General features: G+C 47.2%; 2 protein-coding genes across 2 annotated transcripts in view; both read left to right on the top strand.

The window, feature by feature from the left end:
* The first annotated feature begins 18,622 nt into the window (after nucleotides 1-18,622).
* LOC135914379 (homeobox protein unc-42-like) lies at nucleotides 18,623-60,796 on the top strand. The gene is made up of 4 exons (XM_065447193.2): nucleotides 18,623-18,760; nucleotides 38,450-39,015; nucleotides 52,202-52,458; nucleotides 56,389-60,796. The coding sequence occupies exons 2-4, from the start codon at nucleotides 38,805-38,807 to the stop codon at nucleotides 56,731-56,733; spliced, it is 813 nt and encodes a 270-aa protein (XP_065303265.2). The 5' UTR covers nucleotides 18,623-18,760; nucleotides 38,450-38,804; the 3' UTR covers nucleotides 56,734-60,796.
* A 7,227-nt stretch (nucleotides 60,797-68,023) lies between these two features.
* LOC135914378 (mitochondrial import inner membrane translocase subunit TIM50-like) overlaps nucleotides 68,024-72,089 on the top strand; it is a 9,162-nt gene continuing 5,096 nt past the window's right edge. Inside the window, exons 1-6 of the mRNA XM_065447192.2 lie at nucleotides 68,024-68,393; nucleotides 68,446-68,477; nucleotides 68,695-68,716; nucleotides 68,779-68,837; nucleotides 69,625-69,852; nucleotides 70,859-70,957. Coding sequence (XP_065303264.2) covers nucleotides 68,051-68,393; nucleotides 68,446-68,477; nucleotides 68,695-68,716; nucleotides 68,779-68,837; nucleotides 69,625-69,852; nucleotides 70,859-70,957 — 783 coding nt within the window. The 5' untranslated portion in view covers nucleotides 68,024-68,050. The remainder of the gene's footprint in view (nucleotides 68,394-68,445; nucleotides 68,478-68,694; nucleotides 68,717-68,778; nucleotides 68,838-69,624; nucleotides 69,853-70,858; nucleotides 70,958-72,089) is intronic.

The following is a 72,089-nucleotide window of genomic DNA, read 5'->3' as shown; positions in this document are numbered from 1 at the left end:
CACATGACCGCAAGGTGGCTTGTACAGCAGCTGTGTTAGAGGGCAGTGGTAAACAGAGCCTACATCCTGAGTTCCCACCATCATAAATCCCCGACACCGCGGGAAACTCCCAACAAGTCTTTAAAGCTGCTGCTCGTTCCCAGAGTTGCCATCGCCGATCTACACGATAAACCCTGCACCGAGACAACATGGCAAGGCAGACACGAACTCATGTAAGGCTGAACCAGTTGGCGCAGTTCATCTGTCTAGTTGTTTTAGTTTACCGCTGGGCTCTGGCTAGAGAAGACTATGTGGTGCGTCATTATAGTACATGCACGTACAACCGTTCGCAGAAGTATCACAGACTCGCAGAGCAAAGTGAATTTATTCATAATTCAGAAGCACAAATATAAATTGACGAGTGCACTATCGAAAGTCTTCATTGTCAAGTGTGGACTGCATGGAGTCTTCTATGTCCAGTTGCATCCATAGGCGGAGAAGGAAAACGATTTTATCGCGAAATCCCTGGTCCACGCATACTTTTGCTCAGGAGAGTGCGTGCAAAAGAGGCAAAGAGTTCCGCATGGCTACATTATTTTTTTTTTGTCATCATAGTTCCCGCAGTGGCATCCCATTGATTTTGTCGGCAAGGGAGACGAGCAGGCCATAGATGCCGGTATAAGTGCTACACTGATGAATTATTGCAACTATTCTCCTCGACTCTTACAAACCACCTGTGGATCAAAGCCCACTGCAAGCATATTACTGTCGCTGAAACAATAATCCAAGAAAATCAGGAAAGCTCTACACCTGTGTCTTCTGCTAGTGTCAGTTGCCATAATGTAGCCCCCAAGCTCTTTCAAGCAAAAATTATTGTAGAATGTCGCTTAAAAAATGAAGTGTGGCAAAATTTAAATTTTGCAAATTCCTTAAATACATACTTCCAGTCTGTGTTCACTGCTGACGATGGTCGCATTCCGGAGGTGAATCCCCACAACCAGAGACCACTAGACATGCCAACGATAACTGAGTCAGGAGTGCTCAACTTAATACTATCAATAGAGACAAAAAAAAAGAAAACGGCCCGGACAATATTCCCAACACTTTTCTCCAAAGATATGCCGACGTCAACGCGAAATATCTACATCTAATATTTAACAAATCCTTATCAGCATGTAGCCTTGCAAAAGAATGGAAAATAGCGAAAGTAATCCCCTTTCATAAAGCAGGAAGCAAAAGTGATGTCGGTAATTACAGGCCAATATCGCTAACGTCCACAGTGGGAAAATTATTAGAGCATATCATACTAAAGCATATCACGAGCTATCTCGAGTAAACACAAATATTATCGCCTATCCAACATGGTTTCCGGCTGGGACTTTCAACCATAACCCAATTACTTGAATTAACGCATGACTTATCTCAAAGCATTGATAATCAAAAATAAGTTGACTTAATATCATTAGATTTTTCGAAGGCGTTTGATAGAGTAACCCATCAAAAACTAATCAGCAAACTGAAAACAACTTTTTTTTGCAACGGTTCTATCGTCAATTGGATTGAAGGTTACTTAACCAACCGGTTTCAGTATGTTGTTAACAATGAAATTTCTTCCATTGCAACAGTTACATCGGGGCTGCCTCAAGGGTGCGTCCTTGCTCCTGCTTTATTACTTATTTTTAATAATGATTTGCTCTCTAACATCCGAGTTAAAATGAAACTTTTTGCCGAAGACTGCATCCTTTATATTAAAATTAACTCTATGAATGATCACGTTGATTTAAACAGCGCCCTTCATGATGTAGTGATATGGTGTAAGAAGTGGCAGATGGAACTGAACATTAAAAAAACTGCCTTTTTATCTATTACCGGCAAAAAACATAGGTTGGACTTAGAATACACTATCAATAACATACCACTCACACGAGTTCATGAGCATAAATATCCTGGCTTGATCATTTCACATGACCTAAGATGTGAATTGCATATTAACAGTATCATACCATCTGCTTTAAAACGACTGTCATCCTCAGAAGAAGACTTCGAGCTGCGCCACCGGAAATTAAGCTGCTATCATACAACGCATTTATTCGCCCAGTTCTCGAATATGGTAACGCAGTTTGGTTTCCTTATACACAACAGCTTATTAACAAACTAGAAGGAGTGCGGCGAAAGGCAATTAGATTAATCTTTAACAAATACAAGAATAGCGATTCACCTACCTAACTGCTAAAACAAGCTTGTATTCCTACTCTGCGAAACCACGCCAAACTAGCAAGACTAAAATTATTGTTCTAAATAACACACAGTGCATTACGAATAAATAATTCGTTGTATATATGCCTAGCTGACACCAGATCTTCCCGCCATAAGCATGCACTAACACTTAAAGAATATGCATTTCGCACTGACTGCTTTAGATATTCGTTCTTTCCTCGTGCAATAAGAGAATGGAATAGCCTGGACCCCTGCATAACGACTAACACATCATTGCCGAAATTTGTAACCCTTGTAGAAGAACTGTGGCGCAATAATTAGATTATGCTAGCCGGAAATAACACGCCACTCACGTTGTTGTATAATATAAAATCTGTATAAGCACTGTATTTGCCTATGCAACTTCACCCCTTTTTGCCAAATTCAATGTACCATTCATGTTTTATTTTCTGCCATATGTGCATATCTGCTTCGTGTCGATTGCAAATATCATTGTTGAAATTATGTAAACCTGTTTTTATCGCTATTTGTGCGTATACAATATATGCTCAACCTGTAAAAATCCCACTGGGATTGACAGTATCTGGAAAAAAAAAAGCGGCCGTAAATCTCCCAATTGAAAAATCTATTTTAGTTACACGACGTCGAAGGTAAAAACAATGGCGGTCAATGACGACCACTGTACGACGACAATTCCGAAGGTGTCACAACGCGTCAAACGTCGCAAAACTGGCTGGAGTCGATTCCTCTAAGCTCATTAGTGTAGGCTTTTCCCGGCTGCTTCCCCCATGAAAAACTTATGGTTATGAGCGTGAAAATGATAGACCTCGAAAATCGGGTGCTGTATCACCAGCGGCTGTCACCGTAACACTATGCGAAGAACGGCACCTGCAAAAAAGCCTTTGCGACGCTCAACGTGTTCACAGCGAGGCGATCGACGAAAGTTCGTATTTTTATGTGACGCGATGAAATGTGGATCCTTTCGTTAGTGGCAATGTTAATGGGGAGTAAGAGCTTACCACGCTTACGTCACCCACTACACTAGTCCAGTGGCTATCGCGGCGTGGCGCTAAGCGCAAGGTCGCTGGTGCGAATCCTGCTCGCCGAGGTCACATCGCAACGGGGGCTCAATGCGAGGGCGGTCATGATTTGAGGTAAAAATGAAATCGGAGACAGCGCCTCCAGACTCCTCACCCCGGGCTAAAAGCGTGTCTCCAAGCCGGCGTGTGGACTGGAGCATTTTGGTGGCTTATTTATTCATTTTGTGCGGCAATTTATTAAACTGAATAAAAAGAATGCGACAATAGGTTTATTAAAAAGTGAGACCTGGTTAGTTGCCCCGTGACCTCGATCGGCGAGCGAAATACTCCGTCCTTTCACAAGCTCCAAATTTGTTTAATACAATCACCTCGCAAGCAAACCCGCTTTCCTTCACCTGTTCAAGTTTTTTACTTTTTTTTTTTGCTCAACGACGCTCAGAGTGAGTTGTGCCTCCGGAAAAAAAGAATGTAGTCGCTAATATCATTGTCGAGTCCGTTACGGTTAAAAAAGAAGAACGAAAGAAAAAAGATCGAAACAGACCCGCGAGCGAAAGTGGCTTAAACCTGTTTGTCAAATGACTGCGAATCCAGTCCTGAATTAAAAAAAAAACAAATCTCTTATACGTAACAACGTTTCTTCATAGGCGGGAATTCGGGACCCGCCATTGCAGATAGCGATAGGCGTGATAATATGAATGAATAGAATTTATTGATAGGAAAGGCGTGATAATAAATTCGTCCCCATGTATAGGGACGGTTGTGGACGACGCGACACTTACTACGCAAAGGGAAGCTTTATCAATATAGACCCCGACCTTTAGAATATCAAGTTAAGAGTTGAGCGTCAATATCCTTCCATACGGCATTTCATTTTGTTCTTAACATTACTTTCTTTTTTGACGCAGGGTGGTTCTCATACCACGGTGTCAATGATAAGATCTGAAATTTCGGCGTGAAACTTGTTTAAACGTTAAATTGATTCACCCGAATTTTACATTCGGGATTATTCGGGGATTTCAAACACAAAGACAACCTTTGTCTAACGCATTGAGGAAATTAGATGATCGTCCTCTGAGTGAACAGACGCTACTAGAGCACCGTCCCGACCGACCATCGGCTCAGAAGGCAGTGAAGGCACTTTTATGCTGTCTCAGAACTTCTGGTTTGCGCGAGCGTCTTTAACTCAAGTGCTGTCCGTACGCGTATCTACACCTTCTCTCTCCCTTCTCTCGTTTCCCCTTCTCCCTTCCCCCAGCGTAGGGTAGCCAACCAGACTATTGACTGGTTAACATCCCTGTATTACTCTCTCTCTCTCTCTCTCTCTCTCAACTAAGTGCAGGCACTTACGTGGAAAAGGATACGCGCGTCTCGTACGCCGTGGGAGCGGGCTCTCATACTAAGCGCGTGCAAGCGAGACATCGAAGGCTACGTCATCATCGTGACGCACACGGGAACACGAAGAACCGTATAGTACACGCTCGTCTTTGGCAGTGCGCGTAAGGATCTATGACAAACTTTCGAAGAGCTTGTCCTGCCGGCTCCTCTAATAGGCTTTATTGTTTTCTATCTTTTTTTATTTCTTCGGGGACATTGTGTATCGACTCGGGCGCGACATTTTCGTCCCCTCTCGATCCGCTGGGTCAAAGCGACGCTTCGAAGGAAAGGGCCTCGCCGGGTCATCGCATATAGCTATTCTGATTTGCTGTGTGCGTCTTGCAGCGTAGCGAGCACTGCGGGTGTAGGAGCGATGTGGAAATAGTGGAAGTAGGCTTTTCCACATGGTTGCCCAGCACGAAGATGGCCGACCTCCGGCTCACGGCACCACCGAGGCGAGTGTGAGGCTTGCAAACAGCGTAATAAGGATATAGGATATAGTAATAAGGATGCGATAAAGTTGTGTATATGTGTGGGTCCTTTGTTCGAAATAAAGATTTTTGTAAATTAGCGGCCCGTGTGTGTCACGTCTTCCTTTCGTCCTCGTCTTTTCACGCCTCACGATGTCATACCAACAAGCCCAAATCACTGCATTACAGATGAGAGGGAGGCTGGAAGCAGCTCGTACTTTCCCGCTTTGGTTCCACGGCCCCGCGCGCGGGTCAAATAAAGGCGTGTGGGGAAGCGCACTTGCAGAATCTCACGTACTTTCTTAGTGTTAAAGGAAGACCAATGGACAGCGCACAAGCACGTGCGCTCCCTCATACTGCGTCAGAGAGCTCTTTGAAGAGGCACAACATGCATCCACATTTCGATTGGTTGCACACGTCACACGACAGTGCCACTGGGAGAGGATAAAGCGCAGGTCTCGTGACGACATAGCTTGAAGAAAAGAAAAAAAAGAATACGCGCGGCGACGTCATGGAAGAATTATCACTCTACTTCACTACTTATCGGTTGGAACCTTTGCTAGCGCGTGTCTGTTACTTGCAATATTTGCCTAGACGCGTGAATAAGCGTGTGATTATAAGCACACACGAAAGCGTCATTTCGTGCTCGACTTTAATCAGGGAGAGCGAGGACCACCGGAAACCAGCCCATAGCAGAAATACATCGAGGGATCCTGGATCGACGGAACGCTTCCTGGCCTTAACAACGCACCTACGCACGCACGTGCATAAATTAGTTAAAACGAATGATTTCGATTGCCTGAAAGGCTACTTTTCCCCACCACTTTCACATCCGAGAGCAATTCCCAAGCACTGCAGCGCAATCTCAGTAAGGGTTTCGTTAGTGTTGATTCGAATTGCATGAGTAAAAATGCATTACGCATCAACCCAACAAAGACAACATTTATAACATTTGATTAACCACGAACATCGTCGGTAAGCTCTTTAGAAGTATTACTTAACGATCACACCTCGTAATATTTCAGTGTGTTCAAAAAAGATCACTCCCGGGGACGTATTTTCGAACGGTCACTTTCGGCGATATGACTTTCAGTGCGCGCTTATTGGTTGGATGAGCGAAACCGGATGGGCAGAACGGGTGGTTGAGCACGACACGCGAAAGGGATAGTATCACCAAAAGTGATTATCCTCGAATACGTCCTCTGATCTAGAAATGGACTTTGCGAAGTCATTTGAAAATTTAGTTTTGGCTGTCGCTAATTTGAACACAATCGGCCCCGAGAATATGCGGTGGTGTCATCGCGCAGTTTGGTTACATTAACAGAAACCTAAAAAAATTAACAGGTCTCAATCTTAAAGTGCTAGCGTCGGTAAAGTACAGTTCGCTAACGAGTGGTAAATAGACAGAGATACAGCGATAAACAGTTGGATCTTTCTAGGAAATAAATATCGCAATTTCCTGCAAAATTACATGACTTGATTTTTATACCATTGCTGTGCACGGGAAATTGGTGGCTTCCTATAAAACAGGTATTTATTGTACGAACATCTGCCACAATGTAGTGATTGTAGCAGTGTACCCATTGAACCATTAGTAATAAGTGGCTAAGGAATTCTTAACCTTCTTCTGAGTCTAGATCCCAAGAAATCGTGTGGCCACGATGATATCGCAAACGATTTTGTTCCGATATGCATAGTGGTGCAGTAAATACCATGGCACGATTTATCACAAATCTATTGAAAGAGCTAAACTACCATTGGAATGGAAAATAGCGAAAGTAATACCGATCCACAAGTACGGCATACCGCAGCCCACTGTAACTTCCGGCCTATATCATCCACCAGTACGTCGTGAAAGTTACTCGAGCACATAATTTTAAGGCATTTAGCTCTTTTTGTAGACAATAACAACCTTCTGTCTCCCCATCAACACGGCTTCAGGAAAGGATTATCTACCATGACTCAGCTTACCGAAGCAGTCCACGATCTTGCGCTTAGCATCAACAATTGTAGCCAAACTGACATAATTATTCTTGATGTATTGAAAGCGTTTGATTGGGTGAACCACAACAAACTAATTTCGAAACTACAAAACACTATTGGGGATGGAAAAGTTACAGATTGGGTGAAAGGCTTTCTAAGCGGCCGAACACAGTTCGTGGTTTTCGAATGTGCATCATCAAGGACAGTTTCAATTAACTCAGACGACCCCCAAGGATCCGTCCTGGGGCCATTATTATTACTTATTTTTATAATTGACAACACGGCCGACATGGACTGCAGAATTAAACTTTTCGCCGACGATTTCATCATTTACAGGGAGATTAACAATCGTGATGATCCCTCGGAAATATAAATGTTTCACTAGACAAGACAAGATTGATGCGAGCAATCGAAAATGTCTATCAATATATAAAAAATATTCTGTATGACGATAACAAGGAAATAAGAACCGTCCGAATTTAGTTACATAATTAACAATTAACACACCAACGCAAAGAGTTACGCAGCAGAAATATATCGGTGTCACCTTGGCTTCGGATCTAACTTGGGATAATCATATTAACAATGTCACAGCAGCGGCTCTGCGTAAACTGTTTCTCTTATGAAGGCGCCCCTACCACTGGAACCGATACATACTAAACTCTTAGCCTACACACCATTCGTGCGCCCAATCTTAGAGTATGCTAACACTGTGTGGCTTGCGCATATTGTCACTAATTTAGCCAAAACTGACCGGGTACAAAGGAAGGCCGTTAGGTTTATTCGTAACATATATAAGCAAACCGATTCGCCCACTAATCTTTTAGCATCTTCCCGACTGCCTACGCTCGAGACAAGAGCAAAACTGGCACGCCTGAGGTTTCTGCACCAACTCCTGCATAACCACAGCCGGATCGATGCTTCCAAAGACATCTTTCTTGCAGAATCTCGAACACTAAGACACAAACATTCATACACTCTAAGAGAATGCGCTTACATCAACGATTGCTTCAAACATTCTTTTTTTCCGCTGACAATCACTGAATGGAAGCGTTTAGACCGATCCATTGCTAACACAGAATCCTTCGCAGATCTCACCTCGAAAATTGAAGATACGTTTAGTAAGTAGTCTTACGTTTTTTTCTTTCTTTCTTTCTTTCTTTCTTTCTTTCTTTCTTTCTTTCTTTCTTTCTTTCTTTCTTCCTTTCTTTCTTTCTTTCTTTCTTTCCTTCTTTCTTTCTTTCTTTCTTTCTTTCTTTCTTTCTTTCTTTCTTTCTTTCTTTCGTAGCATAGAGCCAGCTGGCTGCTTTCTAGGTGTGTGTATCTTTTGAGGTGTATAAGTTGGTCCGCCGTTCTGTTTCCATGTAACTATAGCGTTGCTCTTTTCAGTTTCAAAATGTGTACTGTTTTTATGCCGCCTGTCAAAGAAGCACCAACGTAGTAGCTTTTATGAACGAACACGCTGTCAGATAAATGTCCACATCATGTCCAGCATGGTAGAAGAGCACTTAGAAAATTCCGGGGTATTACGTGCCAATACCGCGATCTGATTATGAGTTGCGCCGTAGCGGGGGACTCCGTATGAATTATATGGCCGCAAGGGGTTCTTTAAAAACGCTAACCCAATGCACAGTACACGGGCGTTTTCGCATTTCGCTGCTTTCGAAATGCGGTCGCCACATTCTGGGTTTGACCCCGTGCTTATCAGTGCAACGCCATAGCCACCATGCCCCCACGGAAAGTGAGGTGGTCTCTCTGTGGTGAAGACTGTAGCGGCTGGCGTCTGAGACTTTGCGGCAGTGAAGACGGTACCACGCAAGTTGACGAGCCTCGTAGTCGTGATGGATGACAATGGCAGCATCGGCATGGAACATTCCGGATGCGTGGGGAAGCAGCATGCCGTCGAGCACTGTCGTAACCTCTCGGTTATGGAATAAACGGAAAGGGATGAGCCCTCCACTTTCTCGAATGCCAGCGCTGTACGTGAAAGTTAGATAAGGGAGCACATCGGTCCTGTTCCTGTGATCAGTGGCAACGTACATTAAAAGCATATCTGCGGTGGTACGTCTTGTTTAGTCTTTGGGTCAACCCGTTGGTTTTGGGGTGATAAGTCGTTGTTTCACAGTGCGCAGTGCCCATCGCTTTCAGAACCCCCTGTGTATCATGTCCGATCACTAGCAAAGTGATGATTACCGCTTTGGTTCCTTACAGTGGAGGTCGAGGTTAGGGACGAAAAAAATGGGCGATATCTGCTGTGGTCTCCATAGCTCTTGGCAGCGCCTTTGTTTCGCGTTACAGAATGAGGCAATCGGTAGCGATTAGAATGCAACGGTTGCAAGACGAAGATGTAAGGAATGATCCGAGCAGGTCCGTACCACTATGCTGAAACGGTGCCCGCGGAATGGCTATGAGCTGTAGTAAGCGCTGCTAGGTGCCTAGGAGCAGTTTCACCTCGTTGGCAATCGCCACCTGTGCGTAAGTGTTGCTTCGCAGTCTTTGCAAGACGTTGCCATGTAGTAGGCGTGGTAAACTATTTCCAAAGTGCGTATGAACCCTAGATGTCCGGACGATGGTTCACCGTGACACTGGTCCATACGGGTTTCGGCACTCAAGGTCTTAAGGGCTTTGCTCAAGTTCTTAAGGACATGTGAATTCTGCGAACGCCTTTGACTATTATTGCGCGTAACATCGCATTACTGTGTGCATTTTTCTTGTTTGTTTTTCTTCTCTCTTCCTTCTCCTTTTATTCCCTTTACCCCTTTCCCCAGTACAGGGTAGCCAGCCGGTATTCACACTGGCTAACCTCCCTGTATTTCCTTCCCTTTCGTCTCTCTTTCTCTCTCACCGTGACAGGCACGTAAAATGTCGCCACGGAGTTTGATCGGCGTAAGGAACGGGTAGGCAGCTTGGGTAGGGTTGATGCTCTTGTAATGAACCCCGCGCGAAAACAAAACGGCGACAGCGAGCATGCGAGATTGGGAGCAGGGGTTCATGCGCGTCCATCGAGGTCAACGAGAAGGCGGCGCAGCTCCAATTCGTCGTGCTGTTGCCTTGTCAAGTCAGGTGCCGACAAGGCGGAAATAAAAGGATGTTGACCGCTTCAAGGTTGGACGCGTGCCACTGAAGGTGGGAGCAGGTGAGACACAATTCAGCGTCGATATGCTTGCGTTCGAACGATGATGACGTTCCATAATTCGAAGGATCCATCGTGCCAGACGGCCTGAGGAGTATTAGATTTGCGAGTTATCAGAGCGAATGATGGTTGTTTACCACCATGAATGGGCGTAGTAACGCACGAGGCCGGTCTATTTGGTGTTTCATCTTGTTAAACAGCGCGCAACGAGATAAAAGATGGCAAAAAATGGGCGGCCGTACAAGTGTAGTCGGAATAATTCTTCTCAGACGATAATAACATGCGGCTCACATGCCGCATGTTATTGTCAATGCCTTTTTGCCACTAGACCGACACAGCTCCGGGACCGATATTGCTGGCTGGCGTCTGTGTGCGATTCTGTGTCGACATCCTCGTGAAAAATGATCGAGTCCAGGTGATACCATCAGACGGTATTGGAGCGAATCGAAGGCATGGCGTCCTTTCCCCAAACAAAAGCGACGTCATCTCTTGTAAGTTGGTTCAGAAATTCAGAAATTTCTTTTAAAAGTTCACGACAAAGCGCCTATAGTATGCGCAAAGTGCCAGAAACTGGTGCAAATAATGCCTTAATGGTTGACTAATAATATTCATGCTCGAATAATATTCAGACGCGCCTATTTAACAGTGAGCAGCAAGCTGAACCGAATAGACCAGCGCAAACAATGACGAGGAAGGGCAAGACAAGGTGTTTATGTGTGTTATTTCACGTTACCTTTTACTAACGTACAATCTACGTGGTATTATGTAATTCTGAATGTACATTACGCTATGATTTAGGTACTGTCGACATTCCGTTTATTTTGTGCTTGTCAAGCAGCCGTTGAAACTTTTTTCTTGACAGCCTGTTTCTTTCTGTAAGAAAACTGAAATAAGTTTGATTGATTGATTGATTGATTGATTGATTGATTGATTGATTGATTGATTGATTGATTGATTGATTGATTGATTGATTGATTGATTGATTGATTGATTGATTGATTGATTGATTGATTGATTGATTGATTGATTGATTGATTGATTTCGTAGCGCTTAATTATAGCACGATTTCATTGCAATGCGGTGCCTCGTCGTATTTCCTCTTTCAGTTTGGGCCGTTCTGTTCAGCAGAAATTACCAACATGCCCGTTTGTATAATCTATTAAGAAAACTGAAACCGAGATTCTTGTTCTTTCTTTCAGCCGCGTTTTGCCACATGCATCGGCAGCTCGGATATAAGCGTCCGGATTCAGACGGATTTTTTTGTCATGGGCCTTCAACAACGTGACTACGGAGAAGCAGCCGTGCATAAAGCCGGTCAACACGTCAACCATATACTTTCGAATGGCATAGTGATGGAGGAAACCAGACAATCAGCTTCATACTGGTAGCCGTTCCTCTTCTCCGCAAGCGTTTTTATTGCAGGAAAAGAATGAAATTTCTCCAATGGTATACCGGCGAGGGCGCCAGCGTTTCGCATTTACCGCTCATCTCGTGAAAAGAACGAATGCGAAATTCGCGCCTCCATTTGATCTCCCAGTCTGCCTCATCTACGAACATTCGCAGTGGTAATAAAATTGTGCCAACTTGTGGTTGTTGAAGCGCTGCGCTATGTGGCTGGGTTCCTTTTACTAGCGTTAGCAGTTTCGTGGCATGATCAAAAAAGAAAAAAAAAACATTGCTCGCAGCCTTCAGTGCAATTCCAAAAAAAAAAGAAAATAAACAGTACACTTTTGTGACCTTGCAGAATCGCAGCCTAATTTCCAACGAAGCTGCTCCTTTCGAGCCGTGGCAAGAGGAACTACTGCAGTTTCCTGTAATTAAATCGCATATTTTAAAACATTGCCCGTATATCACTGATCTTGCCGGCATATAAGACACCTTCGAGCGCTTGTTAAGAAATGTTGCGAAGGTAGTAATTCATCCACATACATTTTATTTCGCAAGAACGTTTGCTCCACCCCGTTTTCCCACCCCGCCAGCCGCTCCGTTTAATCAAGCGCGTCACCCACCATTGCGGAGGTGCTGGCTTACGCACAGTCCGAGCCCTGACGTAAACTGGACGCACCCTCAAGGTGTGCGGCACCACGTGCTTGAAGCTCACGAAGCTTGAAATTGAAAAGCTGGAGCACATCCACCGTGAAAGTAGCCGAACGGCGACTCCTTTACTTAAACTTTACTCATTACATCATTAGCGATTCTCAAGCGGCCGTTAGAAATTATGCAAAAGGTAGGATCTCTCCTGAGGCATGGCACATCATCAGAGCCAATGAAGCAAAATTCTCCAATGCAGAGAAGAACGGCAGGCAATTGCTCTGGTTCCCAGCGCATACGACTCCAGACATTCCCGCAGTCAACCTCAACGAGGTAGCACACCGCGAAGCTCGAGGTCTTACTCGCCGAGCTGAGCAAAGAGTGACTTCCATCGGTCAGGAGAACGCGGAGGAGGAAATCTGCAGAGAAAAAGATATGTTAACAAGATTTGGCGATATCACCAAAGTCTATCAAAATCGGAGGCGACTATTACCACCGCCTCACACTAAACTGAACAGAGCTGAGTCCGTTACTTGGAATCGACTACAAACAGAAACTTATACGAGTCCCGTGTAACTAAAAACTTTCTACCCCGATATATATGAGAGTGATATGTGCAAGCTATGCAAGTCTGTTAGAGCCACCCTTCAACACATGTTGTGGGGATGTGAAATATACCAAAATAAAATGGCAGTCTCCCAGAAAATCTACGGGCGCGGTGGTCGGCCGTGCTGCTCAGCTCAGAACTCCAAGACCAACTTTGGGCCATCCAGCGAGCCAAGGAAGCCGCATGGGAGCAGCAGCTCCCAGTGGCCATCTAGGCGGCTCTAGGCCCGGGCCTCCCAATCGCCGGATTCCAAATAAAGTTATCACACACACACACACATAGAAATTGAAAAGCTGGAGCACTTCCACCGTGAGAGTAGCCGAACGGCGACTCCTTTACTTAAACACAGCCAAGTAGAAATAGAAAAGCTGAAGCACATCCACCGTGAGAGTAGCCGAATGGCGACTCCTTTACTTAAACACAGCCAAGTAGAAATTGAAAAGCTGGAGCACATCCACCGTGAGAGAAGCCGAACGGCGACTCCTTTACTTAAACACAGCCAAGTAGAAATTGAAAAGCTCCAGCACATCCACCGTGAGAGAAGCCGAATGGCGACTGCTTTACTTAAAGACAGCCAAGTAGAAATTGAAAAGCTGGAGCACATCCACCGTGAGAGTAGCCGAATGGCGACTCCTTTACTTAAAGACAGCCAAGTAGAAATTGAAAAGCTCCAGCACATCCACCATGAGAGCAGCCGAACGGCGACTCCTTTACCTAAACACAGCCAAAAAGAGATTGAAAAGCTGGAGCACATCCACCGTGAGAGTAGCCGAATGGCGACTCCTTTACTTAAACACAGCCAAGTAGAAATTGAAAAGCTGGAGCACATCCACCGTGAGAGAAGCCGAACGGCGACTCCTTTACTTAAACACAGCCAAGTAGAAATTGAAAAGCTCCAGCACATCCACCGTGAGAGTAGCCGAATGGCGACTCCTTTACTTAAAGACAGCCAAGTAGAAATTGAAAAGCTGGAGCACATCCACCGTGAGAGTAGCCGAATGGCGACTCCTTTACTTAAAGACAGCCAAGTAGAAATTGAAAAGCTCCAGCACATCCACCGTGAGAGCAGCCGAACGGCGACTCCTTTACCTAAACACAGCCAAAAAGAGATTGAAAAGCTGGAGCACATCCACCGTGAGAGTAGCCGAATGGCGACTCCTTTGCTTAAACACATTCATGTAGAAAATGAAAAACTGGATCACCTCCACCATGAGAGTATCCGAACGGCGACTCTTTTACTTTATTACAGTCAAGTAGAAACTGAAAAGCTGGAGCACCTCCTACATGAGAGCATCTGATTGGCGACTCCTTTACTTAAACACACTCATGTAGAAACTGAAAAACTGGAGCACCTCCATCGTGAGAGTATCGGAACGGCGACTCTATTACTTAAAAACAGTCAAGTAGAAATTGAAAAGCCGGAGCACCTCCACTGTGAGAGCATCAGAACGGTGACTCCTTCTTAAACGCACTGAAGCAGAAAAGTTTTGCAAAAAGAAGGAAAAAAGGAAATAATGAAGAAATAGAAAGAAAAAGAAAAAGGAAAGGCAGGCAACAAGTAAAGTGTGAGATTTACGATATAACAACAGTTTCACCGATAACGAGGAAGAGTAAGATCCCGCGGATTTGTTTACAAAAATAATATAATAGGTAAGTAGAACATAGTAAATGAATAAAAGCCGCAAAACAAAGGAATATGCTTCATAATAATATGAGAAAGTATAGAAAAACGTCCACGAAAAGTCCACGTCTAGTCCACGAAAGGACTAGACGGTCGACGATGTTAGCTTGTCTTTCAGTGAGAGCGCGTATTATTCCTGAGCGGTTGACTTCAGCCCAGTGCCAAGATGAAAAGCTCCTTCAGAGCTCTTCCTATCTAATAAGCGCATTGCACCAACTAAGTCCACTTGCGCTTTTCCTAATCCTTTGTTGACGACAGTCAATAAGAAAGGAAGAAAAAAAAGATTATCGCTGAGTTTCGCTATTGATTACAAATTTTCTGAGTAAATGCATTCGGCCAACAATGAATGACAGGCAGAAAGCATCATTTGTTGGTTTGGAGCAGGAACACAGGTTGAGGTAGAAAAATTTCGGTCATGCGACTGGCTTTCTTTTGAATGCACGGTCAGAGGATACAGACGGATGCAAGATCTCCGGCTGCAGTGGTGTCACACACGTTATGTAAGGCAACGTACACCTATGGTTCACATATGACGAGAGTTGTCTGTACAAATTCCAAACGACTCCATAGGTGGCTTGAGGTGAAGCCCACTTCTATAATCCTGCCTGGGGTTTCCCCCGTATTGCTAAAACGGTTCCCGTAAACTATTTCTTTTATTTTCGTTGAATATGCTTATTCTTTGTGCGTTTTGCACGTCTGCATCAAAACTAAAAATTTTGGGGGTATTTACCTGAGCCGTCATTATGTGGCTCATTGCATTACCCTCTTTGTTTTCCCCAATATTTTCCTTGTAGCAGTTCGTGAACTCTTATCTCCCGTCTAGTTATTGTTCCTTTTCCTTCAATTGAATCGATATTGTATGCTTTCAATTCGATCTTTATTTCCACCAAAATCTGCAAGACAATGATGTTGTAGTCAGTGGACAAAAAGCCAAGTAAATGGACTAGAAAGCGTTCACTGACCATCACATTTAGCCGCAAGCAATGCTGCTGTCTAAGGAACTGCAGCTGTGTGCAAACTAATATAACGTAATAGTGGTATTTTTAGATGAACAATGCATAAAAACATGCGCATCACGTGACTCAAAAATTGCTACGAGGACAACCAACGTAAAGAACGAAAAACAAAGCAGATAGCAATGAGGGCAATGTTGTGGTTGTGCTCAACCACGTCTGCTACACGTATTAAGCAAATCCAGTAGTTTAAAGCCCTACATCTGGTCACCATGGCAACGTCGCTGGCATAAACTGAAACTTAGAAGAAATACCTAAAGGATCTTTTGTATAACATTTGTAAGCTTCTCCATGGCAGATCAACCAGTGTAACTAGTGTAACTGTCCTGTGCACTATTGTCCCTTTCCTGTTGCACCTACCCGCCGTGCTTGTTTAGTGGCTATGATTTTGGGCTGCTAAGCATGAGGTCCCGGGATTGAATCCCGGCTTTCTTTGCCTCTTCCTTCGACTTTCCCGCTGCTGCTGTGGTTGCTGCTGTCTGATACAGCGCGTCGGAGGGTGGTTCAGAGCGTGTGTATACATAACAGAGCGCGGAAGATAGGAAAGGCGACGCGAGGAACTCGTTTGGACCCCAACCGCGTCTAATGTGCACAGTACCCTCTGGAACTCTCTGGGCGTCGCCACATTAGCCTCTTTGTAGCTGTAATTATCCGTGACCAACCTCAAAAGCATTGCAGAAACTGCAGCCCTTCCCTCTCTACTAACTCACTCCCGCATCTACTGTGACCCATGTCGGCGTGAAAGAGGGTCGTTGAAGAGCGACACATGTGTGCACATTGCCACCTACTTAGTGACCCGAGTTGGTCCAATGGTTGCTTTCGAACGCTGTTACCTCAACACAGCCGCCCGATGCGCTAACCATCCGACCACGAACTGGCTGTTGACCTAGGTAAGCTGGAAAACGCTTACATACATACATACATACATACATACATACATACATACATACATACATACATACATACATACATACATACATACATACATACATACATACATACATACATACATACATACGTACGTACGTACATACATACATACATACACACACGCATACATACATACATACATACATACATACATACATACATACATACATACATACATACATACATACATACATACATACATACATACATACATACATACATACATACATACATACATACATACATACATACATACATACATACATACATACATACATACATACATACATACATACATACATACATACATACATACATACATACATACATACATACATACATACATACATACATACATACATACATACATACATACATACATGAAGAGCTTATATTGGGGCCTTTGGTCCCACTAAACATACGAGTATATGTGCGACAAGAACCGTGTGGGTCATGCTACAAGTTTTACACGACACAGGACAAGCGTCAAAAGCTCAAATAGGCTGCAGGGCCGACGACTAGCACCACCGTACCGATATCTTAGCGCTTAGCCTAAGGCTCAACTGACAGCTTACCGCTATGTCAATGAAATAAAACGTGTACAATCATTGCACTCTACCGGTACTAACACATAGGGCCTACACATGAACAATTTAAACGATTGCATCAAAAAATTCGAAATATAAAAATTTTGACTGAGCAGTGAGAGAAAGAAAATTGACATGTTGAGCTTTTTACGTGTCACCAGAAGAACGTAGCACAAGGAACACCTATGTTGCTAAAGCAATTGGCGGCATAGTAGCATAAATGAAGAGCGCTCGCGAATGGAAGCCTCGAGAAACACTCTTGTTTAGCTGAAGAGACCACGAACCAAGCAAAAATAAATTATCGGCGGCATCACTTTCATTGGATAATTAGGAAGGGGGGGACACACCAGTAGGCAATGAATGCGTAATGTAGCGCATATCGGTGGGATGCAACTGCATCATCTTGCAGCCAAGACTACGATCTGACCTTAGGGAAGCCAGCTTTCTTTTTTCTTGTTTTAGGGCGTTCTCATTGTTTCTTCCTCGTTTGCGCCCACATTCTTCTCTCCGTTACGTTTGTAACCATATCGACGAACAAGTCTCTCTCTCTCTCTGAGGTATCTGGATAAATGCAAGGGCACCACGCGTCGCGCCTAAGTGTTCGCCCTTTCCCATCAGAACTGCGATACGTCTGCAAGGGAATCCCCGACGACGCAGTCCCAGCCGACGATCGAATTCACTATGGCGACCGGAGCTTATTCCTTTCAAGATGGCGGCCGGCTGCCGGCGAGAGCGGAAGAAGAAAAAAATAAGCACAGCGTTGCCATGGCATTTTCTCTGAAGAAAACGAAAATGGTTCTGTTTTCGAGAGGCAACCGGGGGAGGCTCTTAAGATCCCATTTATCTGTGCACTCCGCCTTCGTGGACTCTCATTCGCTTCAGAGCTTGCGCTGTTTCTTCTTTCTTCGCTGCCGAGTGAAGAAGCGTAGTGCCGCTGTTACTTTACAAAAGAAAGCAAAACGATCTTGTAATAACCGCGTTTCGTAGCGTTGTCGTGTGTTGCCCTTTCCTCTGGCGTAAATATACAGTGAAACGAAAAGGGAACGAGAGAAAAGAATCTCGGCCGAGAAGACGGCGCTGGTACTCCGGTGACAATAAAAGCCGTCAAAAATTAAAGGAAAAGAATGAAGCGTCAAAGAGCAGCGGCAGCAACGCGTCTTCGCCGCACGACTTTCGCGCCATGCAGTGAAAGCAGCGCGCCGCACCTGCGGCAGATGCGCCGGTGGCCGGGCGGCGGACCCCCGCCCGCTCTTCCGCGCTCGCTCCCTGCGCGTCGCTTCCCCCTTCCCCTCCCCCTGCATCAATGCTCCCCTCCCCCCACTTGCGCTCCCAACCTCCCCCACACCACCACGGCAGCTCCTTTGAGTCGGGCTCTCTGCCGGCTCCATTAGTGCGCGGTGCCGGGGCGGGGGGCGTGGCACCCCGCTGGGCCCATCTGACGGAGTGGCCGCCATGCAAATGAGCCACTTGTCGCCGGCCCCGTGGTCCGGAACCCCGCTCCGCCGGCGCTGAGCACGCCGGAGCGCCCGCCGACGCTGCCCGCAGCTGTCGCCGCCCTACGGAATGCCGCCGACGCCAACGCCGCCGCCGATGTGGACGCCCGCCGAAGGCGCTGCTGCTGCTGCTGCGGCGGCGGCGACGAGCACGCCCCGCTGCTGCCGCTGGCGACGCGGGGCCTGCCTGCGGCCCGGGCGACCCCGAGGGACCAGCCGAAAGTGAGTGCTGCTAGTGCTGCTGGCGGCTGCACGACGCGCTGCTGGTCGCTAGACTAGCTACCCCGGGGGTTCCAAGCTCAGGCGCAGAGCATGCCCGCGCTGCTTTCTCTTTGCCGGGACGCGCGTATGTACCGTCTTCTCGCCGGTATAGCAGCGCCATCGTGCTCAATTTTTTCCCTTTCTCGGTCCCCTTTTATTGAGAGCAGAGGAACGTGAAATACAGCGCAAGGTGAAGAAACCTATAGGCAAGCTTTCCTTGGTTTTGTTGACTCTGGTTCAGTAAGAATATTATGAGAACAATCATTCATCGGTCCTCTTTACCGTCACCTATACGCGGTACTCTCGCAAACTTTTTACGCGCAAACAAACAAGCTTGGCGCGCTTGCTTCGAGACCTGTGTGTCGGCCTATACAAGCTTACTTCTCAGAAAAGAGAACGAAGGTTTATAAATGCCCTTGCCATTGCGAGCACTGTTTTCCATAGTGACAGTCGCTGATGAAAGCTAAGCCCCTCGTAGAGTCACGGGTAAACACGTTCGCGCAACATTTCGCCGTCACGGCACAGCTGGTCGCAATACTAATTATTGAATGGCGTGAATACGAAGGACGTGAGCACGCTGTTTCCAACACTTTCGGCTCGCCTTCAATAGTCAGCGGAAGCGCACCCAGAACTGTCGACCTTGCACCGTCCCTTCACACCACTCGCCGTCCGCGCAGTTCCAGTCAGAAACGAACTTCTCGCACTCCGGTCTGGTTACACGCGAGCGGGCGCGGTATATACGCGTGCGGGCCCCGGACTTTCTCCCATTCTGGCTCGTGTATCTGGTCACCAGACACTATAGGCGTCATCAGCCTGTTCTGCGCGCACGTAGTCGCTATACTTTGCTCTACAACGGGACAACCCTCACCCCGCGGTTCCCCCACCTTCTAAAACGCCTGCAAGGAGGGCGATCACCGTGTTCGCTCGGTGTTCCCCTCCCCCGACCCGTGGCACCCATTTGCCGCTCCCGCTGTTCATCAAAAGCGCGTACGCGGGAGAGATTACGCGTAATGTGTCGGTTCCCTTTGGGCTTACGCGCATTGTGAGCCGCGATCATTGCGGTCGGCCTTGCAGGGAGGCTCGTTTCACTTAGACACCGCGGACCCTGCAGGGCGGCACAATAGAGACGTCAAGCAGGTATTACCACGTTGCCATATGTCGGTAATTGCGCAGCAAACAAAACGCACCTGCCTCTATTGGGCTGTTTATCCGATTGGAGTCGATAAGAAAAGGTCAAAAGCGTGAGTTTAAAAAAAAAATTGGGCAGCAGCGGTTGAAGATGGTTGTCAGTGCAAGCGAATCTAGCCGAACGCGTCTGGAAAGCTACTCGTTTTATTATTTCATTTCAGTTATTATCACCTTGAAGGCCCGAATGTATTACACAAGGAATGGTGCGCTTGCGGGCGTATATATTTGTTGCAGAGAGGATATTTAAATGCGTTCGTTATTTCGTTGCGTCATTCCGCAGCGAACAGAGCCGTTAAACAGCAAATCTGCAGCGGTAGTATAGGTGTACATCCCGTGCGCCTCAAAGAGTTGTTATAGTTAGCGTTCTGGAAAGAGCTGGCCCCTCAACTGGGTTGCGCTAGAACGCGAGCCCCTTTGCATCGGAGCCTTCGTGTCGGCGGTGCAAGTCTCATCACCGACCCCGGTAACTGGTGAAATACCTAAGGAAAGCTATTGCCTTTTATATGTAGACAACGGCAGCGGTAGATTTCTTAATCTCGAGCTTGCGCTGTCGTGCCCGATCCCCTTTAGTTCTTGGGAACTCCCGACTTCAACGCACTATGCCCAGCTCTGGTTTCCTCTTTAGCTCGACTCTTCAGAAGGGTTCACTGTTGGGGTAGTTGGTCTTGCATTCTAACTACGGTAACTAAACGCAGAGTGGTGAACGGGCACGCGAACGCGAGGTGGAGACGGCACACCGATATATACGCATTATTTGGGGAGCGCGCCTCCCGTAACGTCATCTATATAATTATACTGTCGACTGTTAAGAAACAGCTGGTAGTATATTAATAGTCACTGTGTGTTCTTTTAAGTGTCTGCCAGCCACCTTGCGCTAATCGATCGTATAGTTGGAATACTTTGAGTCTTTGATCAGCGGAAGTTTTCTATGCGAGATTCATTGCGCGATTATTGTTCAGTTCGCAACGTGAGCGAATCATGTATCTCCTCGATCATGTAAAGTCTGTCTTAACGCTGTCATGTAGACGCTGAACGGCAAATGGAGGTCTTTAGGATCGATCGGGCATAAATGTGTCGGCACAATGCAAGAACGACATCAAGGTCAGAACGACAGAAAGCTGAGCTAGTTGGTAAGGATTCATTATGCAAAAAAAGAGGTGAGGCGTGCAGACAGGACACAAGAGTAGAGAAGTGGACAACACGAACGCCGGCGTTCGTGTTGTCCACTTTTCTACTCTTGTGTCCTCTCTGCACGCCTCACCTCTTTCTTGCATGACGACATCAAGTTGCGGTGAAGGAAGCAGACGCACGAGAGTATAAGTGCACGCGTGTTGCTTCAGAGAATGGACCTCTTGGCTTGGTACGCGACATGCTTCAGCAAGCTTGGTTGAATCGGCGAAATATTGCATCCCGATGGGCCAAAATCTTTAAGAATTGGTCGGCTGATTTGTAGGTGCAATTATGTTTGTCTTTCACTGCCACAAAACGTTTATTCGATTTCTTTATGACAATTGGATGAAGCCTGTGGATGATAGCTCACATGTCACGACAGACATATCCTGCTGAGATACAGAGACTTGTTTGCTCATAGTTTTACATCTACCGTTGTGTTCGAGCCTGTTTCTTGAAAAAAATACTTATATAATCATCTCCCAACGTTTAAGTGTTTTGCGAAAAAGGGTTTCAAATTTTACTTTTCTTATATTGACTACTGCACCATTCTTCCTAATTTGCAGGATCGGAAGTTCTATTTTGTAGAAATAAAAGGCCACCGTGAACACTATCATGCACTTTTGGAATCTCCATAGCAAAAGGCAGTTTTTCCGCCTTTCGATTCCGCGCTTTTAGGAAACAGCGCCACAATAACCTTAAGAGGATTAAACAAGTTAAAACCTTAAATAGAATCCCAAGAATAATTCTTGAACTTTTCTTTTGATATAGCTTACAAAGTGACTTTCTGTACAGGTCAGCAGCACGCACATGCTACGTCGCCCAGGGAAACCCTTAAAAAGTTCTTAAAAAATTGAATAGTCATTTTTCCTAGCAAGGGGGCAACGTATACTTCTGCAATCTTAATTTATTTATTCACTTATTTATGTATGTGTTTGTTTGTTTGTTTGTTTGTTTGTTTTTCGAATGACAGAGATACAAGTGTGTTTGCGCACATAAAATTTTAACAGAATATTCTATCCACAGTCAGAAATTTGAAGGGTATGCCTCAAGAATGCGACACAAACTCATCCTAATGCAGCAGCAGCGAAGTCACTGCGGAAAAAAATTAAAGACGTTCGTTAAACAAATATTACGTAGTCAGCCACTTTGCGTTAATAGATCGTATAGTTAGAATACTTCGCGTCTTTCATCGGCGGACGTTTTCGATGCGAGATTCAATGCGCGATTATTGTTCAGTTCGTGACGTGAGCGATTGGTGTATTTCCTCGATTATGTAAATTCTGTCTTAGCGCTGTCATGTAGACGATGAACGGAAAACAGAGGTCATTAGGATCGATCGGGCATAAATGTATCGGCACAACACAAGAGCCACATCAAGTTGCGGTGAAGGAAGCGGACAAACGTCGAACGTCGGCTAGGACAGCACAAAAGTGATAGGAACCACCCAATTGTGGTTAGATTTTCTACCTACAAAGATAAGGAGCGAGTGCTTTCATCCACCCAAGGCTAAAGGGAACATTTGCTATTCGCGAGGACTTCACTTTTACAGCTTTTGCAGTATGCCCGCGCCTTGAAAAAGCCTTTTAAGCTACGGTGTGACAAACTGATAGTAGATGGGAAGTGTTTCTTTTACGACCGCAAGCACAACCACGTTATCAAGACTGAAAGATAGCTAGAAACAAGATACAGGACTAGCCGGAGCCTTTCTCCTAGACACCGGCACGACAGTGCTGTATCTGTGCTGCAGTCCTTGACCGTTCTCGTTGTAAACTGCCGAAGCATTAAAAATAAAGTCGATAACTCTGCAGCTGTAGTCTCTGCCGTTAAGCCAAATATTGTCATTGGCACAGAATCTTGGCTTGATGATTTTATTCTGGATACTGAAGTTTTCCCAGCTGGTTTCGAAATATATCGTCGTGACAGGAATACCCAGGGAGCGGGTGTGTCCCTACTTATCGATGCTTGCCTGCGATCTGCTGCGTTGTCCTCACCTCCGGAATGCGGCGAATTAGTTTGGTGTAATTTTCAGTTAGATAATGGTTGTCATTTAGCTGTTGGCTCGTTCTACCACTCCCCTGCATGAACTAATCCTGACGTTTTTAAATTCTTACCAAGTTTTGTATCTTCGCTCAACCAACATTTTGTTATAGGCGGTGATGTTAATATGCCCAATGTCCAGTGGGACAATAATAAATGCAATGTGACAGACTCGAGTGTCTTATCGGTAGGCTTTTCTGAGTTTAGCTAATGACTTGTATCAATTCGTTCCAAAACCAACGAGACAAGGAAGAAATGGTGCTTCCATTCAACTTTTACTAACAGACCATCCATCATTTGTGATGTTATGGTCACTCCGGGAATAAGTGACCATGACTGCGCTGTTGCACAGCTCATGCCTGTTCGCTCTAGAATAGCACATGTGGGAACCATAAAGGTTTATTTCTATGAAAAGGGTGATTATACTTCCCTCTGCACTTAGCTTAAATCTTTCTTACCCGAATGCACTGCGGCCAGCGAAATTTCACATTGCAATGTGCTGTGGCTAATGTTTAAAAATATACTTGAAGCATTATTTGACCAGCATATTCCTAGTAAATATATGTCTCCTAAAAGGGCGGCTGATAAACCATGGGTGACTCGTGAGACTTGTTTGCTTATTAAAAAAGACACCGCCTCCCATACAGGTACAGAAGAAGCAATGATCTCACTGTCTATGATTTCTTAAAACATCTCGGCAATGAAATAAAAATTAAGAACAAGGTAGCCAGGCATAATTATTTTTATGCCTTGGGCGCTAAGCTGCAAACTAACTCTAAGAAAACGTAGAAGTTCTTAAACTCGAATGGAAGAGAACCCGTTCGAATTCCAAACTTAGATTGTAACGGTATAGTTGTGGATGACGATTATAACAAGGCCGGTTTATTTAACTCTTGCTCCCAATCTGTTTTCACTCCGCCTTATTCTGGTAATCTCCCTCCAGTGTCTGAGGCACTAACAAGTGATACACCTGACGTGGTTATTACGCACAATGGTGCCGCAAAACTACTCCTAGATATTAAACCTGCTTCTGCTGGTAGGCCGGACGGTCTTCCTTCGTATGTCCTGCGGGCCCGCTTTGTTGTGATTGCTCACTATATAGTGATTTTTTTTCAACAAATAGCTTAAAACCAGCTCTCTTACTGACGAGTGGAAAGCGGCTAATGTAGTCCCTATTAAAAAAGCTGGCTCAAAGAATAGTGTCACTAAAAACTGCCTATCTGTTTATGCTTTTATTTGATGCGAGTTAATGAAGCACATCATTTACAGTTCCGTGATGAAACATATCGAAAGTAATAAATTCAACGACTCCAAACATGGTTTTAGGTCTGACCGTTCATGCATAAATCAACCGAATTCAATCATGACATTTTCTCTGCATTCGACAACCGCGAGGAGGGAGACAGCGTATATTTAGACTTCAGAAAGGCCTTCGACACAGTTTCTCATGTCCTATTAGTCCGTAAGCTATATCGTTTCTTGGCCTACAAAGCAAATTGTTTCAATGGATTAACGATCACCTTCAAGGGTGCTTATAAGACTTTGACTATAAAACATAAGAGTTAATGGGTGCTTATAAGACATTGCAACGATCACTTCTGGTGTGCCGCAGGGATCTGTGTTGGGACCTTTACTGTTCTTAATCTATGTCAATGACATAGTAGAAAGAGCGACTTGCCAGGTGAGGCTATACGCGTATGACTGTGTTTTGTATCGTTCTATGAAAGCACTACGTGACACAGATAATCTTCAGGAAAACTTGAACCACATTCAACTCTGGTGCGATAAATGGAAGATGTGTTTGAATACTGAGAAATGTTACTGTTTTTCTCTTACGCGCAGACGCACTCCAATTTTGTCTGACTACCTCTTAAACAACCAACCTTTAAATAAGATAACCGATTACAAATATCTTGGGGTTTATTTTTTCTGCTGACCTTACTTGAAAAGAACACACCCAATATATATCGTCGAAGGCAGCGAGAATGTCAACCTTTTTAAAGAGTAATTTTAGAAATGCTCCTCAGAAGGTTAAGAAAATTTGTATTTCACAAACATCAGGCCTATTATGGAGTACGCCTGCTCAGTCTGGGACCCTCAAGTCAGAATCCATTGTGCTATGCTGAAGCGTATTCAGAATCGTGCAGAGCGAATTGTCACAAACAAATATTGTTTTAATGTCCATAGTAACTGCATCAAGCAGGAGTTGAACTGGGACTCACTGTAAAAGCGTCGTTTGCGACTTAAGCTAGAACTTCTCTACTGGATTTACTCCAATAAAATTGCCATAAACTATACAATATATTTGCTCCCACCACATTTTTTTATCAGGAAGATGCGACCGCGAATCGAAGATCTGTGAAACGAAGCGTCGTACGGCATGATGCCTTCAAACGCTCGTTTTTTTCCACATGTCATCAATAAGTGGAACAAGCTGCTCTTCTACCCGCTCTTCGCATTTCTTTTTGCTTATCTCCTTACATTGACTGATGTGATTTCACATTGAACGATCCTTTTCATTTTTTTTTCTTTTTTACCAGAGATTGAGCCCATGACGCATGCTGTATGACTATCTTTGAAAGTTGTATGTTTGTATCCCCCCTGCAATTATGCCTTCACGGCGCTGCAAGAAATGTGAATAAATAAATAAAATCATAGCGTGCTGGAATTACGAGTATAGTTAATTTGTCTGTGCTTATGTTAGCACTGTTTGAAATGACCCTCTAAACGATAGGTGAAATATGCTTCGACAGTGTGTCCTGAAAAGTTTGAAAATATCGTTGTCAGTTTCAAAACATTTATACACGATATCATTCAGGGCAGTTCCTGGGAGCATGTCCTTTATGAGAGGAGCCTGAAAAAAATGTTTTTAAGTAATAAAGATAGTAAAAAACAAAAAAATATTTCGGGGATGGCATGTTACACACAAGCCACTTAAATAGTAACAAGTAGCTTTCGGAAAAACCACAAGCATAGCCATACAAGCGCGCGCTTCCGAAATGTCACCTTTTGCAGTGGACTGCTACAGCAGCATGCAAATTAGCATGTTCCGAGACAGAATAACACTTCTGTGGTGTAGCGACCATGACACATCGACCAAACTAATGTGTAGGATGTCAGGTCAGCGCATATCTGGTCTGGCGGCGTTCAAAACTCGGGCGACTTCTTTACACAATCGGGTTTAAACGCACATAGGTGTTCAACTTCGCATCCTCATTGCGCATCATGCGCCAATCCCGGCCTCACCGCTAATAAACACCACAAATAAATAATTGGAATAGAAATCATCTACCGTGAGTGTCCAAGTATGCGAATAGCATTCTTTAGTGGTGAAAATGATTTTAATGTATGCTACATGAGGGTTTATCGTTCCATGTATATTTTATGCACTTTGTACACGTTATTATCATCAGCCTGTCTTATCGTGGGTGTGTAATTGGTGGTTTGTTTTATATGCTGTGTGTTATGAAGCGCAGAACATAACCCACTAGCACATATCGAGTCACCCAAGTTGGTGTCAAGGAGGTTCAATCAAGAGCAGCACAAACCCAGTGGCACATATCGAGTCACCCAAGTTATGTCAATGAGGGCCAATCAAGAGTGAGTGAGTGAAAACTTACTTTACTTTAATAATTGTTTTTCTGCGGCTGGGGCGGATTCTTCAGGGTAGTCTTCCTCCTTGTGTCTTCCCCGGAGGTCTTCACCCGCTGCTTCATCCGTCGTCTATCGCAATAGTCGGCTGCGATTCAAGGCTCTGCTGGCCTCTGCTGTCTGTCGTGCACGCCGCACTAGACCTAGCTGGTCTTCGCAGCGGTCGCTGGACAGCAGTTCCTGCCATTGCTGCGCACTTTGGTGTGATATGATATATAGTGGGTTTCTCACTGCACCATGGACAGTCCTTATATAATGCGGGGTGCATTTTACTTAGCATGTTGAGGTTAGGGTACGACCCTGTTTATAATTGTCTACATGCGACAGCTTCTTCTCTGCTAAGGGACTTGTGTGGCGGGGGTACCGCTTCCTGCTGCCTTTGTAATTGTTTAAAATGGCCGAGTACTCTCGGGATACAGGCGTGGGTTGCTCAAGGCTGTCAACGTTGGGCACTCGGCAATTAGTGTGCTCTCGAGCTATCCTGTCCGCTTCTTCGTTCCCTGCCACCCCAGTGCGTCCTGGTACCCATACGAATTGTGTGTGATCGCTTCATGTGGTTATGTGCCTGTTTGTTGTTGTGTTTCACAGTCTACTGAGCAGAGTATGCGGAGTGCTCAGTGACTGATTCTGTCATGCAAGTAGTTGCGGCAGGCTGTTTGCCAGGCAGAGCGTATTGGTAGCGACTGGCCGCTAGAGCAACAGCCACTTCTTCAGCATCGACTACCGTGCAGTCGTGTAGCGAAACGCTGGTTCTCTCTCGTAGCATGCTGAGTCGACTATCATTGCTACTGCATTCTAGCTTCCCCTTTGTCTACTGTATATGGCTGCGTCCACATTCACCCTTGTCTTTTGGGGAGCGTAAGTTTTCTGGAGGTATTCGGCCCTTGCCTCCCTGCGACCTTTATGGAGGTTGAGGTCCATGTTACTTGGGATCCGTGCTATTTTAAGCGCGCTGCGGTACTCGTCGGGGATAGCTTCGGTCCTCGACATTTTCCGTATCTGCTCAACGTAGCCGCGTCTCCGGAGGAGAGCTTGGCCGGTGGCTGAGTCTGCGCACACCCAGTGGCACATATCGAGCCACCCAAGTTGTCGTCAAGGGGGTTCAATCGAGAGCGGAACACAACCAGTGGCACATATCGAGTCACTCAAGTTGGCGTCAAGGAGATTCCATCAAGAGGGGAACATACCCAGTGGCACATATCGAGTCACTCAAGTTGGCATCAAGGAGATTCCATCAAGAGGGTAACACACCCAGTGGCACATATCGAACCACTAAAGTTGGCATCAAGAAGGGACAGTCAAGAGCGCCACACACCTAGTGGCACATATCGAGTCACCCAAGTTGCCACCTGGTTTGCTTATCCCTATCCTGAACCACTGCGAGGGAAGCACATCACTGGCACAAATCGCAAAGACACCGCCACCATCGCTGTCCAGTCACTTTTTTAAACCGCAGTTGCAGCTTGTTGCAAGAAAGTTGCAAATAGCACGTTGCAATTGCGGTATTTAAAAAGAGAGAGAGAGAAACAAAGGAAAGGCATGAAAGTCACCCACAACAAATGACTGGTTTCCTGCCCCTGCAATGGCGAAAATGTAAACGGGAATTAAAGAGATTGGTAGGGAGAAAGACGAGTGCAGAAGGGGAAATCGGCGCACAAAATTAAAGTGACACTCGTCACTATCACAGTCAATCTCGCCGGCCCTTAGACCGCAGGAAGGGAAGTAGCGCTCCGGCTGCCTTTAGCGCGCTTGTCTGTCAAGATCAATGTCCTTCACTCGCGGACAACTTTCTTTGGCAATGAACGGAAAGCTACGGAGGCAAAGCGCGCACAAGTGAGAGCGCTGCTGAAAAGAGTCCCGTGTTTTCATCCACCGTAGTTAAAGCTGGGGAAGAGGAAACATAAACACCTTGTTAGCAACAGTTAAGTAAGATAAAACACACCGCTGAATGTAAGCGTTTACTTATTTTGCGGCTTTTCCCTTCCGCGTCTGGGCAAACAAGAAACCGTCGCGCGTGGAATCTGCGTCGATTCAGCGTCCGTTCCGAGCGACCAAAAGCACCGTCAAACGCTGGCGGACTACTTGGCGCGGTAACACATGTGCAAAAGCTCCGCGCCAGTAGCTTTCCCTTCATAGCCACAGAAATTTGTCCGCGAGTATAGTATATTTTGCTCCGACAGTGGCCGGCTGTCCAGCGTCTCCAACGTTGCACACAGGAACTGCCCTTCCCTGGGAAGATGCACAGGAGAAGTTGGTCGGTGCAGTTAGTGGGAATCGTGTCGGGTTATTAACACCTAGTTTTGTTATATCTTTCCTGAATATCTGCCACAAATTGTGCTTGACATATTGTCGTCCCCCACCACAGAAGGTCTTTTGGAAAGGTAAGTGGAACGCCACTGGCATTTCGCTGCAGAGTTTTGGGCCCTGTATTCTGAAACTGTTGGTAGTCAGATCTTGTAAGTGTATACAGTAGTCCAGAATTGTCTAGAACGCTGAATCGGCGTGCTGTCGTGCAAAGAAATAAATATCGGTGCGTTGCTGGCCGGGTTGAGAGACAATGCCAGTGGCCAGCGAAAACCACGAGGACGCCCGGGCAACATATAGCATTCAGCCCGGTACCTGGAACCTAGCGGCTGTTATGCCTATTTCTTTGCTCTGTAGCCCAGAGCTCAAATGCTCTAGACAGATGTGTAGAAAACTGTACGTGCCTTGAGCGCTGACAGACTTCAACTCTACAAATGTGTATGTGTTGCAGAGGAATTGATGAAGGAAGGTAATTAGTCAAAGAACTGATAACAATAAACAAACAACAATTTTAGTTAAAGAAGTTATAGCACAATTTTTGATGTCCGCCTTCTAATTCAATTTCAGTTAATAATTTCACATGAACTAATTTAACCTGTAGCTGCCGGCTTCGCTTAACTTCTGTCATCTCGGTGCTAGCTCGTTATGCACTCATGCACCGTAGCGGGCACCGCAATTACAGCCATATGATCGAATGCTGCTCATAGATCGCGTATCCTTGTGCCATAGTTTGTACGAGCATGACAAAGAGACGTTGGACGACGCATGCGCTGTGCTTTCGCTTGCACTGCTTGTATTGTTGCGAGGCGGAGACAAGCACGAATGTTGTTTATGCAAGGCGAATGCTGAAGGCACCAGCTGACACTAGAACATGGCGGCTGAAACGCCCCAGCAACAACAACACTTCTTCTTCATCGTCTGTTGTCCGCTCGTCCTATTTTTCATCGCGACGGTATCATTTCGAAGGTCCCAGGTTCGGTACCGACTATAGTACCATGTGTTCCTCAATCTTTCGGAACATGTTGCTTCATAGGTAACATGATAGACATTATTGGGAAGCTAGTGGAACAGCCCATAGCAACGAAATAAAGGTTCTCAGCTGCAAGAATGGTTCGCGTCACTCATACTTCAATTAAATTTGTATCACGAGTTTGTAATAAGACGTGCTAATTGACAAAATAAATATTATCGTTTGTTTTCTCTCGTTCATGAGAATCACTGATGTTGGAAGGTACTAAAATGTATCTTAGACCTACGGAAATCTGGCTTTCCTACATTGGGTGCTATACAAAGGAAAAGCCAACTCAAACATAAAAACGGAAGAATAATTTTTTAGATAAATATTTATTTATTTATTTATTTATTTATTTATTTATTTATTTATTTATTTATTTATAGAGACAGTAGCTTAATTAGTTTGGACTGAGCTTCTGCCTATAAGGAAGATCATTCAAGCACAGACAATAAACGCTGCAAGCATGGCTGATGCTTCTCGAAGCGGCAGACAGGAAAGCAATTAATGTCAAAAGTCGTCCAGTGTGCATCGAAGTGCGAAAAATACAAAAACAGTGCAAATTAAAGACACGTTTTGTTACCAGGAAGAACACGAGAGAAGGACAGCCTAGCACGTCATAACATTATGAAGACGAGACTCAAATGAAATTAGAGACTCGCTCTGCTAAGTCGAAAATCTCAGATACCAATGACGCACGAAGGCCCGTTCCCATACATTGAATCTTAATTTCTCCGTACATAAACCGTACCGTGCATAAACTCATGCTAGAAAAATAAGTGCGGAACTTAAGAACTGTTCTCACACAGGTTTGACATATAAGTGGCATCGCACTTTCGCAAAGTGAGTGTGTGTGTGTTTTAACTATCACAGCGTTTCATCAAGCGCAACGTGAGTCGAAGCTATTCCCGTTGTTGTTGTGACTTCGAGTCACGGCTTACACCTCAATGTACCTACTGATGGAGCTGCATTTCCGTGACTGTGGAAACCGCATTTCACCTGATAGGCTCTACACCCTCAAGGAAACGCCAGTCAGGCTGCCATTCAGACTGTGCTCGTCACTCGTACTTAAATGTACCGACAGCTCCAACCCTTTTCCTTCTTTTTTTAAGTGCAACGGAAAGCAGTGCAAATCTTGCAGTGGCAACGTGGAATACGGGGTGGAACATTTTTTTCGTTGGAATTTTTCCATCTGCAGTCGCGATCGCGTTTGTGACGTCATACGCTGGAAACGTGCTGGAAACAGAGATAGGTGAGAGCGATAGCGTTTTTTGCGCAGGCACTGATGGGAAGCAGGCAAGTGCGGCCCTAGCTGTTAGAAATAAAGTTGTTTATCAAGTCGATGTTCACGCGATGGCGTTTTGCACTTCACAGGGAGACCGCAGAATGCGAGGTAATCGCTCGAAAACGGGGATGCGTACAAAAAGCACTCGTGTGCGCCTCCATGCAATGAGGGTCACTACGACTTCCACGGCTCATCGCAGTCCGTTCCACTCGTTGTCGTGGAACTTTCTTCTTTAGATCGTATAATACACATAGAACAAAGCGCAAATGCGTATTTAGCGCAAACGCCTAACATTTAGCTCGGCTAAATGTCGCAGCGCAATTCTGTGATTCTTCTAATTCGTATAGACGCCTAGACGTTCAGGAATTCATTTTACCCATAAAGTCGTCGATCGCGGCACAAACTGCGGCCCGCCCGCCGGACTAATCGTATCCGGGGCAATTAAGGTTAAGTCGTGCGCGCATATAACCACGGGTGTAATTCAGGGTCAAGTTGAACGACCTAGACGAAGTAAACGCAGGATACCCGAACGAGAAGAAAATGAGCGGCGGCCAGCGCATTCTCCGTGCAGGAGCGTCGAAATCGATGAATTGAGGGCAGGCACGGAGAACTGAGTCAGAGGAGGAGCGGGAGGACGACGACGACGACGACGACGGAGCGGCGGCTGTTGAGAAAACTTCGTTACCTCGTTGCCATGGAAACGGTTCCCTGCCTCTGCCGCACGCACTTTTTGCAAGGGCGACGCGGGAGGCCACGGCAGCATGGCCCGTCAGCTCCGCATCCCTACGCTCGCTGGTTGTCGTCAACGTGGCAGAAGACGACGTTATGAAAGATAAAGAAAAAAAAACATCATAATAATAATTAAAGAGAGACAGAGAGAGAGATTGCGGAGTGAAGACAAAATCGAAGGTGCGTAGAGAGAAGATGAGGATGAAGACGACGGAATAAAAACGACAAGGATTCGGAGAAGATGGGAGAAAGAGGCACCTTCGTGGAAACACAGAGGAGAGGCAGCGCGCGTACGTCTCTCTCAGCTCTGGCGTTTGCCGATGGAGACAGCGACAGAAAATAAAAGGGAGGGGAAAAAAAAAGAGCGAGGTAGAAAGATGGCGGGTTGAACGAGCGTCATTTTTCTGCCTCTGTTCTCTTGTTCTTCTCTTGGTTCCTGTTGTTTCAGAAGCAAAACTTTTCCGGAGCTCTTTGAGCGTGCAGCTCGCGCGGTGCAGGAACAAGCTACATGGCCGGGCCGCTCACATTGTCCTTTAAGAGGCTGCGACGGCTTGTCGCGACTAAGATTTTTTTTCTCCTCTCAACTCCTTTCTTTCTTTCTTTCTTTCTTTCTTTCTTTCTTTCTTTCTTTCTTTCTTTCTTTCTTTCTTTCTTTCTTTCTTTCTTTCTTTCTTTCTTTCTTTCTTTCTTTCTTTCTTTCTTTCTTTCTATCTATCTTTCCTTCTTTCTTTCTTTCTTTCTTTCTTTCTTGCTATCTATCTTTCCTTCTTTCTTTCTTTCTATCTATCTTTCCTTCTTTCTTTCTTTCTTTCTTTCTTTCTTTCTTTCTTTCTTTCTTTCTTTCTTTCTTTCTTTCTTTGTCCTGTTCGTATTCGGTCTCGCTCGCACTCTTTGCACAGGGCTCTTCTCTTGCGCGTTTCCAGACCAGCTGCTGTTGCTGCCACGAAGGGAAACGTTCTGCAAAATCGCGGAGTCAGCCGAGACTCCCCCCCCCCATCGCCCCCCAACGTCTCTCAGGAGGCAGCAAGGCCGCGCACCAGCGAGATCAAAGGAGAAAGCTCGCGCGCAGACACCGCGGGCTCGCTCTGAGGAAGGGAGCACGTACTCGAACAGGGGACGGAACAGAGGGAGCTTCCTCGGCGGCGCGCTAACCGGCCCGCTCCCCTCGTTCGGCTTTCTCCGCGCTAATCCAATTTTCAGCGGCAACGTGCGTCTCGCTGTTCCTTTTTGAGCTGGCCGAGCTTGCTCTCCGTTGCGCTGGCTCGGTGAGCGCCAGTTCTCGACTTTGACTTCTTCGCAACTATATGCGCTGCGGCGAATTCGGCAGCAGTGCATGCCGAATCTGGCCCGCCGGTGCACAGGACATTTCCTCTGCCAGCATTCCGGAGAGATTCGCGTAACGCCCGCACTCTCGTAAACGTGGCGTACGAGCCTTGGTCAAAGCATGAGATGGCTTTTTGCTATAGCACCCCCCATTCATCATTCTCGTACTTTCTTGCTGCTGAAGTGACCTCACCCTTTTTTTTTTTTCAAGATGCAGCTCTAAAAGTCGATCTGGATGAAAATAATGCACGGATATAAATGCGAAGCATTTCTACGCGTTGAATTTCTACAAAAATGTTAGTTAAGCTGCTTTTCTTTCTTCCCTAGTAGTTGGCGTCACCGCCTGGTCATGCATAGGCTCAGGTTGCTGGACTGGCTGATCGGTGAGATATGTTGCCACAAAGCAACATCTTGATTATGAGTTACTCCATATAGTAGAGGGCTCGGGATTCTTCTTTAATATACGCGCAAAACCTGTAGCGTTCCTTTTTTTTTTTTTTACGCACTCAGCATCATCGGAATACTACCTCCGTGGCGGGGAGTCGAATATGCGATCTTGTGCCCAGCAGAGCAGTAGAACGCCTCAGCTACCGCGATCAAAAAAAAAATCAGAACGTACACTTCCACGGCTATGGTTATGACTCGGCCCGACTGCACTAGGTACGTTAACTTCTGAAGTTAAAAATGGGCTCTTCTTACTTCCAAAAGTTGATGGTGTAACATTTTATACAGATAAAATACAAGAATGGTTACCATTAGCTTTTCGTTTAACCTTTGGGGTTCGGCTCTATTGGGAGAGATTGCGCGGTAGGTAAACATCGCATATAGGAAACAAAAACACACGTTCCGACAGATTTATTGTGCGCACTGTATAGCAACAAAGAGAAAACTCGTTAGGCAGTCGAAGACGAAAAGACTGACATTGCAAGTATGCTTGAAATAAAGTCAAAGCTCGTTATTACAAAACGGTACAATAACAAATAATGCACATAAAGAAGTCAGTTAGGTCCCCTTGAATATAGTGCAGTAATTCTGGCTCGCCCTTTAACTTCGTTACAACGAAGTTGTACTGAAGTATACTTGCCAGAACAGTTGCAATGTCTAGCCACTGAGCTAAGTGGCTATGAATTCTGCCTCTGAGCACGAGGTTATGGGTTCGACTCCCAGCCGCAGCGGCAGCCTGCCGCAGCAGCTGCGATGAGGCCGGAATGGACAAAAAGATAATAACTCGCATATACTAAGATACAGGTGCACGTTAATGCGTCCCAGATGGACAATATCAATCTAGAGGCCTCCACGACGGCGTCATTACCCAACACATGCAGTTTCGGGGTGTTGAGCTTTACGATTTTATTATGAGTTTGACATTACAAAATTCATGTGCCCGCAAAAGAGCTACAGCTATCCGAGGACCCACAACCACCTCGCTGAAATGCAGGCTCTTTAAACATTGGGACACTATAGTGTCCCAGTGCTTAGAGCCCGCGTTTCAACACTGGGACGACGAGACACGAAGCGACAGGTTGAACGCCGCCGCTATTTTCGACCAGCTACCTCAGCTAAGCAAGGAGGAACCGGCCAATCGCAGGCGCCGGCACCACCCCCCTCGTCCGTTTGTCTACTTGATACACCCCTGAGAGACAAGAACTTGCCAAAGCTTTTCAAAAACTGGACAATCGGCCGCTTTCTGTGCAGGTGCTGTTGGAACACCGCCCCCATCGCCCGTCGGCCCATAAAGCGGTGAAGGCACTTTTGTGCTACTTAAGGACGACGGGCTTGTGCGACCATCTGTGACTATTAATGCAATTTATGTAAGGCCACACACGTCAGCGAACTCACCGCAATTTCCTTCTTTCCTTCCCTCCTCTCTTTCCCTGTTATCTTTGTTTTCCCCTTTCCCATTCCCCCGGTGTAGGGTAGCAAACCGGACGTTATTCTGGTTAACCTCCCTGCCTTCTCCTTATCTCTTTCCCCTCCTCACGACGGGCTTTTGCGACCATCTGTGACTATTAATGTAATTTCTGTAAGACCACACACGTCAGCGAACTCACCGCAATTTCCTTCTTTCCTTCCCTCCTCTGTCTCCCTGTTATCTTTGATTTCCCCCTTTCCCATTCCCCCGGTGTAGGGTAGCCGACCTGACGTTATTCTGGTTAACCTCCCTGCCTTCTACTTATCTCTTTCCCTCCTCCTCCCTTCACAGTGCCAGCTCGGCCCCACCGAAAGCCTCGCCATCCTTGCGCGCTCCTCGCATCTTGCCCGCCAGTTGGACAAGAAGGTCCTGCCAAAAAGGCCGGCATTTCTATTTTCTCACAAAGCAAACAAAAGTGACCCCCTATAAACGAGGAGAGCGTCTGATTGAGCTGTTCGAAACAACGCTGACGGTCGCCGTCCGATGCTTCGGCAGGTACGCATGAAGTTGACGTCAGTATATTCGAATAAAAACAGATTAGAATAGTTTTGCGTTACAGGGTCCATGAAACTTTCGCCATTTCAACACTGGAACCAAGATTTTCTAAGTTAAGCCTTTTAAATATGCTTCGCTCCCGTTTTCATTTTTCTTACTGGAGAAATTAGCTTAAAATTATTGTCATGAGTGCTCTCGGCATTATCGAAAAGAAGCACCTTCGCTATTTTTTTTTTTCCCCGAGTTTCAAGCCAGACTACTTGAAAGCATTTTGCCACATACCTATATAGTGATCCTCGACTCTGGCCAGCCTTGACACAGCACGAGCTGCAGCTATTCTTTCTTTAGGTTCAAGGAAAATTTAATTCAACGAATTAAACTCAAGGGTCTTGCGTGCCAAAAACATGGCCTGATGATGAGGCATGCAGTGGGGGGACTGCGGAAATAAATTTGGCCACCTGCGATTTTTTAACGGGCATCCAATGCACGGTTCGCTATATATCTTCTTCTTTATTATAATTATTATTTTTTTCATTACGTCAACATGAGAACGCAGCCGTGGCGACTGTGGTCGAACACGTGATCGCGCGCTCAGCAGCGTAACGCCAAATAGCTGCTGAGATACACCGCGGTGGTTTGGTCGAACAGAAGAATGATTCCGTCGTCTCGTCTTTCCAGCGCCGTATAGTTTCGTGATGATGCAATACCAACTGTGCCAGCTGTTTATCTTATGGCAAACATTAAACACTACACCTGCGAGTAACGATGAGTGACTGCCTGTTTCCAGAGCCGGAAACCGGATGCGTTGTGTGTGCGACGTGTTCCAAAGATGGCAGCACCGCCAGGCGTGAGCGCGGCCATTTAACACCGCGCGTTGAGCACACCGTTCTTGTACCCGAAATGCATGCCGTGGGACGTCCGCTCTAACCAACTTAAACCGCACGGTGAAAATGTCAGCCGTTAGTGCAGGGCGCAGTCCTCGCGATGCGTGAAATGAACGCACACGAAAAAAAAAAAAAAAACGTCGGATACAGGTGCCACGTGCTTTACTGATCACATCTTGACGCCCCCGCTATAGCTTCCGATTCCAAATTATGTCCTAATCAGCCATGTTTTTGAAACATCCCTGTTCGCTGAAGTGAACGTATGAAACGATTGCACTCGTAACGGAACTCTTTATAGATATCGCCCGGTACAATTATTCCACTCCAGTTCCATCGCAAGCTACTTGTCTTTAACTTTTCGCCGTCGTTTCGAGCAGAACCTCGCTTACGCTATCCCTACCCCAATGGCAGGTCGTTGCAATAGACGCTAAGGTTGAAGCAATCAATCAATTTCTACGGAAATTTACGAGATGGGAAAGGTTGTGTGAAACTGAAAGTTGCCAACCTGTAGGAAGAAACAGGAAGCTGCAAAGAGGACCGATATATAGGTTCCTTAATGACAGAGCTCCGCAGCCATAAAAAAAGGAAGTCGTAAGAAAGAAGTATATATCAAATGTATGTAACTGCATTACCGCCATGCAGCTTGAACTCAGCCTGCATGTGAAATCCACGACAAAGTCTGTCTTACATGGTGTCTTGTGATGTTCGTGATGGTGTCGGTGAATCAGAATATTTCAAGAGCTGCTTCAGTTCTGTTTTCCCTCCGGCTGTGACATCTGACGCTCATGAGTCGGCAACCCAGTAAGGGGTTAGTAATAGAGATGACATTGTAATTAGTGCAGAAGGCATTCAGCATTCGCTCGTCGCCATGTCGCCACGTTCATCGTTGAAGCCGACTTATAGTGTAGTCATTGTGACCTCGTCATCGCTGTTGTGCCATTAACTCATCTTCAAAGTGTCTGTGTCTGTTTTCATATGCCATTTCTGAGTTAAAGCGCGACAAACGCACGAAGAAAAGAAGGAAAGTTCGTCCTTACCCTGGCTGGCCGCGTTTGGTTCATCGGTCAGTTACAAAAGCGTCCTCGTGTTTAGGCAAGAGTCACCCCCCCCCCTCTCCCTCGAATCCCAATGCTCACGTGCAACATTTTACGAAGCACGAAAAAGATAGCGAGGGAGAGACAGAGAGAGAGAGAGAGAGAGAGAGAAGGAAAGGCTGAATTTATTCGCAACCTCATCTTATTACCAGGAATTAAAGTGTGTACATTGCCGTTATGACACTACAGGCAGAGGCTGTATCCCTTTGACACCTGGGCGATGGAGATGCTGGCCATCCCCCGCTCCGTAAGTATTTCGGTTAAGCTGGGTTCACACGAAGGGATAATTAGACAGTATAGGACACGTGTGACGTGCATGGCTGAGCTGCAACTAATCATGGCGCGAACAATTTGTCAGTGGCTTCCACGAGTGATTCGCGATTAGGCGGCACTGAGCTCCGGCACGCTCGCCCGCACACTGAACTGGCAATCCGTCCCGTCGTGCGAATTCAACTTTACACTGTCCTAACTGTGGATGCGTCGCGTATCCCCCGATGTGCGTAGATCCGTCAACGGAAAGGCCTCGCATCCAAAATGCTCGACGCGTCCCTCTTGCCTCGCAGTGTGGCGGCGGTCCCCGCATCCGGCACCGGCACCGTGGCGTCCTCCGCGCCGCGCGGAGCTCCACCCCCGCACCGTCCGCGGTCGATCACCGGCGGCCGCCCCGCGCTTCCCGGCCGGATCGAGGCATCAGCCCCGCTCTGCGGATGCAGTCTCCATGGCGACGGCCAATGGGAGCGCGCCGGAGCCCGGTGGGCGTGTTCCCCCTGTCGTCGGGCCCGTCGGCTGTGGGGCGCGCTTTTATAAGACTCGCGCGGGCGCATTGGGCGCGATAACTTCGTTAGTCATTGCTCGTTAGTCAGGGCCCCAAGGCTGGCCGCAGCGCTGGACGGCCGGTTCCAGCTGTGGAGCAGCGCCATGGCGGCGGCTGCCGCCGCCGTGGCGGCCGAGGACCCGCGGCTGCAGGCGCCGGTCGGCGGCGACGACCGGCTCGGCGCCGGAGTCGCGGCGCACGTCGCCGGCCAGCAGGATTGCGGCGGCGGCGGCGACAAGCGGAAGGTCGAGCTGGCGTCGCCGCTGTACGCGCTGCAGGACACCAGGCACCGCGACGGACAGCTCCAAGGACAGGGTGAGTCGCTGCTGCTGCTCGCCGAGCGCGCGCGCGCCGTGGCGATCGATGGCCGTAGAGGCCTAATGTCATTAGGGACCCCCCATCAATGCCTTAACGAGCTCTGCCCGCGGAGGCGGGGTTCCGAGCGCGCGCCGCCTTCTCGGACACCGAATACGGCGTCGACGGCGACGAGAAACCGACGAAAAGAGAAATTTCGCGGCCGTTAAGTGAAAGAAAGAAAGAATGAAAAAAAAACGTGACGATAAAGAAAGAGCGGAGCTTGTGCGGACAAGGAGAACGTCGATATGCAATCGCCGTCGCCGCTCGTCGGAATCGCCGCGCGCGAGCGCCTCGCCGATTACGGAGCTCGGGCGAAGTGCGGGACTCGAGGAGGGTTTATCCGAAGCCTGACCCGAGCCCAAGGAGCGCGAGCAGTGCCCCAATCCTTCGATCCCGGCCCTCGCACGATGGATGGATGGACTGAACCTCAAAACCAACGAGGATGTAGCTCCTAAAGAGTTAGAGAGATACGACGATCTGAAGGCCCATCGCAGTTCTAGCTAACAGGAGGCGCAGGACTATTGGTGCAACCGAAAACTTTGTCCGCTTTAGCCTACCTTGCCTTAATTTTTACAGAAACGTAGCAACTATGCTTGAAGATAAGCAACAAGACACCCCTTCCATTCAAGTTTATTGGTGGTTAGCCTCTGAGACCGTGTGCCGCGTCACTTGGTAATATACCCTGATGCCTAGGTACGAAGCTCTCGTTGTATAAGTACGGCATCCATTTCGAGTTTATCCCGGGTCTATGCAATGTTTTAGACAAAGACAGAAACCTACGAAGCTGGCAATGAGACACCTAAGGGCTTCTAATGTGGTCTGCCGGACCCCGACGTCCAAAGAACAAGCTAATAAGCTTGAGCGGGACAGAGCGATCCTCACGTGGCCCTGCTTATAAATTATCGTTGCATAGCTTCTCCCATCAAATGCAGTGCCCAGTATCATTGTATCTCACGGATATAAAAGAAAAAGAAAGCGTAAACGGAAAATCGTAACCCATATTATTACAGACCCAACGGAAATGCCATGATGGTCGTCGATACACAAAAATATAGTAATAATAAGATCAGAAAACTACACTTGACTACAACAACCGAATGTCTAAAAGGAGTACGGGCCATGGCCACGGCTAACAAGCCGATACCGCTGTGTGAAATTGCTCCTGAACCACTTCAGCGATCAAACTTGAGAAACGCCAATCTACACGGACAAATTGTGTGTATCTCAATTAGCTCTTAAGGGCAAAGTTACGTTCATACTGCCTTCTTTACGGTCAATCTGCGCTCAGCCATCGTAATGAACGACAATTCACGGGTTGATATTTGACAAAAGACATGCTGACGTGAATCGCTACACCACTTCAGACCGTTCCGACCATAAGGCCATGTTAGTCTGTATAGGGCCATGCAAATATTAATTTTGGACACCGAATCGAATAACGCCGGAAGCGAATCGAATCAAATATCCAATACTTTTCGAACATCCTACGAATATTGAGCAGCCGTTTTAACAATAATTACAGAGCGATGTTTACATTCTAGTATTTATAACGTTCTTAAGTTTCTGCCATTATATTGCACGTTATGAAGGGTTGTTCTTTAAAAGCACAAATGGTACCCGGTGGAATTAGATGTCACCTGCTCTTGCTCCAATGTGATGTTTGATTGTGCAAACTATCTGTGTTTCGAAAACTATATCCGTGTTTACGAACAGTTACTATTCGATTCGAAGACCGAAACGAACAAGGCGTTCGATACGTTATTTGAAGGTGTCGAGCACTCGTACACCCCTATCGGCCCAACAGCGCTGAGATTGGCCCACGAAGTCCATTACAGTCATGAGAGCACCCACTAGCATGTTGCCATCTCTTGGCGTGCAAGGTTTTGAACGCGAATGCACCTGCGTAACTTTGGTTTTTCGCATTAAATACGTGCTTTTCAAGCCGAAATAGATCAAGCGATATTGTTCCATGATTCCTAGCAAACAATGCAGGCAGACGTTTTATTTAACCGCATAAATACTATATAGTTCAAGTATGCTAAGTTTCCTTTATTACGTCCCAAAGATTCTTAGCCCCTGATGATCACGAACGACGTGCATCCTGCAACAACACCTAATGTAAATTTCACCGCGCGACCTAATTCGCTTACTTCACAGCCCTAGCTGATAAGCCGCGAGACAAGAAAGATAATATTAATAAGACAATAGGGAACGTGGGTTTCACCACATATTTTCAAAAGTTTACGCGAGAATCATTTCAGTATTTCCCCTTTCACCTCACTTTACGCATTCTCCGTCATTTTTCTGGGCCACCGGCGCACAATTAGCAACAAACATTGCGCACTGAGGTGCGCTATATTTTCGTGCCTTTCGACTCGCTCGCAGCATTCGGAAGCGCAAGTTCGCAGGAAGTGCCTTGCTGCCCGTCTGGAGCATCGGCAGCGTTCGCAGACTCTGTTGTTCCACGACACTTGTGGTACCTTTGAACAATGTCTTAAAATCGCACATTAAACCCACCCAACAGGATCACAAAGAAAAAAGATGTGAGTGGTAGTCTTTTTTTCACGGCGGCAAGACGCATCGCTATGCACACAGTTCCTCGTCCTTCTTGATCGGCTCGTGTAGTTGTCCGTGAAGCTGCGTCTTCGTCAAGACTGCTCAGCAGTCTCCTCACCTGTTTATACGTGTCGTTGTTGGAACTAGCGCAGGATGTAGCGACTTGTCCCTCAGCTTCCGGCCCAGATGGCATCGCTGTCATGTAATCAAACTTTTGCGTTATGTCTCTGCCCTGGTAGATTTCAGTTATCTCTAACTCGATCGTCACTCGGGTAAAGTGGCGTAAATAAAATAGCTATAGTAAACTGAAGGACCGTGGTTTCGGGCATGCGTTTCGTATTATTAGGCTCAGCCTTTCACTAACAAATGCAGCTAAAATGACTGAAACAATCACCTAGCTGTCGTCTAAACGTATAAACTTCTTTTTTTAGTATTTCTTTATTACAAGCAGACTTCTTTCAGTGAGAAGTGCTTCATTCGGTGCGTCTATGCGTAGATTTATAGAGCGGCAGCTCATATCTTCACCAGCAGACAAGTGTCACGATCGGTTTATTCTTTGATTTTATTCAATATTGCACCGTCTTTTTTTTTTAACTTCACCCTCGTCAGCAACCGCTTGCAATGTGTGCACGGGCTTGGCATACTTTTCTTTTGTCTCTGCAGCGGTCTTCCAATCTCTTACGGCTCCCCAAGCCGTTATTTGTCCGTCCCAAAAGGGTTTTCTTCCCTCTCAACGTCAACGCGTGATCTCACCTGATTTATTTTCTCGCGATTAAACGAGATTCGGAGATTGTGTTTGTTTTTCGTGGCACCGAAAGACGATTCCTCAAGTGGTATCGTGTCATCACTTATGAATTATTAACGACAGTGCGTTTAAATTGCGAGTCTGTATAGATTTCGTTATACTCGCAAAGGTGAACGCGTCTCGGGAAGGGTGGGCAGGACGAGTTACAATGAGGTACCGTACGCTCAGAAGCAGTTTATTAATAAACGTTGTGGTCAACACGCGTTAGAATTTGGCTGCCTCCCTCTTCAGAGGTGTGCCGCCATACAAGCGAGCTCCGCCCTGTATATGCAGCTTACCGAAGAACAAGCGCTTCGTCACAGCCTCGGTCTTCCGCGATTCGTGGTCATCGTGCTTTTCTTAACTTCGAATTCGAGTCATTCCGCTGCGCTGACAGCTCCACGGTTCGCTCTTGTACCTCGAGCAATGTGAAGCCCGTTCAATCTCGTTCAGAAACCGCCTTTTCTTTTTCTTTTTTAATTCTAGACCAGATTTATTACTGAGAATCATTCTTCTCCGGGTCCAACCACGTTATCTTTTATTTTTTTATTTTTTTATTTATTTTTTTGCGAGCGAGGTTGACTTTTGTGAGCCGATGCCAGTGACAGTGCGGTCCAGAAATGTGCGCCACTGAGTGTTCGTTTGCTTTTAATTTGATATCTCGCCATTGCAAACATTCTGTCTTGCTTATTATCCGTCCCCTACACAACAGTTACAGTATTCATACAGCCGCTCTCTGCAAATCATGAATTACGTAGACGTCAACAACATGAGCCCACGGAGTTTCACCTCGCGTTGACTATAGCCTTGTTACCGACGACCGCACGTCGTCTTCGTCCAATCGTCGCTATCTGTATGCGACGCGCAAGCATACAGATCTTGAGTTCAACGTATAGTACGTCCTCTACAAATATCAATTTGCTATTCGACAGCACATGTAAGAAGCATGTCGAACCGCTTTCGCTGCGTATCTTAGAATGCCTTCTAGAATATCCTTTAACAATGTCTGCGTCCTACAGTGTTGATGGTTTAAATGAAACGTGAGATAATGGAAAGGGGGAAGCTAGCTTTCCCTATTTTTTTTTAGATATCTCACATATTTTTTTTTTGTCTTTTGCCGTACATCTAAATCAATACCAATTTTAAATTTTTTAAGAATTGTTGGCTTTTATATACGCCCTCAGTCAATTGCTTTTTCGGTGACTTAACGTATTGATTGCGGCTGACTCCTTCGCAGTTTGGAGGCGTTTAACACACGATTATTCCTTATGTATTTTCCCTGTTTTGAGGGTTGTAGCCGAGTAACGTGTCAATACTTGTTGCTGGACTTGATGGTTCATAGTGATTGTGGCGTAAAAGACGCGAAGCTGGTGCATGTGAAGATCGGAGTGGACGCCCCTTTACGTACGGTCTTTTATTCGCATTGTTTTCAGGTATATTTTTAATCACACCTAGTAACGTGTGCCACGTTCGGGCAACTAAACACGCGGGTATTTTCTCAAACTGTTTTGTGTGCCTGCGTGCGTACATGCGCGCGCAAACTGTTTCGGCATCGCGTCTGCTGGTTTGCGCAGCCAAGACTGCCACCGTTCTTCACAGCGACTAATCACAGGCACCCAGAAATGAAATTATTGTGTTTGCGGTAATGATTCCGTGCGTCATTTCTGTATTTGCCTTCTTTCTAATTTTATGTCGCGCTAGGGCGTTACGCGCATGCGCATGCGCCGTCAATAGCACTACAGCAAGGCAACGCCGATGGCGGAAATGCGCCTCGAGTGTTCGTGTAAAAGCTGCGGCAATAAAAAGTGAAAAGCAGGCACGCAAAAAAACTGTTTGGCGACTGCAACTCTGGCTTCGCCACACAAAGGGTGTGTATGCGGCGCAGCAACCTTTACGCCCTTTACAAGCCAACTTTTCAGAGACTCAAAACTGTGCATGCACCCTAGCAACGAATATTAGCTGCAACAACGTAATTTTCTGCGCAGCTCTAGTCAGTTATGCTTGCTTGGTTAGTTAATTGACATAAAGTTGTTATTACGGTTGTCAAGTGGGCATTGTTTGATACTGCGAGCTGGTTAGGTAATGCTAAAAGTTAACGTCACCTGTTTAATAATAATAATATAATAATAATAATAATAATAATAATAATAATAATAATAATAATAAACCGAAAGCATGAATTCTGTAGCTTCCTAGCATAGAGTGCGACATGCGTAGCGAAAACGGTAGTAAACTTGACAGTGCCTGATCATGTAGTGCCACTGTCGATAAAAATACTACGTTTATACACTCTTCTTTCTTGTTATATTTTATTCCTTTCTTGAATCGATTTTCACAAAAGGCACACGAACGCTGCATTCATAGGAAGCCAACAGAGAATGACTCGAAGGAAAGCATAGGGGAAATATAAATAAATGCACAGGGAAACGATAAATAAACGGAAACGAAAGTGGATAAAAAAAGCTGACCGCAAGTGAGATACGAACCCACGTCTTCGAATTACGCGCGCGATGCTCTAACCAGTTCAGCTACCGTGGCCGCCGCTTTCCTGTACACTTTCTTAAGTACTTATATATGTGTGCTAGAACTAACCCTGGTAGTGTTAGCCAGCGCCAGCGCAGGGGAAATCATTTGTTGTTCCTGCGGCATGTGCGTGTAACTTAACATGTGCTGTAACTTAACATGCTGTGTGACTCAACGTGTGCCGGTAACTTAACAACGCATGCTAACGACGCATTTTTTTTTTGGTAAAAAGTTATTCTAAGAAAGAAAGAAAAAAGAAACCCCAAAGTGGCACTGTTTCAAACTATACCCCCTGCTGAGGATTAGTCTCGTAACCCCTGGCCTCACCATTTAAGGCAATGGCGCCAACTTGGGTCGCAGACAGGCCACCGGTAGCGTTCGCGAGTCTCATTCTGCCTCCCGCCACCTACCGCGCCGAAACCAAGTGCAGTGAGCGTTCAGTCGTTGGCTGCGGTGGTGGTAGTAGGCACCAGCAAGACTATATAGCCAGTGATTGTGCCTTGCCAACAGAAATCGGCCTAAAGAGGGCATACCATTTAGCAGGCGTTGTGATGATAAAAGACCGAGAGGACCCGTAGCGAAATTAGTCCATATATAGTCCGTACAGTCCATATAAAGAACTAAAGTCCATACGATATAAAATTCACGCTTGTCTGTCAGCTTTCATAACGGACTTAGTGGGGATACCAACGCACAGGTGTTGCCTGTGATGGAATCAATACGCCATTGGCAGGATTACATAGTCAGTAATTCTACCTTGACAACAGCCACCATCGAAATGAGTTATTATGAGGCGTGTAACTAGATCGGAAGAACTCTTTCCCACATCTCCATGAAAGTTCGCTGCCATCTAGTGCCGTCACCGCGTTTCCTGGGCACTGCCTTCAACACGGCCCGTCTGTGTGTGCAAACGCTGACAAATACGTATCTTGGCAATCCGGCTACTTTCTTGCGCATCTATGCGCCGTTTCTTAACTGGATGCGAGAAGACTTGTACCAGACGAACGATTTACCGCTAAATGTCGTGTGTGCGCATTACGTGAACGGTCGTGTTAACAGCGATATCAACAGAGGCATCGGAGGTCTGCACGAGTGTGGCGATCGCGTCAGAACCGCAGCTTCCATTGTTCGTGACGACGACAGAGGCGGCGCGAATCTCCGTATCGACATAATATTCTACTTGTATTCTGCCTGCGTTGAGATATATTTCAGCGCTGATTGCCTGTGTTTTGTTCGAATGTCGATAATCGTGGTGCATGAGTAACTCCCTCTCACGCCCGCCTCCTCGTTTTCTGTATGTGATCACACTGCTTTGTCTACCACATTTGTCTTCTCTGTACGTTTTTTCTGGCGTGTTACTCTTTAAGCGCACAAGTACGAAGGCTCCGTAGATGTTGCTGCGCACTATAATAAACAGGTATTATTATTATTATTATTATTATTATTATTATTATTATTATTATTATTATTATTATTATTATTATTATTATTATTATTATTATTATTATTATTATTATTATTATTATTATTATAGCTTTTGTTGACTACGTAAGGACAAAGGCAACCACCTTTCCCCTCCCCGCCCCCAACTGGCTTGCACTCGGTTCAGTTCACTTCTTCCAGTGGACTATCCATCGAGCCATGGCCGCAGCAAGAAAGGGAAGGGGGGGCACGCCGAAATTTCCATGTTCCGGGATGCCACCTGTCAAGCCTTCCCTCCCCCCCCTCGTCCACCCCGTCGCTGGTCAAGTGCGTGCGTGCCCCCCCCCCCCCCTCCCTCTCTCGGAAAAAAGATAAGTCTCGTAACGACACTGCACCGCGCTGGCACCGCGCGCAGCCTAATCAAAGGCTCGTCGCTCACGCTTCAAGAGGCGCGTTATTCCAGCCCGCAGGTGGCACCGGGGAGTCCAGACCGCTTCTTCGACGCTGGCGCGGCACGCATCTATCGCGTTAGACCGGCGAGCATGCGCGAACTTGTTCCAGGCTGGACTCGCGAAGGGAGGGGGTAGCGAGCGATTAAGCACGGCCCATGGAGCAGCGTACGCGAGCGTACACGCCGAAAGCCCACCGCTCCGTAAAGCGAGCCCGTATACCGCCGGCGGCGCGCGCACCTCAAGTCGTCCGCGCGGTTCCGCTCCCCCCTTTGACCGAGCCCCTCGAGCTCCGCTCAGAGACGCGCTGCGCAAAGGCGCAGCGGGACGCCGAGCGTTCCCGCTGAGACGGACCGGGGAGCGCCTTCTGTCGGGGCGGCTCCGAACGCCGCGGTGGCCAGGAGGTGGCCACCCGGTGCAGACGAACTGCGCAAAGCGTGACGTCACGAAAACATGCGCTGTCGCTGTCGGTGTAGGCAACAGAACGAGAGAGAGAGAGAGGAAAAGAGAGAGAATACACATTTATTTGGCAAAACAAGTAGGAAATTTCCTCGATGATTGGGGCCCTCAGTCCATGGCTCCACTGCCATGCGCGACTTCGCGAGCCCGCTGGATCAGCCATTGCTGTTCGACGTGCGCGCGCTAGAGAGAGAGAAAGAGAGAGAGAGGGACTGAAAAGAGGAAAGGTAGGGAGGTTAACCAGACTGAGTCCAGTTTGCTAACCTACGCGTGGGGAGCGGAATGGGGAGTGAAAGAGAGAGAGAGAAAGAAACATGAGTCTATACCGCACTTTCACATGCACAAGTTAGGTGTAGGATGTCTGTAGTCGGACACTCAAGTCTGTTGCCTTCAGGTACGTGCGCTAACTTCTGGTGGTGTCAGCATAGCTCAACTGCCAAAAAATTCACCTGGGAAGAGTTTTATAGAAGAAAAGTTCAGCGTTTCCAGCGTTTAAGTGGGAATCGGTGTTACGCGAAGCTTTCTTTGGTGTTTGCGCTAGTGTTGAAGCAAGCGTTATGCAAACGTAAAGCTGATGACAGAAACGTTTGTACAAAATGAAGCGAATGGAACGGAATTTGACGCTATACTCTGTAGCCGACTCGTTCCCGACTTCTCTGCAGCTCCTCGCTCAATACACGCTACGGTCCAGTTTTGTTCACTTCACTCCTTATTGCACGCTTGTTCACATCTTGCCTCGTCTATTGCTTGTCTTTTATTTGGGCACATATCCAGTGGTACATACCTGTTCTGAGGGCAGCGGCCAAGAGTGGGCACATATATACCCATAGGCCCGAGATAATAACGATAACACGGGACAGGCGGGGACGTTCTTCTGTTCCTTTAGCCTCGTCTTCAGGTTTCCGGTTTCAGCGAGCAGTCTGGAACACCGACTAAAATCAAGATAACAGACCGCGGAGAAAAATAAAGGTTACCTTGAATGTCGTCCATATAATTCCATGTAGCTGGGCAAGCTCCACCGGTGAAACTGGAACCATGAAAAGTCGAAACGACGGACTGACGTGGTCATTTGACACTACGTCAGATTCCCTCGTCATGCACAACGAAGAAACAACTCGCATCGTTAGCTGAAATTTTGTCATCGCTAAAGCGAAAGCGAATAAATCCTGTTTGCTTCGTGCCGCGCCCGTGAGACTGGTGAGACTACAAAATTTTGGCAGAATGATGACGAAGGAATGCTTTCTCCTCACGAATTTGAAGCAATGCGGTGCAACATCCAGGAGACCGACGTAGCAGTTGTCCCAGTGCCACTAGTGGTCGTGCGCACAGTAGCCAAGTCAAAGGCTGCAGTTAACAATTTAATTCTTGCAGTTGGTTTTACTCGTCTCTTGTCAAGCTTCCGCTCAAGCAGGTTATGCGCATCGCTTTGGGCAGATGCGTAACTTGTACATGTCGCTTCGATAAAACGAGCGCTGTTGGTTGGTATCGATGTTTTCCGCGAGCGCTACAGCCGAGCTGTCGTTTCGAAAGGTTACGCCTTCTCTAGAACGAAGCGGAAGGTATTCAGTGCAGCCAGGAATTTCAGAAAAGAAAAAAAAAAGCGAATTGAAAAGCAAGAACGACGCACGCCCTTCACCCTGTCGTCCACCCGCGAAAGGCAGGCGGAAACGCAAGGTGCATCTGTTCCTGCTCTCCTGCGCCTGCTGCTCCCGCAGCGATCTGGGCCTCGCTTCGAAACAAAAACGGGAAGAGGCGACGTGCGCGCGTTTTCCAGCTCGGTACGTGCACTCTGTATAGCGCCGCGTGACGCCTCGAATTCACAGCACGCGCCGCTTTATTGTTCTCAGTTGTGCCAAGCCTCGGGATTCGCGCGGCGCGTGCGACACATTTGCACCGGCGACTGGTGAAACACGATGAGTGGGAGGCAGTACGAGGCTGGTTTGGTTAGAGCGGAGACGAGTTGGGGTGGGGGGGAGTTGTCAGACACCGACGCACAGCGTGTCTCTATTAGGAAAACGGCGGTCGCAAAAGTGATGCGGGGGAAGGATGGGAGGGGTCCTGCCTCCCCCCGCCTCCTCTTCCCTGGAGGGGTGATGCGGCTCCCCGTCGCTCTCCCGCCCCCAATTCATCGCGCCCCCCGGTGAGAAGAGCGCGCACGACAGATCGACAGAAGCGCCCGCCTGCGGAGGGTGCGAGCTTCGGCGGCGGACACGCGTCGATGATGGCTCACTACCACCCGACGTGCGTTCCCTCTCCGGGGAGTCGGTACACTATTGGCCTCGAGCTCCACCACTGGAAAAGCTGGCGCCACCGTCGGCGTGACGTGCTAGGAGGGATCACGTGGACATAGCGGCCGCGTCGGCTGCTTCGGGCGCGCCGAAGCGAGCTGAAAACGTGTTTAAATTCCCTCGTACGCTGCGGTTTTCATTTAGTGGCGAAATTTTCCCGCTTCGAGTGTCTCCTTTACAACGCTTGAAAGCACTACAATATGTAGTGGCTGCCTTTGAAGGCGCGCGACATGGTAGGCTACTGCTCGGTGCCGCAGGGCCGGACACACGTAACGGAGGCCGGTGTCAGCCTTCTTCACACATAGCCGCAGGACAAGAAGCTGTGTGAAGCTTGGCTCTCGAAACATAAAACCGGCAAACAGTCATCGGCTACAACTCGGGTATGCAGCAAGCACAGACGCGAGGAAGATTTCTGCTACGGCGCCCGATCTGCGATGTTCTGAAAACGCGCACTGAGACGCTCGCCCGAGTCCGCTGCCCGACTAATGTCATGACGGTTTGGTCTATGAACTTTTCGATACTATAGATACTGGCAAGTTCAGTGGAGTGGAAAGGCAGCGGTAAGAAGCACAGTTAAAGAAAGCATGGCATATGGTCATGTTTGTGTTATGAATTAATGCACTGGATTACAAAAAAGGAGCAGCGGGAAATTGCGCGCTGAGAACGCCGATAAACATAGAGTGCGACGCAACTCGAGAAATAGTATCGAAAGGTCAAAGAATTTTGAAGAAAAAAAAGATTGAATCGTCGCGACGGCACATCACAGTCCCCGTAGGTGTCGAAGTCCCTACAATGAAATTATTTTTGAACAGCTCTGATAGCGCCCACGCAACAATGGTTGCTTGTATACTGTCAAATGCTCATATTCTGCGGCCTAAAGCTCATGGCACGGTGCGAAAATGCGCGCGCGGAGAAAGCGAAACAGTGCGCGGACAAGCATGCAGACGCGCAGTCGGTCGCTGCGAATCTACGCGATCGCTGCATTGAGGCTTCATTCTATTACGCTCCATTTAGTTATACAAACACTATATGAACATATTTCACATAGTTTGCTCTCAGCGTTTACCTACCTTTCAAGCAATTAAGTAGCCGGTTCGGCAGACTCCATCGCGGCGACCGCGCGCAGTGGCGTTCACTGTACGTATTCGGTAAACAGATAGCGACTGTAAACGATTGTGTGCTTTCAGTTGGCCCACGATTATTATTTAGACAGTAAGAAACTTCTCTCGTTTCGAAAGTACTTACAGAAATGTCCGGGAAAGCTCGCGCGTGGTGTTTTCAGTGAGCGCTGACAGCAAAACCTATGAGGAGCGCGCCACGTGATCCCTCATACTACGCCAGCGAGGCGCTTCCGATAGAGGGCGACTCCGTAACTCCTCGCCGCCAATAGCGGCTGCTGTCAGTCAGCGCTGGAAGTATACTTGCGTCACCCGATGCGGCCATATTCGCACCGCTCGCCATAGCCAGCTCCGTGCGCGTGGCGCTCCAAGTGTCGAGTAGGTGTCGGAGGCGCCCCCGTTGGAACTTTTGCAGGCTCTCGGGGCGGCGTGTTGACACAGCGTCGCCACTTTTTGGCGCCCGGATATAGCGGTGGCCTTATCTCTTATTTGGCCCCGTGGCTCCTTTCTTTGTCCGTCGGCGATAGGCACGTGTACTGCGGTGTGCCTTTTGGAAGGCGACGCGTGCCGTATGCGGGGCTCACAAGTGACTGCCACTCAATCTAAATGGCGTACGGAGCGAAATGATCGCTTCAATCGGGCCGCTGTTACCCGTTTCTGCTCGCCGCTCTCACAAGCGCACACTGAGCCGCTACGGCACGCTGTTTACCGACTGCGAAGCAAGTTTGGTGAGAACATGTTCGTCTTCCGCGTGCCCCCTCTCCTGTTAACGCACGCACAACACAAGCGCGCGCGCGTCTTTTGTTAAATGATGCTCTGCATATATGCAACAAGCTCGACGCTTTCGAGTGCGTTGTGTTTTCTTACTCGACTGATAATATACGGGGAGTTCTCTTGCCATTGGTCGACTACCAAAATTTTACATAATGTTTAGTTTGCGTCTCGGATGGCAAAGCAGCAAGGTGCATGGGTGCAAACAAGTTGACGTCACAAGCCGGTGTTTGTATTATTCACGATGGTTGCATATATATACGCAAAGGCTGGGGGTTCGGCTCCCGCCATCGGCAAGTTATCTTTTCGCCCGCTTTCATATCCCTTTTCCCCTCTATTATTTTCTGCATTTCAATTTAAACCACAGCTAATTTTCCCGATGTTTCCCTTGGCTTCATTGTCTGTCGGCGTTATATGGTCATGATTACACCTCCCCCCAACGCACCCATGTATATAGCAGGATGTGCTTCCAAATAAGACAACAACATTTAGCCATGCAGTATTACAAAGACTAAAACACACAAGATCCTGAATCAGTGCAAAGCATTGAGGCTTTATAAAAGACGCGTGAAGACTGGAGCAAAAACATAAACCCTACCCAGCGAGTGGGCCTCGTAAGATGCCTCTAAGCTCAGATTTCATGACCATACTAAGCAAATTATTAATCCAACTGTATGCCCCTTTCAGGCACGGCGCGATTACCGAACAGTTACACCATAGACGTCTGGCTGCGCGCTTTGAAACGCGTTCTCATTCGGCAACGCCTGGGCGCAGGAGATGGCGGAGCGTTCAAGAAGCTCAAGCTGGAGCCCGGCGTGTCCGACCTGGGCCTGTCGTCGTGCGGCGGCGGTGGCGGCGTGCTGGCCACCGCGTGCAGTCCCACGACGCCCGCGAGGCGGCGCCACCGGACCACCTTCACCCAGGAGCAGCTGCAGGAGCTCGAGGCGGCGTTTGCCAAGAGCCACTACCCGGACATCTACTGCCGCGAGGAGCTGGCACGCATCACCAAGCTCAACGAAGCGCGCATTCAGGTAGCACCATATCCGGCACGCCTGTGCTATGTGCGTTATTTTACCCGCGAGAGGGCGCTGGTAACGGAAAAGCAAGAAAGCTAAGAAAGCATTGAGGGAGGTGGTGAGCAAAATGCTAGTGCATGGTAAAGTACCTGACGAATGGAGGCTAAGTAGGATGAGAATGATATATAAGGGAAAGGGGGACAAAGCTGACATAAATAACTACCGGCCTATAACAGTGACGTCAGTGGTTTACAGGGTGGTTATGCAGATTATAAAGGACAGACTGCAGGCATGGGTAGAGAACGAGGGGGTACTTGGAGGGCTATAAATGGGTTCCGGACGCATAGGAGGCTAGAAGACAATCTGTTCTCGCTAGCACAGTGCATTGAAATAGCTGAAAAGGAACACAGACCCCTATGGCTGGCTTTTTTGGACATCAAGGGAGCCTATGACAGTGTACTTCAAGAGGGCTTGTGGGGCATTCTGGAAACTTTAGGAGTGCAAGATGGAGTAACCAATTTCTTAAAAGATATCTATAAAGGTAACCGGGTGATTATACAATGGGAAAAGCAGGTTTCGGAGCCTGTAATGATTCGGCGGGGGCTTAGGCAGGGGTGCCCATTGTCGCCTCTGATGTTTATGCTGTACCTACAAGGTCTAGAGGCCAAAATACAGCAAAGCGGACTCGGCTTCAACCTATCATTTCTCAAGCAAGGAAAATTGATTGAACAGTCATTACCAGGACTGATGTACGCGGATGATATTGTATTAATGGCTGACAATGCAGAAGATCTGCAGGAATTAATGGACATATGTGGTACAGAAGGAGACAGATTAGGCTTGAAGTTTAGCAAAGAAAAATCAGCAGTCATGATTTTTAATGATAACAGTTGCGGCGAGCATAAGATACAGGAGGCCACGCTGGAGATAGTCGATAAATACAAGTACCTTGGGGTGTGGATAAATAATGGCATTGAGTATCTGACAGAGTACGAAAAATATCTAACGACTAAAGGTAACAGAAGTGCAGCGATTATGAAGAGTAGGGCACTGTGGAACTACAATAGGTACGAGGTAGTACGAGGGATATGGAAGGGGGTAATGGTACCAGGCCTGACTTTTGCCAATTCGGTTCTATGTATTAGAATAGAGACCCGGCAACAGTTGGAAATTAGGCAACGTGGGGTGGGCAGGCTCGCTCTGGGAGCCCATGGCAAGACACCAAATCTTGGAGTGCAGGGGGATCTGGGATGGTCTTCTTTCGAGGGCAGAGAGGCTAGTAGCAAGATAGCCTTTGAGGAGCGATTGAGAAAAATGGGGGAAATTCGGTGGGCTAGGAAGGTTTTCAGTTACTTATACACGAGGAATGTTGACACGAGGTGGAGGAAGCGAACTAGAAAATTGACAAGCAAATACTTGGGCAGTAGCGGGGGAACAAGTAAGGAATCATCTCTCAAGAAAAAGGTTAAGGAGGCAGAGAGGGGTATGTGGAGTACAGAGATGCAAACCAAATCGGCATTGGAGACATACAGGACGTTTAAGCAAGAAATAGCCAAAGAAAATATTTACGATAACTCTAAGGGAAGCTCATTGTTGTTCGAAGCCAGGACAGGTGTACTGAGGACTAAAACGTACCGAGCCAGATACCAGGAGATAGATTTGGTGTGCGAGGCGTGTAGAGAGGAGGAGGAAACGGCGGAACACCTGATACTTGCTTGTAAACAACTTCACCCTGCAGTTGAATCTAACGGGGAACTATTCAAAGCCTTGGGTTTTAAAGACAGTGAAAGTAGAATAGACTTTGAACAGGTAGAAATAACTAAACGGAGGCTATCTGATTGGTGGACAATATCAACGCAAAAGTAAAGGAGTAAATACATAGGTATGCATGCATATAGAACGATTAAAGGCTAGGTGGCGCGCGTCGCCGCCGCCCGATTCAAAGGGTTGAGCCACAATCATCCATCCATCCATCCATCCATCCATCCATCCATCCATCCATGTGGAAGATCGGTGGAAGAAAAGTAGGGAAACGAAAAAAAAACAGAGACGTACAAAATCAAAGTTCGCAATAGGGGATCAGAAAATGTGGTTGTGGGAGTTCATCGTGTTTTGTTTTGTTTTTTTTTTGCTTTTGCTTTTATTTCAATCTAGGTAGGACATTAGACAATATAATAGCAAGAGCTTGGTGGCGCAATCAACCACCCTGTTCCAAATGGGACGCTCATAACATCCATCCATCGATCCATCCAAGTTCATAGCCGATGAATGAACTGTTGAATAAAAGAGACGCTCAAGCAGGTTTCCGAACTGCGCCCATTCGGCTTTGAATATGTTATACAGTGGCCAACTGTGCCATCGCGGCACCGGAGAAACGCAAGAGCTGAGAAATCATGTTGCCTTGTGACGCTTGCAGGAACTATTAATGTGAGAACAAAGAGGCGGCATGTTCTAGGAAGTACATTTGCTGGGACGTCGGAGCTGTTAGCGAAGCTGTTAGTTGAAAGGAGGGTGTGCCCACTCACTGCGGCACAGGGGAGGCCTTCGCCTGTCAAGTCATCGCAGTTACGGAGAGTAAGCTTTCCTACTGTACGGTCTACTAAAATTCGTTACTTTCGCGTAAAAGACATAAGCTGAGTAATACGTGCCTCAACTTTACGTGCTGTGCAAGTTTCTCGGTTGATAATTGTTCAGGTGAGGAGGGCGCGCGAGATCTCTACTCTCGATGTTGCTTCTGCAGTGCATCTGCCTCACTCAGTGCCGACTAGCAATTTTGGTTGACCCCCTTCATATTACCTGCTCACTCATGCGCCTTGTCTTGCCTATATAGGCAGATGGATACGCGGCTGCTGCAGCAAATGCTGAGGAACATTTCTTCGTGAGGCCCTTTTACGTGTCTTCCTTCCGAGGTGAGGACTCGGGAGGGAAGGCTACATACAATGTCCAATTCCGCTATGCTGTGAAATTCCGCCGTCTTTGCGTTTTGAGCCAATCAGGAATGACTAGGCTCGACATTGTGGCCGAATTGGACACTGTCCAGAATAACGTCCTAGAAATAGTTAGAATGGTTTAATTGCGGCGGAATTTCTTGGCTTCGGCTAGACTCACTGGGTCTCAACCTCGGATATCTCCACAAACCACGTAGACAGGTTGGTCTATATAGTCAAGCACTTTCACCCAGCTTCCTCGTATTTCGCCTTAATGTTCGGTGCAGTCGGTTGTTTCGAAAAGTTGGGACGCGTTCACAATGGAGAACGTGACATCTCGTGGGAGCACCGGGTCGTTTTCTAGCGGCATCTGACCTTGACAGCGGTGTCGATTCCTCTTTGCTTCCTTGATGGCTGTGATCGTGTGTCTGTGCTCTCTCCCACTCCCTCTACGACGTAAACCAATTTACGCCCTTAAAGGTTCTCAAGGGTTAAAAACAGGTCCCTAAATCACACGCTTGCACTCGTTCGGGTGTAAGAGTGCGAGTTATAGACAGAGTACACCCTCAAGGGTATAAATCGGTTTACAGTGTACTTTCTTATCTTTCTACCTCCCGCTCCCCCATTCTCCGGCGTAGAATAGCAAACCGGACTTCCCGTTCCGGTTAATCTCTCTGCCCTTATCCCTTCTTTCACACACATCTTTCACTGCTGGGTGTCGCCCTCTACACCGTAAACCGATTCACGCCCTTAAAGGTCCTCAAGGGTTAAAAACCGGTCTCTAAATCACACCCTTGCACTCATTCGGGTGTGAGTGCGAATTCTGGATAGATTTCACCGTTAAGGGAATAAATAGGTTTACAGTGAACCTTCTCATCCCTGTACCTCCCCCTCACCCATTCTCCGTTGTATATAGGATAGCAAACCGGATTTTCCGTTCTGCTTGACACCTCCCTGCCCTTCTCCCTCTCTCACCGTTGGGCGTCGCACCGCGCGCGTTTCCCTCCCTCCCCGGCAGGTGTGGTTCCAGAACCGGCGCGCCAAGTACCGCAAGCAGGAGAAGCAGCTGCAGAAGGCCCTGGCCGCGCCGGCGGCGCTGCCGCCCGCGGCCTGCAACGGCATGATGCGCGGCGTGTACGGCCCACCGCGCACGAGCTCGTACGCGGCCTACGCCGCCGCAGCAGCGCACCCGCACCCGGCGGCGCGGTACCCGGCGTACGGCGCCGCGGCGCAGTCCTTCGGACACCAGCCCGGGGCGGCGGCGGCCGCCACGTCGCCCGAGGAGGACTGGTACCAGCGCGGCTTCTCGGCCCTCAGGGCGCCGCCCGCCACCGTGTCCCAGCATCCGGTCTACCACAGCTAGGCACCGCCGGCGCCGCCCTGCGCTCGCGCTGACCGCACGGCGGGCCCGTCGCCGCCGCGTGCCCACTGACTCGACCCGGGGACTCGGGCTCGACCCAGGGACTCGGTTCAGGGGCTCGACGTGCCTTGTTTGTAGCTTCTGTACGTCGGTGGTGCCCGTTTGCGCACCACTGCGCTGCTTGGTTTTCCGACAGCTGCGATTCTCCCTAACCAAAAGTTGAGGCTTTTTTGTTCGTTTAATAGCGTGTTTCTCGACAGGTGCACTGGCTTTCGAGGTCGCCACATCGCGCCAAATTCGGCGTGTATTCTTTTCAAGTGCACGAAGTACTCTCTGTTCTTCACTGTCGGCAACTATTTAGCTTTTATTTTTTCGCTTATCACGTCATCTTCCACTGGTTTCTCCAGTGGAAGACTTGATCTTCCCCGAGACTTGATCGATCGAAGACGGATTCCCAAGTCAATTCGTTAAAGAAAGACAGCAGCACGTCCCGGTGCCTCGGTGGCACGCAGAGCCATACGGAGCCCTGGGTCGAGCAACGGCGACCGGCACGCCGAGTCGCACAGCGCGGGCGCAGAGCCGCCGCCGTTCTCTGGTGGACGAGGTCACACATCTCTCACGCACACGTACACCGAGCGCCACCGTCCGATGGGGGACGACGCAACGCGGGCGACGCCCGCACCGCCGAGGAAACCACGAGGGATCGCCGATGCACGGTCCACCGCCGTCTCCCGCCGCCTGAGCTGCGCAAAAAAGAAAAAGATGGACACACGCCTGCCGGTCACCTGCAGCTGCCGTCACCGCTCGCCAAACCGCACACTCGCGTGCGCAGCCTGAGGCGGTTTCGGAGGGGCACGCGGCCGGGCTAACGTCTGAGGGACCAGAACACAAGGCGAAGGCAGAAGGGCGCGCGCATATCTGCTGCACACTTCGAAGCACAGATATGAGACTCGGGGTGTGTCGTTAAAACGCGGCTTCAAATTGGTCGCCGGAAAAGGAAATCGGTCACGCGATGGCTGGAAACGGCTCCGCCGTGAAACTGTCCGAAACTAACTAACTAACTAACTAACTAACTAACTAACTAACTAACTAACTAACTAACTAACTAACTAACTAACTAACTAACTAATAAATAAATAAATAGTATGCCAGAAGCTTTTCTCGTACTTAGGTTATTTCTTCTATTTGACGATCGTACATGTTATCAAACTCGCAACACTATACAGCTTCAGCGGTAGTCAAAGCAGGGTCGAAATTGAATGCCAATGCGTAACTGGTGCTTCTCTTATGACGCATAACATTCGTCAGGTGCCTCTTTGCCAGTCCAATCGTCGCGTACATTTGCAGCTGGACGCAACTTCCCCACTTCCGCCGCTAAGGTCTACACGTATACCCCTGTAACGATGACGTGGGAGAGGTCTTCGCGGATGACACAACGTTAATGGCGACTGCACATTTTCGTATACACCCCGAGCCGTAATTAATTGGCCTGAAGGAGCGAGACAGGCCTAATTAAGCGCCGCGAATGAGACGGTTGAAGAGGGTTCAGATGGCCAAGTACAGCGTATACCGCGAGCGTATTACGCGATCCCGCGAACGGTGGGCTAGAACCCGCTGATCCCGTGGTCCCGTTGGCCAACGCGAAAGTGGCGGCTGTGGCATCAGATCGGCCAGATGCCCAGAGCACGCGCTTCCCGTGCAATAGGTCGTCACAACGCGAAAGCGCTCTCCGAACCGCTTCAGGCTGCACCTCTGTACACGCGCAATGCATGCGTCGCGCCTTCCGAGCTCCAAATAAGCGCGCCACCTCCAGAGACGCGCGTACTCTGAAGCGGCAACCATATGGGAACGTATTCACGGCGTACAGGAGGGGACCAACACGTATAAGGCATACGCCGCACCTTCGCTACGTCAGATGTCAGCTCCTTTTCGCGTTCAAATAAAAAAAAAATACTGAACCTCGAGAAATACTCCGCAACGGCGCATCTGCTTATGTATATATATAGGTGCCGGCAAGTGAGGCTGTATACATATCAGGCTTCCGCCGGGATTCGCGCAAGTTAGTGGTTCACAGGAAAACGGACGCGCCTAATGAAATGATGACACAAAACCCTGTCCTTGACGAAGACAAGCCCTCTTGTCGAAATGTTGGCTCCATGAGACACCTCTTGTTTGAACACTGTTTGATCATTCCGCAATGCTTGTTGCGTACGTGTCGATTACCCGTTGCTCATATTATCAAACCACCCTGAATACTTTCGGCCTGTTGTCCGCGTCTCTGTCACACCTCACGCGACGCCAACAGTGTAATCGAGGTGGAAGTCAGTTCTATAAGTGGAGGCCACATTTAGCTAAGATCACACGAAAATCATCTCGGGCATGATTAAGGCGCGGACAACACACGGCGCTGCCTTAATTCGGTAACGCCGCTCCGGAAATGCGCAGGAGGTACGTTCTATGTGGTTGCCGCTTAATACGAAGGCGCTTTTACTCGCCTAGCACTGCGCTAGGCATTGGAAAAGAAACCAAGAGAGGAGCGTCGCAACTGACACGTCTCACGGACTCCTTTCTTCTTTTACTAACGCCAGCGAGTGTCCGTTCGCTATTGTCCAGGAGATGCTAGCAGGCTGATGTTAAATGTCGCTACGGAAAACGTTTTGTAAGAAAAAAAAATCAAAATGAAAATCAAGGCTTTGGTTGTTGTTGAGACGACCTCGAGTCACAATTTCTATTTCCTCAACTGTATATTTTACACACTTCACGCTGGTTCGATACCTTCTTAATAAGAGTCATGCTCTAATCATTCCCCCTGCTTTGTTTTTCGAAGCACTGTGAGAGTGCAATATGAAAGGGTGTACTTTTTTTTTTCGGTGGTGTGCAATTCCCTGAAGTACGATAGCTCATCCTGCAACACTATCGTAGCTGCTGCACTCGAGTGGCCAGGTTTCTCTAGCGTCAGACCACCGTTCGAGTTGGCAAAAAGCGACGAGTTTGTTTAATGCTGAACTGTCCGCGTTTGCGTTTCCTTCATTCTCTGGCGGCGCTGTTGTATTATATATTAGCCGGTTGTGAAAAATGGTCTAGTCGTTCTATAGTTTCGAAATCAGCATTCTCATCTCGAAGCATATCGCGGTATCGGCACACTTAAGGGGACACCAAAGAGAAGCAACCACTCAATTTAAACTGACGAGGTATTCTTTCGAAGCTCTTATTTTCGTTGATTTCGCAGTTGCAGATCCCCCGCTGGAAGAATATATGAAGGCCAAGGTTACGTGTTTTTGAATTTCGCGCCGAAAGCCTTGTGGTGGCACGTCAGTGCGACGTCACGTATTTTAAAATGTTTGATCGCATTTAGGCCGTTGTGACGCAGAAAGTTCAGGAAACTTGCCACGTTCGCTCTTTGGCTCCTCCAGAATACAACGCATTCTATCTTTACAGATAAACGGTTAACTATAGGCCCGCCAACACGCTGTCGTCGTGAAGTCCATGACGTAACGGCGAAAGAGGGCGGGAACTTCGAAGTGGTGTCGCCACTAGTCCTGCGTTCTGGCATTCTTCTTTTTTCAAAGTTTTGCAAAGTTGGCGTGCATCCTCTCGCCGCAAGATTGACTTTTTCTTTTGGGTGAGGAGGTTATGCGTTACTGTATACAAATATTTGTTTTGCTCTCTTTAATGTCCCATTAACGGCTGAAAACTTGTACAAAGCGTGATTTTTGACATTCTCTCTCTCTCTCTCTCTCTGCCTATTTCTTTTTGCACGACCGGCACTAACGCTGATTTTTGCACGCTTAAACGTCATAGAACATTGCGGTCGTCTGTGACAGAAAGTAAGACGGACAGGGCATCAAGAGCCGCACTCAAGTGAGCCGTGGTTCGCCCTATCATGTACATACTGTATCTTCAAAAAAGTTGTCGCGCAATATTATCAAGCCCGAAAATTGACTCGCCCAGCGACCCATCGCCACTTCGGTTCTGCCACGCAGCGCATCAAATCCTCGAGGCAGCGAGAGAAAGCGACGCTTCCCGTCGTGTCCGACGATTCTCATGTACAAACGCCAAAGGCTAAGGTGACATTAAACAGAGTGAATGATAACTATATGCCTGCTACGTCAGCTTCTCTTATCCACGTGGCCGTGATACCGGCGTCTTGAACACGACAGCGATATCGTCTGCATTGCCCAGAGCAGAAGCGTAATAAAAATGACTGCATTGGTACGATGCAACGATTTTATTCCAATTCCTTTCCTCTTCGAACTTCGCCAGTGGTACCAGCGGCACACCGCTTGCTTCATCACGATCACGAGAGTGATAAGAATGGAAGTAGATGATAAGAATGGAATAGAATCGAAAGAAAGGAATCATTACGTCATACCGACCCTGAGCCTTTGGGGCCCGAATTCACGGCGCTTTTTGCTCGTAAGTATGCCCTTGGCTATTTGTCTTCGCTTATAGTATGTCCAATGCCAGTATTGGGTGGAATTCGCTATAATGAATAAATCTAGCGTAACAGCTCTTTTGTGAATACTGGCCCTGTGTTGGTATGATGACGCCTTTTCGCGACGCTATACTATAGTTCTCTTGACTTGAAGCGATTCAGCTTGGAGGCACATGCTGCCTTGTGAAATGCTGATGTGCAGAGATGGCCTAAGCGCGTCGCTAACTTTTATACGGAAGCAATTAAAAAAGAAATGGAGAAGAAAAGAACTAAATAAATGAGAAAGAAAGATAAGTAACAGAATGAAACTAACGAAAGTTATGAGGTTTCAATTCTCAGGCCATTCTGATACCATAAACTTACTACGCTCTTATAATTTTATCCATGAAAGAGATTGCTTAATTTCGAGCGCCTCAATGGCGAGTGGTGTCCGACTCGAGCGATTGAAATTGTGGCCGTATTCCTTCTCTTGTTTTAAAAAAAATGGTAGAATGCACCCAGAAAAAGAAAGAGAAAACAAGTGATAAAAAGCCGAGAATCACCAGGGGATGGATCAATAAAGCGAGATGACGTTTGTACCAAGCCTCTCATCTTTCTTCAACTTGCGAGACTCGTCCACCGAGATGTTATGCGCGTTGTCTGTTTAAGAGACTGCTTTATTTTTTTCGAGACCTCTCGGATCTTTTGCTGACCGTCGCTGCTGCTGCTATATTGTCAAATAGCTCACACAGAGGACAGCACTTGTATATCAGATCGACCTCTGTACACAGCTCCATCTATGCTATCACTACAGATGTGTCGGTGGCCGACTCTGCTTTATACAGAACTACGCAGTGAAACAACAAACGGTACCCAAGTATTTTCACTGCAACAAACGTACACACGCCTACGAGCGTATAATCCCTTTATTCGAGCGAAGCCTTCTGCGCCATCTTTCGCAGGATTTGGCGCGACTGCTCAGTCGTTTTTTTTTCTTTCTCACCGAGTAAAGCGAGCCGATACCGGAGACAGTAGAACAGAAAGTTGAGCCAACCCAGGAAACTGTGCAATAGTGAGCTGAGCCAATCCAGGAGACAGTGCAATAGTGAACTAAGCCGATCCTGGAGACAGTGCAACAGAAAGCTGAGCCAAACCGGGAGACAGTGCAAGAGAAAGCTGAGCCAATCCAGGAGACAGTGCAATAGTGAGATAAGCCGATCCTGGAGACACTGCAAGAGAAAGCTGAGCCAATCCAGGAGACAGTGCAATAGTGAGCTAAGCCGATCCTGGAGACAGTTTAATGTGTGGTCGCGCGGAGGTGCACCTTCGTGTCTTGCCGGATAGGCCTTGCAGCAAAACGCGATGCAGGAGATGAACAGTTTCGAACGAAATATACACAGACGAAGGTAAGAAACAAACAACACACAACGCGAAAGGCGTTTGTGTTGGCCTGTTCGTTCCCTCCCGTGTCCTTTCTTTTTTTGTGCGCGTCTGATTTTCGGTGACATGAACAACGTTGTGCTGTTGAAGGCAGTCGTTTATCATTTACGAGCTCCTCGGATGATCGGACGGCCACTTACTAAATGCATCACGTGTACATAAATTAACGTAAATAAGCGTCTTTACCAAACGTACTCCGCGCAAATGTTTCATTTCACATCGTTTAGAAATTAGAAAATATTCGATATAATATTCGAAAATATTTTTTTTCTCAAGCGTTCATGTTTTATTCAATTCGTAAATTTCACTATTCAAGCACCCCTAGTCTTCTTGCATATTTGGGATTAGTCGCTGAAAAGAAATGTTGTTTGACAAATAGCTTTTGAATTGAACTTTAATTTACATGTTTCACGGAGGAAAGTCTGAATTAAATGTGAAAATTAACTCATTTGATAGAGCTTCAGGCACCATTTACGAGGCATACAGTAGGAGGAACCAGAAATACATCTACTAACATTTCGAACATTATGTGAGCGCTCAAAAAACATTAAAAACACTTCAGAATACATTTCACTGTCAAAAAATTCAGGCAAGAACTACGCTTTCATACATTCTTTGTTGAAAAAAAAAGAGACAGAAAACAGAAATAATCACGGAACTACACAAGTAAAATGTATAAAAGTATTCAGACAAACGCATAAGCATAGTACTGAATAGTTTTGCAAAGAAAGAAAGCGAATAAGTGGTGGATCGGCTTAACGACATATATGTGGATCGAAATATGGTATGTGCCCAACTAATGTGAAGTTTAATCTGCAACTTCCAAGTATAAATGCTCTTTTGTAACTTATGTTACATAAGAAGATTTACTGTGTAAATTGCAGATGGTTGTGATGCTGATGGATGCGCTGCCAATTTTCGTGCGATATAGCTTCAAAACTATAAATAACAGCAATTTTGAAGAAAAAAAGAACAAGCTCTTGCGTGCATTGCAGTTTATCATAATACTATGCAGAAGTACGTGAAGACTGCGTTAGTTCATCAAAACAGCGCTTTAAAGTCTAGGCGTAACAAATTTGCCTACAGGCTGGCGCTCGGTGAACGTACAACAACACAACAAATTCGTGCTACTATGCAGTCCAGGGTAAACCGTTACGATACAGCTGGCGTGCACGTGGTAAAAATCCACCGACGCCATTCAACTGAGAAGATTGCGTGGCCGTGACGACCAAGTTGTTGAAATCATATCCGCACGGCTTAAAATAAAGGTGCTGCGATTTTTGACCAAAGAAAAGTCCAACACTGCTGGGCAGGTGGGTCCCTTACATGTGCATGCGATAATCTGATTCTGCTTCTACAATAAAGATTGCGAAAACTTGCGAGTTTTGTGTGAAAAATGGTAAAATAAATCATACTGTAAATCAGGCTTTTCCTACACAAGATTAATATAGAGGAGAAGTGACCCTTCAGTCTTCTCGTTTTGATCGTTCTCGCGCTGAACACGGTCTTACGTTTGTCTTTGTGTATCTCTAATTATTACAGAATCTAAGCAAGAATTTCGTCATCAGGCTGCGTTTCTGTCTTCGTGAAAGTGAAATTGTGCATAGCCCAAAAGGTGGAAGTAGATAGGGAAGTTAGAAAAAATCTGATTATCCCCCCTCTGCCAAAAAACATGCACCCGGAACATAACAAAGACAGGAGGCATAAACGAGCCGAAGCATTAAAAATTAGATTCGGTAATATCTCGGAGCATGAGGTGGTCTATGTAGACGCGGCGGGAGGTAGCGGCAGTTTTACGGTGGCAACGGCCGTCAGCGGCCGGGGTATTCCCGTGACCGCTGTCACTCTGCGCGGGCGCAACATAGAAGTTGCCGAGGAAATTGCGATCGCATTAGCTTGCGCTGGAACGGACGCGAAATTTGTGATCAGTGACAGCAAAACTGCCATACAAAATTTTAGCAAGGGAAGGATCTCGCCCTTAGCGGCCAGAATCCTAGGCCAGAGAAAGCTAGACAGAAAAATTCACATAATTTGGACTCCGGCGCACGAAGCCGTCCCCGGCAACGAGGCGGCCCACGAGCTGGCTCGAGATCTCTACCGCCGAGCCGCTACGGGGCCCCTCGATGACCGAGGGAGCGGAGAGCGCATGCTAAAATATGGGGAGATCACGCAGCATTATTGGCCTCGAGCTCCACCACTGAAAAAGCTGGCGCCACCGTCGGCGTGACGTGCTAGGAGGGATCACGTGGGCATAGCGTCCGCGTCGGCTGCTTCGGGCGCGCCGAAGCGAGCTGAAAACGAGTTTAAATTCCCTCGTACGCTGCGGTTTTCATTTAGTGGCGAAATGTACCCGCTTCGAGTGTCTCCTTTACAACGCTTGAAAGCACTACAATAGGTAGTGGCTGCCTTTGAAGGCGCGCGACATGGTAGGCTGCTGCTCGGTGCCGCAGGACCGGACGCACGTAACGGAGGCCGGTGTCAGCCTTATTCACACGTAGCCGCAGGACAAGAAGCTGCTTGAAGCTTGGCTCGCGAAACATAAAACCGGCAAATAGTCATCGGCTATAACTCGGGTATGCAGCAAGCACAGACGCGAGGAAGATTTCTGCTACGGCGCCCGGTCTGCGACGTTCTGAAAACACGCACTGAGACGCACGCCCGAGTCCGCTGCCCGACTAATGTCATGACGGTTTGGTCTATGAACTTGTCGATACTATAGATACTGCCAAGTTCAGTGGAGTGGAAAGGCAGCGGTAAGAAGCACATTTAAAGAAAGCATGGCATATGGTCATGTTTATGCTATGAATTAATGCACTGGATTACAAAAAAGGAGAAGCGGGAAATTGCACACTGAGAACGCCGATAAACATACAGTGCGACGCAACTCGAGAAATAGTATCGAAAGGTCAAAGAATTTGGAAGAAAAAAAAAGATTGAATCGTCGCGACGGCACATCACAGTCCCCGTAGGCGTCGAAGTCTCTACAATGAAATTATTTTTGAACAGCTCTGATAGCGCCCACGCAACAATGGTTGCTTGTATACTGTCAAATGCTCATTTTCTGCGGCCTAAAGCTCATGGCAGGGTACGAAAACGCGCGCGCGGAGAAAGCGAAACAGTGGGCGGACAAGCATGCAGACGCGCAGTCGGTCGCTGCGAATCTGCGCGATCGCTGCATTGAGGCTTCGTTCTGTTACGCTCCATTTAGTTATACAAACACTATAAGAACATATTTCACATGGTTTGCTCTCAGCGTTTACCTACCTTTCACGCAAGAAGCCGGTTCGGGAGACTCCATCGCGGCGACCGCGCGCAGTGGCGTTCACTGTACGTATCGAGATAGCGGCTGTAAACGATTGTGTGCTTTCAGTTTGCCCAAGAATATTATTTAGACTGTAAGAAACTTCTCTTGCTTCGAAAGTACTTACAGAAATGTCCGGGAGAGCTCGCGCGTGGTGTTTTCAGTGAGCGCTGACAGCAAAACCTATGAGGAGCGCGCCACGTGATCCCTCATACTACGCCAGCGAGGCGCTTCCGATAGAGGGCGACTCCGTAACTCCTCGCCGCCAATAGATCGGCTCGTAGACTGGTATCCCCGCCAGACCCAAAATTAAACAACAGACAAGCAGTCGCATGGAGACGACTACAAACTTATACATATCCGCACCCGGTTATGGCGAACCACATGTTCCCCGAGGCCAGGAGCGATAAGTGTAATCTTTGTGGGGCGAGAGGGACCCTCGACCACATAATATGGGAATGTCCGTACTCTCCCGGGGGAACGCAAAAAATAGGTAGCAGAGACACCTGGGAGACCCTGCTGCGCAGCTCGGACTCTGAGCTCCAGCTCCGACTCGTCCAACTGGCTGAAGAGGCTGCTGGGACCCAAGACCTCCCAGCCTGCATCTGAGGCGGCGGCACTCGCCCCTGACCTGCGTGTCAGGGGGTGGGTAGATCACCTTCTCCGTTGGACATTAAAGTTTATTCTATCTATAGCCCACTGGCCATTTGATCTCGTCACCATCTAATCGAGTGTCCTGCCGTAGCAGACCGCAAACTCCGTTTCAAAATATGGTCAATCTCGCATGAAGCACGAAGTGTCGAAAGCGATAGCAAGATTAATTTCCGTATGCTCAAACGACCCTCGACTCAAAGCTCTTTCATCACTTCATGATTATGATGATGACGACGATGATGACTTGTTGCTTCGCCCTTTGTAACAGGCGGGTGTATAACACAAACACAGAAAATTAAAAGAACCAAAAGTCGCAGTCGAAAAAAAAAACGAAAAAAGGAAACCGAGTTGATCGCAGCGTCGCCCCTCGACTAAAGAAGACACTACGCTTCCCAAGCCAGAGCTACGCTAGAATGAAGACGAGCGAGGGAAGAGCGCAGTCGTCTCCCGCTCTATATCGGCCATGCTCAAGCGCTGCTGTGGATATCCAGAATAGCGTGCCCGAAGAGCAAAATGCACTTCATTTAATTTCTACGTGCAGCACACAGGTACATACCGTAATATCTTATGAAGGAACGATTTGTAACGCCCTACATCAATACCTCTTTGTCGACATCAATGCGCTTCCTAGCTGTACTAGGAAGTCATTGAGAACACTTTCTGTCATATATACCATTAGCTTTTCTACCAAGTCATGCTCACAGAATGGATTCTGCCGTCTATTAATGCGAAGAATTCCTGGCGAATTCGGACATGTTCTGTAACGACTATCTGGCTACTATCTCGCCTTTTCGTGGGCCGATCCTGAAGATAGTACAGTCTAACAATGTAGGTCGTTCCCGTGAGTATGTGCCACCAATGGGTACGTGCCGTTCTTCAGTAAGTCTTTCATGCCAACTTTTGTGTGTACCACTGGGTACAGTGCCCCTGGGGATACTGGATATATGTGCCACTCGGTATGTGCCATTGCTTATGTGCCTCAGGGGCTACTGGGTATGAACATGCAATCTTCAATGAACCTCTTTGACGTCAACTTGGGTTACTAGGTGTCATAACGGCAACTAACAACACTGTTCGCTACACAACAGTCTTGTGATTCATTCTAGAACTGGTACAGCGCAACATACAAAGACAGAAACAAGCCGAGCCGGCCAGATAAAGGAACAAAGGAAGAAACAAGCCGGCTCGGCTTGTTTCTTCCTTTGTATGTTGCGCTGTATCAGTTCTAGAATGCAATACCAACTCGCCCAATCCTTAACCCTTTTGATTTATATCGATCCATAAAAATAACTCTTTACCAAACCGCGAATGTTTCGCAATTCTTTAAGTGTAGAGTTGCAAGGCTCTCCCTTGCCAGTTGTACTACTGCGCAGTAGTACCCGCTGTGGAAGACAATAATGTCTGCTGGATGTTGACCGCGCGAACATTTGAAAGTTTGCGTAGGTTTCGGCCCTAACGGCCATCAGCAGACGAAACTAGCCAAGTCCAGCCAAGGCGAGACAAAGTCCAAAATGGCGGTGGGACGGGCGTGCATGTGTTTGTGGCATGGTCTCAGACCCAAACTTGCACCGCCAGTTTTCAGTGGTTCATCTTCGTTGAGGAGCTGGTCTTCGTGGTCGCCAGCAACGAGGCAACCGCACCGATGGTCCGCTCTTCGCAAGCGATTGGACTCCGTTCCCGCGTTGCGCCGCGGGCTCGCCGACGCTGGTGCCGGCAGCGGGTCCAGCAGCGGTGCCAGCAGCGGTGCTTCAGGCCGGTCGGCTGACCAGTTTTCTCAGCGAGCGATGAAATACACCTTCGTGGCGTTCGGCGCGATGTTCACCGGTGTCGGTGGTTTCCTGGTTGTCACTTGGGGTGCGTGTGTGCTGCGAGCGCAAACAAGATGTCTCACGCTGTTTCTTTGCAGGTGCGCCTCCTTTGGATGAACAAGGCAAGGAGGTGAGCTCACCTCGTCTTATCGTAACAGAGAATATTGACAAAACTCACTCCTGGTTTCTTTTTCTCATACCGGTCTAACAACGCCGCTCTCAGACGAAACGTTCGACGTGTCTTGCATTTCCAGTGATGCGGAGCGATCTAACGCGTTCTCTTCGCGCTCTCGATTTCGTGCTGTTGATATTTGCACTCTCAATCTGCTGTGAATTCTCGTTTCCAGATCGAAGATGAGTTCAGCCACAGTAAGTGGAAGCAAGGTGGGTGCAGAGTACGCGAGCCATCCTAAACGGCTGACGCCTTTCAGTGCCTCGCTGGAAAGCCCACCTGTACAGGACGTACAAAGAGCTTCAGCTTTATAACAAGGTATGAAGCTCCCCTCATGTAATCGTATATTCAAACACTAATACGCTGAAGCCTACAGCAATAATTTTAATTATCTTGAAACGGCTGCTAGCTGACAAAAGTAGCTTAGGCGTGTTGGTACATATTCCCTGTTTCCACCTGCACCTTGTTAGCGGTGTTATTTCAGACTGCTAGCAGCCACTGGCTGAAGAAAACTCAAGCAGTATTTATCTAGTATGCAAGCCTGGCATATTTCAGGTCAGAGTGATTCCCCATAATTTATGGAACAATTGTAACCTTGTAATGTCATGAATACTCACATGTATGTACATTCTGGAAGTGCTTTATTACATGTTCATCATTATTCAAGCTCGGCATTCTCAATGACGTGTGGGAATGAGTTCCTTTGGTTAATGCTGATGTTTTCTTCATGCAGCACTTGACATACTGCAGCCAAATTGGTTTGCGTTTGCATCCACTCAGTCACTTAAACAGCATTTTTAGGCACTTTGGAGACAGTTAAGCAAAATAATGATGTTCTAAGCTTCAGTCTAACATCAGTTAGATACAGTCAAAGCTATTGAACAGAGTTAACAGGCATAAAAGTGAGTCATATTTTTATAGGGACAAGGCAGCTCAGTCTGGGAAATTTGTTTTGTCATTTAACAATAGGTGGGTCTGCAACAACAGGGCTGTCATTTTATGAATATTTAGTCCATTGAAAATAGAAATGCATGTAGTTGCAACTGAACTCTTCCATGCCGTGTTATGTGCCAAGCTTATTGTTTATTAATCTTCCCCTGCGCAGATGATCAAGGATCCATCCCGTGACAAATTGCTGCCGGACCCATTGACCGAGCCATACTACCAGCCTCCGTACACGCTAGTCCTAGAGATGACTGGTGTGCTGGTGCACCCAGACTGGACGTACCAGACTGGCTGGCGTTTCAAGAAGAGGCCCGGGGTGAACCTTTTCCTTCAGCAGGTCGGACCACCACTGTTTGAAGTTGTCATCTACACTTCAGAACAGGGATTTGTGAGTATGTGCTTGCAGAAGGCTTGCCATGTTACACATTTTGAAAACAAGAAAGAACAAGTGTCAACATAAATGGAGTGGGAGATGTAGGCTTGTCAGAATTAGGGGAACTTGATTCCGGGCCTGTGCATTTCCTTAAGATGGCATATTCTATAAAAAGGCTTGTCCTTATAGCATCACTGGTCAATCTTGTGATGATTTCATGCAGTAGCACGCACTTCTTTAGAAAATGATGCCCAAAGGCAACGTTATGTAATGCATAATGGCCTTTGTTTGTTTGTCATTTTCTATGTGTGTTCATTGTGATATTCTCTAAATTGTAGCGTTGCAAAGGGCTAGAAAGATGTATACACACTGGCCACAATTTTGGCAGTGACACAGTCACACTCTAGCACTGCCAGAAAAAGATGCCGTGGATCATTGGCAATCCCAAACACCGTGTTCATTCCTCTTTGCCTTCAACGAATGTGAAAGGTGCCATGGGGAGGAAAGGGTGCACTGTAATGGAGAAGGATGACTGGCAAGGGGAATGCAGCGGCCTCAACTCAGCTGCACTGTGCTACCTAGTATTGAAGGTGGCAGCATTTATGTCAAGCTGCCTCTAAGGCATGAAATGTGAGAGCTACCATTTGAGGTTGACCAATGTGGCAGCGTGGAAGAAAAATTGAGTGACCGAGTGCCACATTCTGACTGTACGCAGTTGTGGAGCAAAGCTGCCATTGTCACTTCCAGTATGCTTGTACATTTTGCCCCCTTTTGTGCTTAGGCCCCTTTGTGTTGAACAGCAGATGGAACAAATGACTGCACTGTAACCTTTTTTGATAGAAAAACTGAGGCCTGTAATGGTTTCCATATGGTAAGATGCCATGCAAGAATTGTCGAAGTTATGCTAAGAGAAAATTACCTGTTCTGTGCTAAATTTGTGCATGGTTGTTGATTTTATTCACTCTGTTCCATGAATACTTTGTTTTTCTTCTTCTTATATATGTTGATATCTCGCATGCAGACCGCATACCCCATCCTGGACAGCCTAGATCCACAGGGCTACATCATGTACAGGCTGTTCCGAGATGCAACTCGATACACAGATGGACACCATGTCAAGGCAAGTCTTGATCTTGCACTCGCATAATAAAAAGACTGCCGTCTGGTTCTGCTTGCTGATTATAGCTACCTGTCAGCAATGTTTCCAAGCTTTATTTATTCCTTGCTCTCATCCACTTTTTTGCATCTGAAGTTACCTCAAGCAGTGCCAGTTTCTCTAAACATATGATATGCAAATTGCTGAAGCACAACAAAGAGAAAAATCTAAGTGCTTCTTGTCAGGACACACACTGCAACATTTCATTTCATGTGTTGGCGGCATAGACAAAGCTACTTTGAGCTGATCTGATTCGATTAACACCACACATGATATGTTGGAACAGTGATAATGTTTTGTCTGCCTCAGATGAGTGTTAAGATCTGATTTTTCTCTCTCTTTTTTTCTTGCATTTTATGAAATTGCCCAACCAGTGTGAAAACGTCCACTGTGGCTATGGCCTGGAGGGTGTGTTCCAGATCTCTGCATACACAGCTACTTCTCAGTCTTCGACGATAACTCACGATTTTAAGTCCTGTTCCATTCCTGATGTTCACTGCAGAGAATACAACCTCGAGATGACAGCATCGCTGAAACATTGCAGGGTACTTTGCTGTCTAGCAAGCAGATGGCACTGGTGGGTGCAGCTGAATGGAGTCAAGTCTAGCAGGCTTGGTTAACAAGACTTATTAAGGTGTTGAAAGCTCGTAGGTGTGGATGGTGTGTGAAATTGTACACATGAGGGCTGTTTAGGCTAAACTGAAAAGGCATGCTTAGGAAAGTAATGTGCGCTAGTCGTCAACCTGCACAGGACTGCGTTGTGTTATCTGCAGTTACGCAGATTAACCCCTTTCATGCTTTGGACGAGTTTGGTTTGTCCACAAGCTTTCAGTAAAAATGGCCAAAGATGAGCTTAGCTCATCAGCGGTAATTTGCATTTTCTAGCAATGCCATGGACAAGCCTAGCTTTGTGTCAGTGGTTAGTCGCTCTTTTTGTGGATGGCAGTACATAATCCATGGGACAGCACAAGTATCAGCGAATTTATTCTTTCTTGGGAGGTAAAACATGCTGGTAACTTGGGTTTTAAGAATAGTTTGACCATTTTTTATCAGAATTTGGGATAATAGCGCAACACGAAAGGGGTAAAGCAGCACC

The sequence above is a fragment of the Dermacentor albipictus genome, chromosome 7 (assembly GCF_038994185.2).
Source record: "Dermacentor albipictus isolate Rhodes 1998 colony chromosome 7, USDA_Dalb.pri_finalv2, whole genome shotgun sequence".
NCBI lineage: Eukaryota > Metazoa > Arthropoda > Arachnida > Ixodida > Ixodidae > Dermacentor > Dermacentor albipictus.
Note: the sequence above shows the minus strand (reverse complement) of the source record. Positions and strands in the feature narration are given on the sequence as shown.

Excerpts from the sequence above, each read along its gene's own strand:
- LOC135914379 (XM_065447193.2), top strand. The coding sequence starts at position 38,805 with ATGGCGGCGGCTGCCGCCGCCGTGGCGGCCGAGGACCCGCGGCTGCAG. Across the intron at positions 39,016-52,201 it reads CGGACAGCTCCAAGGACAGG|GAGATGGCGGAGCGTTCAAG; the intron begins GTGAGTCGCTGC and ends GCCTGGGCGCAG. Across the intron at positions 52,459-56,388 it reads TCAACGAAGCGCGCATTCAG|GTGTGGTTCCAGAACCGGCG; the intron begins GTAGCACCATAT and ends CCTCCCCGGCAG.